Raw genomic sequence first — 72,089 nt, 5'->3', positions numbered from 1 at the left:
TTGTTTAACTTTTATTCATTTTGTTCAAATGAAGGATTTCGTAGACATTTATGAAGTACTATTTATTAAATTTTGTACAAATAATTTTTTCAATGCATAATATTTTTGTACAGATTGTTATAACATTGTAGCTGTGTAATTAAATACTTCCAAAAAAAACCCCACGTTGTTATTAAGTATGTGAATAGAAAAGTTTATAACAAAATAACAACAGTAAAACAATCAGAACAAAATAAGGAAACAAATAACCAAAACAAAAAAAGGGAAAAAAATATAATCACCATATCTGTGAACCATTTTACTTGATTTTTGAACAAGTTAAACATCATTGTCAGGTGGTGTTGGAGGTGGAGGGAAATGCTGATGGTATAGCTGAGTGACTCGATAGTCAATCTAATCAATGCGGTTCCTTGTTAGTTCAGCACGTCTCTCTAAGTCTACACGAAACTCACCAAATTGATGAATTAGTGAGTTATGAGCGGTGGCTATTTCATCGAACCAAGTACCCAATGTATTGAACTGATTAGTCATTTGTTATTCTCATTGTAGGCGCTGATTGTACCGTTCTTGTTCCAAGGCTAAATAATCAGTCCAGTACTGAGGTTGTTCATGTGGTGGCATGGCATTGTCATTGGGTTCTTCCTCATCAGGTATTGGTTCATTTTCAAGATTAATAGAGCCCATCAAGGTGTCAGCACCACCAGCTCGGGTCAGTGTATGCTCAAAAATTGGTGAAGTGATTCTGATCCATCCTTCACCTTCAAGGTTCACATCATGGGCTTTGAAAGTTATGGTTAACAAAGCTCCAAAATGTAGTGACCGGCCACTCAAAGTTTCAAATTTTGCAATCATCATTTCTTTTAGTAATATAAAGAATAAATCTAATTTTTGTCCAATTTCAAAACAATATAACAAGTAAACTTGAAAACATGAAACACGATTATAATGTCCTTTTTTAGGACTGACATTTTCAACTATCCATCGATGGAGAATATGAAGGTGAGGTTTTAAATGGCTGACTTCTAAATTAGTGTCGCTAAATCGGTTATCACAAATTGTGGTATAAATCTGACTGACATCATCAACAATTTTTTCTAAGGCAGACTCATTTTGAAAATAACATTGTACATCTCCTGTTTCGACTCCAATAATTTGTGCAAAACGACGGAGAGAGAGTGTGATTGTTTTCCCCTTAACATAAGAGGTAAGACTGAACGGTTCATTTTGTTGGTCACCCAGTGTCAAGTGAACATAAAATAATCGTAGAAGACGGGGATATATCTTATTTGGTAAATTATTTAATGGTAACCTTCCCATTGTATCTAATTTGCCAAGTAAGAGTGAATCATATTGAGAAGGTAGTTTTACGTTTCTCCCCGTAACAATTAGTCGAGTAATGAAATGTTCATAGGCTTGTTCATGATTATATGTTGCAAAATCATTACTTGGATAGCCATCATGTTGTTGTTGTGGTGGTGGTACAGGGTTTGAGGATTCACCAAGTTCGGGCCTGGTTCGCTTTGTTCTTGGCATGATTGTTCTTGGCATGATGACTGCAAAAGTGAAAGAAAATTGTATATTAAAACATATGAGAGGTAAGAAAAATGTATGAAAAATATATCAACCATTAGTACATTTTTGTGCATACAAACTTATTTTTATGTAAAAAATAAATATAAAAAAATTTGGTGACAAAATTTAATTAGGCAGATACCATAGAAACATATTTTTATACAAAAAAAAAATCATAGGGAATGACATTTCTCATTTATATTGGGTTTGTTTCATATAGTTTATTATAACTTAGAAACTGATAATCAGAAAAGTAAATGATAGCGTGACAAAATTAGAACAGAAATCAGAAAATATAACAAATGAAAATGGAACAGATATGAAACAAAGCCAACAGATACGGAGGTGGAATGGTGACTGGGCCGGGATGACCAGCCGGTAGACCACCGGGATGACCGACCGGTTGTCCTCCTCTTCCCCTCCTTCTGAAGCTAATATGAAGAGGAACTGGCATCAAAACTAACCTGTAAATTATGGAAGTAGAGAAGGAGGACCTAATGAGATGGTGGATATGTGCTATTTCTCTAATTTTTGTTCTCTGATGTAACTGGAGAAGGTGTTTCTGAGATGGTGAAGTTGGTGTGGTAAACGGAATGAGATTTAGATTTAATAGAAAGGGTGAGGTTCAAAAGGTTCATGTTGTATTTTTTTTTATTTACTTTTTATTTGTTAAATATTATTTGTTTTTAATATTATTATTTTTTTAATGATATCCATGTACTGAGTACACAGCTGCATCCTCTCCTTTTTATTTACCTCAGTGTTGAACACACAGCTATGAAACAATAGGGGGTAGGTAGTAAGTAAGTGAAATTACTATCTTACCCTTTATATTTTGTTCTATGTAACCAGTCTCCATTTAAGGGAAGAGGGGCATAATAGTCATTTCGTATGCCAATCCCCACAATTATATGAGCTCAACGGGTACAATAATGCATTGCATTTCTGTTATCACATCTGGACGAAATTCATAACATGTAATAAATGGAAAAAAAAATTGATAATGTTTTTGTAAGATTTACGTTATGATTTGTATTTTAAAATATTAAACTTAGTGTATTTATTCCTTCTTTCTTAATATGTATTTTCAAAAGTTGTTGACTTTAACAAAATGTTAGAAATAAATTAAAAACATATTTTACAAATGAATTGATAGAAAAATTAATTGGCAGAAAATAATTGACATAGGTTTATTTTAAAATGAAAAAATTATTTCGAAAAAACAATTATTCAAAAAAATTACAAAAAAAAAATTTAATTGACAAAAAAAATCAATTTTTAATTTCAGTATTTTAAAAATAGTTTGGTTATTATTGTTGATAAAAAATATGGATATCGATATATGAGTTGTGTGTTTGATGATAAATTATTGGTTTAATTAAGTTTTGAAAACTATTTTCAAAACACATCACCAAACAAATTTTCACCTTTCACATGTCACATCAAACTTTCAAAACTTAATTCAAAATACATTTTCAAAACACAATTCAACACTCTATTTAAAAACCATAACCAAACAAATTTTTCACACTCAAATCATAATTCTACAACCCATAAACTCAAAATACAACTCATACTCTCAAATCACATTTACAAAACACAACCAAACGCAGGCTAAAATAGCCTACTAAAATAGCAACTTCCCAAACACCCATATTATGTATTGATTTTTTTTTTTTTTTTTTGACCTTTTCACTTGTACAAAATATCAAATTGAATTGTCTCTAAAATATTGGCCGTATTTAGCAAGCATAAAATCTGAGTATCTAACATAAGACTTCTTTTAAGGATTTGGAGTTCTCTCCTAGTCTCTTTGCCCCTGTTTCTATATTGCCAAATGTTGGTTTGGTGGTTCATTTGTGTATTATATATTATGTGGTAAATAATTGTTATGTGATCGATCTCATTTACTGTTTTATTGAGTATTCATTTTGCGTATTTTTATCACTAGGAGAATGACTATCTTTTCTTTTTTATAAATTGCTTGGGATTGTGGATTTTCAAAAATTATTACTTTTTGCTCATATTGGAATTACGGATTACTTGTATGTTTCGGTAACATGATGTTTTACTTGGTGCTCTTTTGATTTAGGTAAACATGAAGAAGCCATGGAAGGAAAGTTTTGATCTAAAATATGAGGAGAAGCAGAAGAAAGTAAATACCTTGGTCGGAGTAAATGATTTCAGGGAAGGAATTAGATGCAAGACAGTTACCTATCATAATAAATATGTCATTGTAAATTTTTTCGTACACTGGTTTCCTAAAAAATTATTTGGAGTTCCTTTTGTGATTATTGAAATGTCATGTTAATTACTCATTGAAATTTCACCTTTGAAAAATCTCAAAATCCCCAAGATATTGATTTATGATTATGTATCAGTTTTAACCAGTAAATAGAAATCCCAATCAAACAATCAAAGATAAATCAACACAACCATTTAACATGGAAAAATCACAATTAGAGCACCTCCAATTATGATTAAAAAAAAAAACACGGGCAAAAGCCACGAAACAATCCACTAAAAAGACAAAAAAGAATTACACAAGTGTACTCTCAAATATCTAGCGAATCTACTCCCAAATTGAACCAACCCCAATGTGCCTCTTCTACCACCGTCTTCACCTCGAAATTATCTTACCCAACGTTGAATCCATGACAATGAACCACTCAAGAATCCACCAAAGTTTCAGGCCCAAATTCGCCAGAATCAATCGAAGAACAACTCTCTCCTTTTGAGTAAAACAAAATAAGCAAACCCTTTTGTTAGGTCCCTTTGTTGTCAAATCCTCGTACAACTTTGTTTTGATAAAGTTGTAATTTTTCCTAGTTTTTTGTCTTTCCCGCTCGAGCGGAACCATTGGCACTTGAGCGTACTATGGGATGTCTCAGTAGTTTGTCAGGTTTGTAAAAATACTAAGATGTGTGATTTCACGCTCGAGCGTATGTTCTAGCGCTCGAGCAGAAACTTGGTTTGTCACACGCATATTTTACTAAAACCGCTCGAGCGGGCTTTCATGCGCTCGAGCGTAGATCGCGAACTCTGTTTTCCTATTTATATCTGTTTAGGTTGATTTTAGATTTACTTCTCCTAGATCTTGTGTAAAAGAGTCTTAGGGTTTTGGTTTGAGGTTTTCTTCTGAAAGTCTTGTGAGTTTTCCTTGATGTTTTGAGAGAGTTCTCCACTCATGATCTAAGTTACATACATCAAGGAGTTTGTTACTTTAAATTCAAGAGAGTTCTCTTCGGTGGATTCCGAAGATTCAAACATAGAGTCTCAAAGGAGTTTGATTCTGTACGTAGTCGTTTATTCGATAAACGAAGTTGTGAATTCAACTTCAGATCAATCAGTCCCGAGACGAAGGCGCGGTGAAAGAGTTACAGAAGGTTTGAAGGCAAATTGACTGAGTTGGGTAATTTGTATGTTATATTTGTAATCTTTCTTTCTTCAGTAGTGGATTGATTAGTGGCGTTTCGCCCGTGATTTTTTATTACAATTGAAGGTTCTTCAATTTTGGTTTTTCTACGTAAAAATCGTTTGTGTTGATTTATTATTTATTTCGAAAACAACAATCTAACTCACTTTTGTAAGTGCTTGATGATTTAGACTGTGTTATGGATAATTGGGAATTGGAAATCACGAATCACTTTAGGATTTTCAATTAGTATCAGAGCGGGTTACTCTTTGTCTTTTTCAAAACTATAGGAGTGTGATTTTGTGTGACTAGTATTATGGATTCTATTCGTGAAGGTAACTCGACTCATAGACCTCCTTTACTGGATGGTACAAACTATTCTTATTGGAAAGCTCGTATGAGAGCGTTTTTAAAATCCATCGATGAGAAAGTTTGGCACTGCGTGATCTGTGGGTGGAGTGAACCTATTGTCACCATAGATGGTATTGATATTCCTAAACCCCTTGATAAATGGCACACAACTGATTACCAAAACTCGAGTTGGAACAGTAAGGCTCTCAATTCCCTCTTTTGCTCCGTCACACCTGAAGAGTTTCGTCGTATCTGTACGTGTGAGGTAGCAAAAGAGGCCTGGGACATTCTTGAAACAATTCAGGAAGGTACTACTTCTGTCAAAAGGTCAAAACTTTAACGTCTCACCTCCGCCTTTGAAACCCTTTTTATGCACGATGATGAGACGTTTGATGATTTCTATGCAAAACTTAGTGATATCGTAAATTCCTGTTTCATACTCGGTGAAAAAATCCCAGAAGCTAAAGTTGTTGAAAAAATTTTGAGGTCTTTACCCGAGAGCCATTGAGGAGGCTTAGAATGTTTATACCCTCACGCTTGATCAATTGGTTGGAAATTTGCAGACTTATGAAGCCCACCAGATTTCAAAGAAAGAACAAAAAGATAGTGTGGCTTTCACTAGTACTCATGAGACTGCAAAAACTCCGGAGACTGAATTTGATTTAGAGTCTGAGATGACGGCTATGTTTACTAAACAATTTTAAAAAAATTTGAAGAAAAAGAAGCCTAATTTCAGAGACCCTATTTCAAAAGACGAGTAATGAAAAACCCAAAACTTTTCCACCAAAACCTGCTCCAAAAACTGATAAAAAGATTGTAAAGGGACAAGGGGTCAAGTGCTATGAATGTCAAGGGTTTGGTCATATTGCCCTTGAATGCCCTTCGAAAAAGAATCGAAAGAAAGTCTACACTGTGACTTGGGATGATGAAAGCGGGTTAGAACAAGAACCCGAAGAACCTGAATCCGGTGAAGACGGAGATAGTACTTTCATGGCTTTTTGGTCCACTTTCACTCAACCTCTTCCAAAGCCAGCGGAATTAGCTCGTAGTTAGAACTTGCATCATGCTCCTACCTTTGATGGGCATAACTACCTGTATTGGAAGATCAGAATGAGGGCTTTTCTGAGAACTTTTGACGCAGAAAGCTGGCAAGCCATTGAAGAAGATACCGAAAGTCCTAATAATCCGAGCAATCAGAGAGCCTTGATGACTATTCGTGGAGCAATTTCATATGAAGAACAGCAACGAGTCGCTCACTGCACGAAGGCTAAAGATGCATGGGAAATTCTGAGCCAATTTCATGAAAGAGGAGATTTACCTTCACCACCATCCAGCAACTTTCTTGCCTTAGTTGCTAGATTGGATGAGGTCAAGGAGAATGAAGAGCAAAAAGAGGATGATGAAACATCGGAAGACAATGAGGAGATTAATGGTGAAGAATTACAACAAGCTTACGAAAAGCTTTACGAGGAATCTCTGAATTTGTCCAAAATCAATGACAAATTCTCTCTCAAGCTCAAAGCATGTGAAAGTGAGAATGTCAAGCTCAAAGGAGAACTTGTAACAGCAAAGCAGAATGTCATCAAGATCTCAAGTGACAGGCAAGACCTATGTGGAAAACTCCTATCCTGTGAAACTGAAAGGAATGAACTTCTGAAAGTGTATTCCACATATGAAGAGAAGCTTGAAAGCCTCGAGATGTCACAAGCTACATTGGAGGAGATAGTCTGTCAGAAAGATGAAGAACTCCGTATTGCTAGAGCCACAATTTTCATGTGGAACAAAGGTTCCAAATCTCTAGAAGACATCCTCGGGTCTCAACAGATGGGTTGTGACAAAAGTGGGCTAGGCTATGGTGCAACAGCTCACAAGGGACAGGCCTCTACTTCATATGACCTGAAGACTCAAGCAAAGGGAAAGTTGAAGGTAGACCAGGGTGATCCCTCTCTTCATCTACCTAAAGTTGGTAAGATTAACAAAAGGGAGGTAAAACCTGTTTTTATTTGTCATCACTGTGGTAGGTATGGCTACATTCGTCCTTATTGCTTTGAACTGTTTGGTAAGGTGTCTCAAAAGGGTAGAAATTTAAATACTTTTTGGGTTAGAAGACAACCTTACATGTCTAGGCAGAACACCAAGATTCATAAGGGTGTTCACAATGCCAAGACATTCACCAAGACCAAAAAGATTTGGGTAAGAAAGGATGATTTGACTTGTTTAGTTGTTCACACTGCTCTAAAAGCACGTGACTCACACATGTGGTATCTTGATAGTGGGTGCTCTCGTCATATGTCCGGTAACAAATCCTACTTCACCTCCCTTGAAAAATATGAAGGAGCAATTGTTACCTTTGGAGGTGGCGACACTTCTAGAGTTATTGGTAAGGGCTCTATAAGTGCTACTGGTCTTCCCAAGCTTAAAAATGCCTTATTTGTTGATGGTCTTAAAGAAAATATTTTGAGTATTAGTCAAATGTGTGATTCCCATCATGAAGTATTGTTTTCAAAAAATAAATGTGAAATTTTGGATAAAAAGGGAAATACTGTCTTGCATGGGGTTCGCACATCTGATGACTGCTATGGGATTGTTACTACTAATGATCTCACTTGTCACTCTGCCATCATAAGTAACATTGATTTATGGCATCAAAGATTAGGTCATATGAATTTCAAAGACCTAACTAAGATAGCCAACAAAGAGCTTGTGAGAGGAGTACCTAAGCTGGGTAAGAATCTGAACCATGTGTGTGGACCATGTCAACTTGGAAAGCAGACTCGTGCCTCTCATAAAAAGGTGAATAGCTTTGCAACCAAACGTCCTCTTGAATTAGTTCACATGGATTTAATGGGTCCTACTCGCACTAAAAGCATTGGAGGTAAAAGATATATTTTTTTAACTGTTGATGATTTTACTCGATTTTCGTGGGTAAATTTCTTGAGAAAAAATCTGATACGTTTGATGCTTTCCAGGCCTTAGTCCTTAAAATCCAAAATGAACAGGGTATTTCCATTAGGCGTATCATAAGAATCCGAACTAATCATGGTCGTGAATTTGAAAATAGTTCGTTTTCGGATTTTTGTGATATGCATGGAATTAAGAATGAATTTTCTGTACCTATTACTCCACAACAAAATGGAGTGGTTGAGAGGAAGAACAGAGTTGTTCAAGAAATGGCTAGGGTCATGCTCCTTAGTAAGAAACTTCCTCCAAAGTTTTGAGCTGAAGCCCCAAATACTGCTGTTTATGTTATAAATCGCATGTATTTAAGGTCTGACACTTTACAAACTCCATATGAATTGTGGAAGAGTTTGAAACCTAATGTAAAATACTTCAAAACTTTTGGGAGTAAGTGTTACATCTTCAAAGATAGAGAGCCTTTGGACAAATTTGACTCCCGTAGTGATAAAGGTATTTTTCTAAGGTATTCAACCACCAGTAAGGCTTTTCGAGTTTATAATCTGCGAACTTCTTCTTTAATGGAATCAATCAATGTGGTTATAGATGACACAGGTTCACCTACTCCAGCAACAAATGAGGATGACAATGGTGAGTCTCCAATCTTGGATACTGAACCACAGAGTCAAAGTGATGCTGAGATCCAAGCACAAGAAGTTGAGACAGCACCATCCTCACAGGTAAGTCAAAATCCAAAGAGTGCACAAAGAGACATCACTCCTGATGCTACTGTCACCGCAAGTCCTAAGTTCAAACCATCAGCAAAAGTGAAACTAAATCATCCATCTCAACAGGTGATTGATAGTGTATCGGATCGAATGAAAACCCGAAGATAGATTCGGGATGAGGTAACACATATGTGCTATGTTTCATTAATTGAACCTAAGAACTTTAAAGAGGCCTTGCTAGATGATAGTTGGGTTAATGCTATGCATGAAGAATTAGGTCAATTTGAACGTAACAAAGTTTGGACTCTAGTTCCCAGACCTAGAGACATGAATGTGATAGGTACCAAGTGGATCTTTAAAAATAAATCTGATGACAATGGTACTGTGGTTAGGAATAAAGCTAGGTTGGTTGCTCAAGGCTACACACAAGTAGAGGGTGTTGACTATGATGAGACGTTTGCCCCAGTTGCATGTCTCGAATCTATTCGTATTTTACTTGGTGTTGCATGTTTTCTTGGTTTCAAATTGTTTCAAATGGATGTAAAAAGTGCCTTTCTGAATGGGTACTTGAAAGAAGAGGCATATGTTGAGCAACCAAAAGGGTTTGAGGACCCTAAATGTCCAAATCATGTCTACAAGTTAAACAAGGCTTTGTATGGGTTGAAACAAGCTCATCGGGCTTGGTATGATAGACTTACTACCTTTCTTCTTGATAATGATTTCCAAAGGGGTAGTGCGGATAAGACCTTATTTGTAAAACATACTAAGTCTCATATTCTTGTTGCTTAGATTTATGTTGATGATATTGTGTTTGGATCCACTACTGATCATCTTGTGAAATATTTTTCGGATTGCATGACACATGAGTTTGAGATGAGCATGATGGGAGAGTGGTCTTATTTTTTGGGCCTTCAAATTAAACAGTCTCCTTCAGGTATGTTTGTTTCTCAGTCTAAGTATGCCAAAAATCTAGTGCCAAAGTTTGGTCTTGAGTCTACCAAACATGCTCGTACTCCTATGAGCACCAGTCTTCACCTCTCTAAAGACTCCTCCAAAATTGATGTAGATCCTACCCTTTATAGGAGTATGATAGGGAGTCTTCTTTACCTCACAGCCAGTCGTCCTGATATTGCATTCAGTGTAGGTGTCTGTGCCCGTTACCAAGCCAGTCCTAAAGAGTCTCATCTTCTTGCGGTCAAACGCATCATCAAATATGTTAATGAGATATTGGGGTATGGGATTTGGTTTTCTACTGATACTACAGCTGAAATTACTGGTTTTTCTAATGTCGACTGGGCAAGGTGTGCTGATGATAGGAAAAGTACATCCGGGGGGTGTTTTTACCTTGGGAATAATTTAGTTTCCTGGCATAGTAAAAAGCAAAATGCCATCTCCCTTTCAACTGCTGAGGCTGAGTACATTGCTGCAGGGAGTTGTTGTGCACAAATGTTGTGGATGAAGTAAATGCTTCATGACTATGGGATAAAACAGAACACTCTCACTCTTTTCTGTGACAACACAAGTGTCATAAACATTTCAAAAAATCCTATTCAACACTCTCGCGCCAAACATATTGACATCCGTCATCATTTTATTCGAGAGTTAGTGGAAGAAAGCCTTGTTGCTTTGGAACATGTACCTACTGAGCATCAAAAAGCTGATATTTTTACAAAACCCCTTGATCTTCTTCGATTTAGAAAGACCTTGGGTGTAGTGCTCAGAAACTAGGTTGTTTCCTTCTTCTTTTTTTTTTTGTGAGTGTGAGTGGTTGGCTTACTGTACTTGGATGTGATAATCCCATTGTCATTGAGTCCTGATATCTTTGCATCAAAAATTTATATGAATACTGCTCATGTTGCTTACAAGATCTCATTCTTCTTTGTTCATAGCTCATTCTGAATGCCCATACTCATTTACTTCATGATCTCATTCTGTACACATCCTTGAGATAAACTGTTGCAGGGGTTTCTGCACAAGTGATCAAAGTTCTCTATGGACCACTAATAGTGTTTCTTGTACTTTTTCAGAGGAATTGACCTATACTAGTATATCATGGGTGATGTTGAGTCTCTTAACCATCTACCATTTTTTTTTCACTTCCATGGTTTCTCCCTCAGTTCATTGAAATCCGGGCATTAGAAAAAGGCTACCTCAGAGGCACCAACCAAGCCATCCTTTTTGATTTCATTCTTCACTGGTTTGGTCTCCATACTTTTGAGCGTGCATGCCACTAGTGAGTGCCCACAAGAAAGAAAAGTTCAAAAAATAAAAAAAAAAACAAAAATCATTGATTGAGGGGGAGCCTCCTCTTTTACTCAATAAATACCCCGTGATTCCTAGTGGTTTGACTTTTCTCTGTGATGGTCAATTACTCTTGTCGGAGGTCCAGCCATCTGATCACTACGAGGATTAACTCTAGCTTTGTTGCTCTCAAGGATTGCACACACACATTTTATTTGTGAACTCTCATGTGTGTTTTTGAGTTATGCATTCTTATGTTGCTTATGGCTTTGATTAATTTCTATCTGTTTTGTTCATGACCTGGTGCTTCAAATTGTTTTTATAGATTTTTAGGACTCATGACTGATAGATTCTTTTATCCTAGTGGTATAGTTGTTCACTTGGACTCCCTACTTGTTACAGGTCATCCTAGTTGTTTTTTGTTTTTTGTTTTTTTTTTAAAAAAAAGGGTCCCCGCTCGAGCGGAATGTTTCACGCTTGAGCGTGTTTTTAGCCTTGCAGCATTTTTGTCCTTGTTTTACAGTTCTGTGAGGGGTGTTTTTGCGCTCGAGCGTACTTATTCGCGCTTGAGCGGGTATCTACTTGCCTTGTCTCACGCTCGAGCGTTAATACTTACGCTCGAGCGAACTTATTTTGTATAAAACTCCCTCCCTCGACTCTTCAGGTCATTTTTTCCCCCTCTTTTTGTCTCTCCTCTCTAGGGTTTGGATTGTGCCATTGTTGGGCTCGTTTGTGCTTTCCTCCTTCCTCTTTCATTGTCGATTCACCATTGGTAAGCATTTCCCTCTTCTTCTCTCTGTTTTTTTGCTGTAATTTCGACTTTTGTGGGGGTTAGGCATCGTTGTTTTTCTTTATTTTGTGTTTAGTTTTTTTGTCTCCCTTGCCTCACACACTATCACTGAGTTTTGGTTTCTATTTAATGGTGGATTTCATGTGTTTTGTGTAGTTTGTTGTGTCACTAGACCTAGGGTTTCTCATTGATAATATTCATGGTGGTCTCATGTCATTCATGTCTTTGATGTTTTTTTTTTTTTTTGTTCTGTATTACAAGGTTTTGGATCCTCATTTAGAGCTTTATTTTCTTCATAATGTCATCATTCTTATGCTTTGAGATTGTCTTTGAGATTATGCCTTGAAATCTGTCATCCATATTATGCCTTGTGTTTGTGAGATAGTTTTCTAACTAAGTTACTCATATTTTGATTTGTTTTTTGGGGATTGTTCTGTCTTTGGGGTTGTTCTGTTTTGGATTTTAGTTGTGTCTTGGTGTCATCATGCCTGCTCCTAAGAGACGAAAGTCTACAATGTCGCGTCCTCTTTTTAATTCTGATAGGTTTCAATCTGCAAAACAAGCCAAATTATTTCATAAGTCCTTTGCGGCTCGGACTGTTCACCTCGAACATAATGTCCAGCCCAATACTTTCGAGTCGATTCCCATTCATCCCTTGTTTGACCCCTTAGGTGGAGACTTGGTTTTGTCTTTCTCTGGTCGTCAAAATCGTGACTGGGTTCGAGAATTTTTCTGCAATATTGAGAATATCAGTGACATTGATCATTCCTTCACCACTTGGGTTAGGTCTAGATCCATCTCTGTCACTCCTGATCTTATTCGAGGGCTTCTTAAGATTGATAGAGTTTTTCCTGAACACTATCCTTTCCCGGTTCGTCCTACTTGTGACTTTAATAATGTGGCTGAAGTTTTGTGTGGTGCTCCACAGACTTGGCTTAAGGGCTCTTTGATTAAACAGTTTGAACTCCTTCCCGAGTTTAGACTGCTTAATCTCATTGTCTATGCTAACATTATTGTGACCACACACTCTTCCGAAATCAATCAAGATCAGGGGTTTGTTTTTTTTTTGTCTTGCTCGTCATATGTCCATTGATCTTGCCACCATCATTATTCGCAAGATGATAGGTGTCTTTGGGAACAAACAGTTAGGTCTCCCTTATCGATGTATGATCAACCGTCTCTTGTCCCAACTTGAGCTTCCAGTTTTCAAGGATGATGAGTTTTCCTTTCCCTCTAGACCATTCACTAAAAAGACTGTTTCCTAAAGTCGTGCACACGTCAAGGGGGAGTCTTCTAGGGCTGGTACTTCTGTAGGTACAGCTGCTAGACTTGCTGAGGAAGCGGAGTTTGATGCAGCCGCAGCTGGTAGTGAGGAGGATGTTGTTCCACCCCGGGCTTTTCATGACCAGCTTCAGTATTTTGAGGAGGCTATGACACAGAGGTTGGACTTTCTGGATGCTCGCTTTGATGCGTTTGATGGCCGCCTTGGGCAATTGAAGCAGTCCGCCATCCAGACTACTACTCAACTGGCACACATTATTTCCTTACTTCAGATTCAATAGCCTCAACCTCCACCTGATGCATGATCTCCTTGGTTGTTTCCTTGTCTCCCGGCCAAAAAATGGGAGAACATTTTGGACATTTTGGTGGTGGATATATTTGGTGGTACATTTTTGGGATACTTTGGATACATGATACATTGTTTTGATTACTTCTGGCTCTCTTTGATGTACATTGCTGCATGTTGGATATATGTTGGATTCTTTGCTTTTTGATATTTGATGATGGATACTATGTCTTGTTATGGTGCATTTATTTTGGATATTATTTTGGACATTTTGGATATAGTATAGTGGTTCTCATTATGTATATATTTTGATATCTTCTTATGAAGTTCCACAGTTTTTGTTTTTCTGGTATGTTGCTTGTTGTCTCACAGGTGGATGTTTGGTGGTTTATTCGAATGGCAGCATTTTTGTTGATTGGTTTGTTTACTTATTTTCTAGATTGTCCAAGTGTCTAGTGCGTGTGTTTAGGGAAAATTGTTTAGAAAAGTTTTGTCCGGGAATTGACAAAGGGGGAGATTGTTAGGTCCCTTTGTTGTCAAATCCTCGTACAAACTTTGTTTTGATAAAGTTGTAATTTTTCCTAATTTTTTGTCTTTCCCGCTCGAGCAGAACCATTGGCGCTCGAGCATACTATGGGATGTCTCAGTAGTTTGTCAGGTCTGTAAAAATACTGAGATGTGTGATTTCGCGCTCGAGCGTATGTTCTAGCGCTCGAGCGGAAACTTGGTTTGTCACGCGCGTATTTTACTGAAACCGCTCGAGCGGGCTTTCATGCGCTCGAGCGTAGATCGCGAACTCTGTTTTCCTATTTATATCTGTTTAGGTTGATTTTAGATTTACTTCTCCTAGATCTTGTGTAAAAGAGTCTTAGGGTTTTGGTTTAAGGTTTTCTTTTGAAAGTCTTGCGAGTTTTCCTTGATGTTTTGAGAGAGTTCTCCACTCATGATCTAAGTTACATACATCAAGGAGTTTGTTACTTTAAATTCAAGAGAGTTCTCTTCGGTGGATTCCGAAAATTCAAACATGGAGTCTCAAAGGAGTTTGATTCTGTACATAGTCGTTTTCCGTCAACAAATAGTGACGAAATGAAGATTAGTTTTAAGCGATAACGAAGTGGCAATACATGGAAAATAAAAAAGAAAGCTAAGATAGTGAATTGGGACAGAATATGCCACGCCAATAAGAATTTATCGACATTGTTTTAGAAAATTTGTGAAAGTTAAGTTATATATTTTTTTTTCTTTATTGATTTCACTAATTTAATAGCTGATTGGTCATTTTAATTTAGCAAACTACCAATATTATTTTTTAAAAACAGAACCCAGTATTTATTTTATTTATTTATTTATTTATTTTGAGGGGGGCTAAAATACTGAATAACAAGCTGTACTAAAATCTAAAGTTTGATATAACCATTCTGGATCATCCATTGAAGACTCCAATGGTTGTTGACATTCTTGAGAGTCCAATAAGCCCAGCCGAAGGTGGCCCGCCCATACACTTGCAATTAGGCCTCAGCAAACTTTTGGTAATCCTCTTTTGTGGCCCCACTCACCTGCCATTCCGCAACCCATTCCCCTGCAAATTCAATTTCAAACAAAAGGTTCAATCATTTTCTAGTAAATGAAAAGAGCAAACAAGTTCTATTTACATAAACTGGTACCATTTACCAAAATTTTTACAGTTTAATTTTAGTAAAGGTGAACATAAAACATATTCGGTACATATGTTTTAAAACTTTTTTTTAAAACAAGTAAAGGGGGTGGGTCAAAATGATTGACTATGGTCAGAAATGGTGGTTAAAGGTGATTGTCAATTACTGGAAGTGCATCCTTCGAAGGGTGTTCCTATCCGTTGGAGGGTGTTGGTGATGGCTATGAATGGTTGCCGACAATTGGATATGGTAACCAACCGCCAAAGGTGGTAACTGACAACCAAAGTGACAGGAGGTGGTTACTAGATAGTTGTTGAAGGAGGTCACTGACGATGGTGGCAAGAGATAGGCGTGGGAGTGGCCAAATGTGGTGGTCGGTGGTGGCGAGCAATGCATGGTAGCTAGAAGGGATGGCAGAAAGAGGACGTAATGGGAGTGGCCAAATGTGGTGGTTGGTGGTAGTGATGAGCAATGCTTGATAGCTAGAAGCGATGGGAGAATGAGGACCTAATGGAAGTGGCCAAATGTTTGGTGGTGGTGCTGCGCGATACCTAGTAGCTAAAAGGCATGGGAGAAGGACGTAATGAAAGTTATTTTATTTTATTTTGTAAAATAAATGAAATAAACTTTTTTACAATTAGAAGAGTACAATAAAGAATTTATAAAATGTTTATAAGTTTTTGAAAATGAAAATAGACATTAAACAAGTTTTTGTTTATAATTTATAATTTTTTTATAAATATAAAAAAATATAAAAAAAACCTATAAACATAAAGCATTATCAAACACGCTAGCAAATTTTTTTTTAAAAAAATTGCATTAGAGCTGCATGCGTTTGATTGCCAAACATAATAACTAAAATGATACAAAAGAACATTTGGAACATTACCAACAAAAGTGAGAGGCCCATTTGATGTAGTAACCAGATTCAAATCAGCTGTTCGGTTGGTGTTGATGAAGTTTATGTTTTGTTGGACAGTCATGTCGTTAAAAACATCAGAGAAGAGGTTGTAGTAATGAACATCAATCACCGTACTCTCTAAACCACTAGCAAGAGGAAAAACTTCTTTAGGATCAGCTTGTCCTAACCGGTTTGACATAACCACATAAGCTGTTTTGGAGTGCTTTCGAACAGTTTCATAACCAGCTTTATAGTAGTTGATTATGCTATCTAGTGATGCTCCAGGTGCTAAAGGCTCATTGATCAGCTCAACAGCATAAAGGCTTGGATTGTTAGCAAACCTATAAAATCATGTAACAATTAAAAAATAATAATTTGTATGAATTTCATTGAAGTTGATTTAACAATTATTTGCATTAGTTTCAGTCAACTTAATTTTATTAAAAGAGATATTAGTAGATTTTGGAATATGTTGTTCGGCTTGTGCGGCCCATCACGAATCTCATCGCGATAATTCAAAATTCATTTTTTGTTGGAATAATCTTCTGTGTAAATAAAATAAATTGAAACAAAGTCAAACAAATAAATAAATAACGTACCGAATTTATTTATCTAACCGAATTAAAAATTAAAGACTAAGTCGAGTGTGTGACACTTTGTCCTTAAGACAGATTCGCCCCACTACGGTGCTTACGATTGAGTGACGTCTATCTCCCAGGATACAATGATCTTCACAAACTTGTAGTAGCACTCCACACAAATTTGTACGGCAAACTAGAACCTTGTGTTCTTATACTCTCTTTATTTTATCTCTAAAACTAATATGAAGAAATAATGCAAATAGGAAAATCCTGATAGCAAGAGAAAGGATTTGCAGACTGATTTTCGGATTCTAAAGACTGCTGGAACATGGCTGTATTTACAGGTAACATATCTGACCCGAATAGGTACTAATTTGAAGTGAACGGATGGGATTTTGAATTGAACAGGTGCTGTCTTTAATTCAAACAGATATGCTGCCAGGTTTTGAATCTGTTCGGAAATAACAGATCTGTAGCTACTGGGCAGTTAAAATCGAACCTGTTGGGCAGTTTTTTAGTTTGAATCTGAGACGAATTTCGAATAAAAGGAGTCTTAAATGTTGGACAAAAATTGGAATTCAAATTTGAATTAAATTCCCGCAATATTATTTTGAAAAAATTCAAATGAATTTTGTCCAAAAAATTAATACAAGAACCAACCCGACCCACAATCCACACCCACGCCCGGCCGGACGGCGACAGCGGCGTGCGCGCGCATGTGTGGTGGTTCGGGCTAAGGTTCACTTTGTCCATAACTCCCCCTTTCTACAAACTTATGGTGCCCCCTGGGGCCCAACCCAAGTGTTGTAAGCTAGAGCTTATAAACTCAACAAAACTCTCTCAAAGTTTCAATGTGGGACAACCCTTTCCAAAGAACCCCACATTTACTTCCTTAAATTTCCTATTCCACTAACCCGAAAACGACGTCATGTTTCCATTCACTGATAAATGGTTTTGACGAACCGTCTTCACCGTGTGACTTGTTACACGGCAAGGAACACTTCACCTCTTCGGACCCGCCCCAAAAAGACGTTCGGGGCCCACTCAATTTTGGGCTCAAAGTCGGCCCAAAATAAGCCTAATAAACCAAATTTTCCAACAATCCCCCACATGAATGGAACTTGACGGAGAGAAAATACAACAACATGATCTAAATACAGAGAGTACAGAAATTGAAAATATTCTGCGAAAGATAGGTAGCTTTTAGCTTTGAATCTTCCCTTGTAAGACACTATCGGATTTACTAGCTAACCAGTGAACATGATGTCTTGAACTGTTCAGCCGTTTGTGTAAACCAAGACAATAGAACTCACACAGTATATCCCCAGACACAGTTTAGTTCTCATTATTGTGTTCATTTTGGCCCTGAATAACCTGGTCTTTCATGAGTGCTCTAGAGAATTGTAGCCCTTCACAAATCTTATAGAACCGGCCCAGTTCACACTCACATAGGTGATTCTTATGAAGAGTATCCTGCCATACTCCACTAGGTTTACCTAGATATAAGAATCATTAAAAGTATTACTTAACCTAAACCTCTGCAGACATCACTATTTCATCATAGAAATGGGTAGGACTTGGACTCTCCAGTGATCCTTCTGAGTCAATCACAACTTGGTTGTCCCTTTGAACCTAGATCTTGGGATCTCCAGTTAACTAGGTTGGGTTGCCGTTGTGGTAACTCTTATTTAATAGGCTTTAGTCTCATTCCCCTCGATAAATTCTCAACTAACTCTCTTGCTAACCCTTTGGTTAGTGGATCCGCTATGTTGTCTTTAGACTTCACATATTCAATGGAAATAATTCCATTAGAGAGTAGTTGTCTTATGGTATTATGTCGACGACGAATGTGTCTAAACTTCCCGTTATACATATGACTCTGTGCTCTAACTATTGCTGATTGACTATCGCAATGTATGCATATAGCAGGCATCAGTTTTGGCCATATTAGAATATCTTTAAGGAAGTGGCGAAGCCATTCTGCCTCTTCCCCTGCTTTGTCTAAAGTTATGAATTCTGATTCTGAAGACCTAGCAATACAAGTCTGTTTGGAAGATTTCCAAGATACTGCCGCCCCACCCAGAATAAAGACATACCCATTGGTGGACTTTGAGTCTTTAGTATCCGATATCCAGTTTGCATCACAGTAACCTTCAAATACTGCTGGATATCTAGTATAATTCAGCCCAATGTTACGACTAAATCGGAGATATCTTAGAACCCTTATAATTACTTTCCAGTGTTCTACTCTCGGGTTACTCGTATATCTACTTAATTTGCTTACTACATAAGCTATATATGGGCGAGTGCAGTTCATCAAGTACATTAAGCTTCCAATAATTTGGGCATACTCTAATTGAGAAATACTTTCCTATACATTCTTAGATAGAAACAAATTAACATCTACAAATGTTCTAGCAAGATGATCATCATCTTTGCTGAATTTGTCAAGTATTTTCTCAATGCAATGAGATTGTGACAAAACATATCCTTCTGATGTTTTGGTAATTTTCATACCAAGAATTACATCAGCAATGCCCATGTCCTTCATGTCAAAATGTTTATTCAATATTTTCTTAGTAGTTTTAATCATATTATTATTACTACCTATGATGAGCATATCATCTACATAAAGACATACAATGACATAACCTTTATCTGTGTTTTTAATATAAACACATTTGTCACACTCATTAATTTTAAATCCATTTGACATCATTGCCTTGTCAAATTTCTCATGCCATTGCTTTGGCGCTTGTTTTAAACCATATAATGATTTAACCAATTTACACACTTTCTTTTCTTTTCCTAGAACAGAAAACCCTTCTGGTTGTTCTATGTAAATTCTTACTCTAACTCACCATTTAAGAAAGCGGTTTTTACATCCATTTGATAAATTTCTAAATTGTATAAAGATGCAATAGCAATTAGCATTCTAATGGATGTTATTCTAGTAACCGGTGAGTACGTGTCAAAGTAATCAAGACCTTCTTTTTGTCTAAAACCTTTGACCACAAGTCTTGCCTTGTATTTGTTAATTGATCCATCCGCTTTCATTTTTCTTTTGAAAATCCACTTGTACCCAAGAGGTTTACAACCTAGTGGCAAATCAACCAATTCCCAAGTGTGATTTTGCAAGATGGATTCAACTTCACTATTGACAGCTTCTTTCCGTATAGGAGCTTCAGGACTGGACATAGCCTCTTTAAAAGTTAAAGGTTCATTTTCTAACAAATATGTTAGAAAATCTGGACCAAAAGATTTTGAGGTTCTAGCACGTTTACTACGCCTAAGTTCCTCTTCTTCATTTTGATCTAGCTTTTGATCATGTTTTTGATCATTACTAGTAATAGCATCAAAAGATCTTTTATTATTACTAGTCTCTTGTCCAATCTTATTCGGAAACACATGTTCAAAGAAAGATGCATTCCGAGACTCAATAATAGTATTTACATGCATTTCGGTATGTTCTGATTTATAAATCAAAAACTGATATGCACTACTATTCTTAGCATAACCAATGAAAATGCAATCAATGGTTTTAGGACCTATCTTAATCTTTTTAGGACTAGGAATAGCCACTTTAGCCAAACACCCCCACACTTTTAAGTATTTGTAGGATGGTACTCTTCCATGCCACAATTCATAAGGTGTTTGATTCACTTTCTTTCGGGGTACTTTATTAAGTATATAATTTGCAGAAAGTATTGCTTCCCCCTACAAGTTCTGAGGTAATCCAGAACTGATTAACATGGCATTCATCATTTTTTTTTAAGGTTCTATTTTTCCTTTCAGCAATTCTATTTTGCTGAGGTAAGAAGCGATGGTTTGATGAATTATTCCATGTTGTTTACTAAATTCACCAAAAGGTGATTCATATTCACTACCTCTATCACTTCTAAGTTTCTTGATTTTCTTACCAAGTTGATTTTCAATTTCATTCTTATATTGAATGAAAGTTTCCAAAGCTTTATCCTTAGTTCGAATTAAATAAACATAACTATATCTAGTATAGTCATCTATAAAAGTGATAAAATATTTTTTCCCATCTCTTATTTGAATTGACTTAAAATCACAAATGTCACTATGAATTAATTCAAGTGGTTCCGAACTTCTTTCAATTGAATGAAAAGAAGTTTTGAATAATTTTGCCTCAACATAAATTTCACATTTATGATTTGTATCAATGTCAAATTTAGGTAAGCATTCCATATTAATTAATCTACGCAAAGATCCATAATTAACATGTCCTAGTCTACCATGTCATAAATTTAAAGACTCAAGCAAGTAAGAAGAAGACGTATTATTATTAATAACTGAGGGTACAACGGTCATTACATTTAACTTGAAAAGGCCATCAAACATGCAATATTTTCCTACATACATCCCATTCTTAGTAAGTACAAATTTATCACTCTCAAATACTAGCCTAAACCCATTCTTACTCAACAGAGATCCGAAAACAAGATTCTTGCGAATGTCTGGTACATGCAGCACATTGTTGAGAGTGAGTTCCTTTCCAGATGTCATCTTGAGAACAATCTTCCCTTGTCCTTCAACTTTGGAAGTTGAGGAGTTGCCCATAAAAAGTTGTTCACCATTGTCCACTGTGGAATAAGATGTAAACATCTTTTTGTCGGCACAGATATGGCGAGTAGCATCAGTGTCCACCCACCATTCTTTAGGATTTCCGACAAGATTTGCCTGGGAAACAACTGCAGAAAGATTGATATCATCTACACCATTGGAAATATTGTCCACTTCAATCATGTGGGCTTGAGCAGGCTTTTTACTTGTTCTTCTTTTGTTTTTGTCTTTGCTACGGCAATCTCTGGCCCGATGTCCCGCTTTGTCACAGATGTAACATTTGCCATTAAACTTGTACTTTTTATTTTCCCCCTCTTTAGAGCCTTGTGATGAACTTTCTCCAGAAGACTTTCGTTTCTTGGGTTTTGAAACATGTTCCGCCACATTAGCCTTAAACTCCATAGGATGCTTACCAGCCCACTTTTCAGAATTCCGGTTGTCCTCCTCAATCCTCAAATGCACAATTAATTCTTCCATAGAAATTTCTTTGCGATTGTGTTTGAGGTAGTTCTTGAATTCCTTCCAACCTTGTGGTAATTTTTCAATTAAGGCTGTAACTTGGAAGGATTCACTGAGAGACATGCCTTCTGCGTGAATGTCATATAGAATGAGTTGGAAATCTTGAACTTGGCTGATCACAATTTTTGAATCAACCATTACAAAATCTAGGAATCTACCAACCCCAAATTTCTTTGAGCCGGCATCTTCCATTTTGTATTTTTTTCTTCAAAGACTCCCAAAGTTCCTTTGCTGTCTTGATAGGACTGTAGACGTTGTATAATGTGTTGTCAAGTCCGTTCAAGATGTAATTCCGACAAAGGAAATCGGCATGTTTTCGGACATCAATCGCAACAACCATTTGCCGGTCGGTTTCATCCTCTTTCAAAATAGGAACATCCTCACGAAGGAAACGAGCCAGGTTCAAAGTTGTAAGATAGAACAACATTTTCTGTTGCTATCTTTTAAAGTCAATTCCTAAGAACTTCTCTGGCTTTTCACCATGATTTATCGGTACTGTCACAACAGGAGAAGGGGTTGGCATCATTGCAGCCACCACAGTAGTAGTTGTTTGAGCATTTGTTTCAGTAGCCATTGATTCTAATTTATAAAACAAAATTATAATTAGAATGTATACTACACAGAAAATTAATCCAAATTCATAGAATTAAATTCTATAAATATAAAAAAACAAGAATGTAACTTTTTTTTTTCCAATTAATTTGGAAATAAAATAAAATTTTATTTAACCAAATTAATTCCACACAAAAAATTAAATTTTTGTTTCACTTCAATAATTAAAAACTTAAGTTATTTTTAATTAAAGAACACTAAGAAAATAATTTCTAAAACCAAAATTAATTTCTGACAAAATTCCACAAATATATATTCTGAATTGTTAATGACACCAGTATATTACTACTAGTTGTCAAAGAAAATAGACAGTATATTACTACTATCTGTCAAATAGCATTTGTTTTTCCAACCAGAATATTAAATTGTAAATTCACAAAAAATAATTTTCTTAAAAGAAGAAAGAGAAAGGGAAACAAACGAAAAATTCTGTAAATAGAATAATTCGAATATGTCTTAAGATTGTTAGAACAATCTGCTGTGTAAATAAAATAAATTGAAACAAAGTCAAACAAATAAATAAATAACGTACCGAATTTATTTATCTAACCGAATTAAAAATTAAAGACCAAGTCGAGTGTGTGACACTCTGTCCTTAAGACAGATTCGCCCCGCTACGGTGCTTACGGTTGAGTAGCGTCTATCTCCCGAGATACAATGATCTTCACAAACTTGTAGTAGCATTCCACACAAATTTGTACGGCGAACTAGAACCTTGTGTTCTTATACTCTCTTTATTTTATCTCTAAAACTAATATGAAGAAATAATGCAAATAGGAAAATCCTGACAGCAAGAGAAAGGATTGCAGACTGATTTTCGGATTCTATAGACTGCTAGAACATGGCTGTATTTATAGGCAAAATATTTGACCCGAATAGGTACTAATTTGAAGTGAACAGGTGGGATTTTGAATTGAATAGGTGCTGTCTTTAATTCAAACAGATATGTTGCCAGGTTTTGAATCTGTTCGGAAATAACAGATCTGTAACTGCTGGGCAGTTAAAACCGAACCTGTTGGGCAGTTTTTCAGTTTGAATCTGAGATGAATTTCGGACAGAAGGAGTCTTAAATGTTGGACAAAAATTGGAATTCAAATTTGAATTAAATTCCTGCAATATTATTTTGAAAAAATTCAAATGAATTTTGTCCAAAAAAATTAATACAAGAACCGACCCGACCCACAACCCACACCCGCGCCCGGCCGGACGGCGACGGCGGCACGCACGTGTATGTGTGGTGGTTTGGGCTAAGGTTCACTTTGTCCATAACCCCCCCTTCTACAAACTTGTGGTGCCCCTTAGGGCCCAACCCAAGTGTTGTAGGCTAGAGCTTATAAACTTAACAAAACTCTCTCAAAGTTTCAATGTGGGACAACCGTTTCCAAAGAACCCCACATTTACTTCCTTAAATTTCCTATTCCACGAACCCGAAAACAACGTCATGTTCCCATTCACTCATAAATGGTTTTGACAAACCGTCTTCACCGTGTGACTTGCCACACGGCAAGGAACACTTCACCTCTTCGGACCCGTCCCAAAAGACGTTCGGGGCCCACTCAATTTTAGGCTCAAAGTCGGCCCAAAATAAGCTTAATAAACCAAAATTTTCAACATTTTTAAAACACAACATGTAGACCATTGACAAAAAGAATTAAGTTAATCCGACAACTATAACCACATTATTTTATGACATATACAAGTAAAAAAATGGATAAATTATTGATAAATTCCATTTAGAAGTGTTTTAACCCAAGAAGTTCATGAATGAATTTTTTAACCCATTTAGTCCCATGTATGTAAAGTTTTATTCCACAAAGTCCTTTTTCTTGATTTACACTATTTTCTTGGACACTTATGCCCTTATATTTAATTTTGATACCCTTATAAATATTTTTTGAACGGTTAGCAATTTTATGATGTGAACATTCATATTTTAAAATTCACATTGGCAGGAATGTAAAATTGGCTCGTGGGCGGCCCGAAACCCACTCGCGAGCCGGGGCGAGCCCTGTCCATTGACAATGTGAATATTCACATTAACATGTTAACATTCCCATTAATAGGAGGGTAAAATTGGCCCGCGTCCCTTGGCGGTGCGAAACTCGCCCGCGGCCGATGGACGGCCCGGGGCGGGCCCGGTCCGGCCCGTTGACAATGTGAATATTAACATTGACATGTTAACATCCACATTGATAAGAGTATAAAATTGACCCGCAGCCCATGGCTGGCCAAAAGCCCGCCCGCCGCCTGGGGCGAGCCCGGCCCAACCCGTTGACAATGTAAATATTCACATTGCCATGTTAACGTTCACATTGATAGGAGTGTAAAATTAGCCCGCGCCTCGTGACTGCCCAAAACCCGCCGACGGCTTGGCCTGTTGATAATGTGAATATTCACATTGACATGTTAGTATTCATATTGACATGTTAACATTCACATTGATAAGAGTATCAAATTGGCCAGCTACCTAGGGCGGGCCTGACCCGGCCCGTTAACAATGTGAATATTCACATTGACATGTTAACATTCACATTGATAGGAGTATAAAATTGGCCAACGGCCCAGGGCGGGCCCGACCCAGCCCGTTGACAATGTGAATATTCACATTGATACGTTAACATTCACATTGATAAGAGTATAAAATTGGCCAGCGGCCTAGGGCGGGCCCGACCCGGCCCGTTGATAATGTGAATATTCACATTGACATGTTAACATTCACATTGATAGGAGTGTAAAATTAGTCCACGCCTCGTGGCTGCCCGAAACCCGCCCACGGCCCATGAACGGCCCGGGGCGGGCCCGGCCTGTTGACAATGTGAATATTCACATTGACATGTTAACATTCACATTGATAAAAGTATAAAATTGGCCCGCGACCCATAGGCGGCCAAAAGCCCGCCCGCCGCCCGAGGCGGGCCCAGTCCGGCCCGTTGACAATGTGAATATTCACATTGACATATTAACATTCACATTGATAGGAGTGTAAAATTAACCCGCGCCTCGTGGCTGCTCGAAGCCCGCCCACGGCCCATGGCGCGGCCTGAGGCCGGCCTGACCCAGCCTGTTGACAATGCGAATATTCACATTGACATGTTAACATTCACATTGATAAGAGTATAAAATTGGCCAGCAGCCCAGGGCGCGCCCGACCCGGCCCGTTGACAATGTAAATATTCACATTGATATGTTAACATTTACATTAATAAGAGTGTAAAATTGGCCCGCAGCCCCTGGGTGGCCCAAAGCCCGACCACAGCCCGAGACGGGCTTGGCCGACCCATGACAATGTGAATATTCACATTGACATGTTAACATTAACATTGATAGGATTGTAAAATTTGCCCACTGCCCGAAGCTTGCCTGCAGCCCGAGATAGGCCCGGCCCGGCCCGTTGACAATGTGAATATTCACATTGACATGTTAAAATGCACATTAATAGGGATGTAGAATTGGCCCGCGGCCCGTGGTCTGCCCGAAGCCCGCCTACGGCCCGGGGCAGGCACATTTCGGTCCGGACCCGAGCATGTCCGAGAGCCTAGGTTAGAGCCTAGGTCATCACTTTACAGCCCAGCCCGGCCCGGCCCATCGGCCTGCTTAAGGCCCATTGAAGGCTCAGTCCAAGGCCCAGCCCGTCCGAGGCGCAATGTATTTTTTTATGAAAAATAATAAAATTTTGGTAGAAAAAATTAAAAAGAATTAAAAAAAAATGGCCAGGCCCACCCAAGCCCGACCTAAGCTCGAGGCTAGGCCCAGGCCCATCGGCCTGTCCAAAGCCCGAATACCCTTGTACCAGGGCTAAGGCCTGGGCCTAATTTTTTTGGCCCGTGGGCCGGCCCGACCCGGGCCGGCCTGGGAAGGCTCATTTGGGCCCAAGCTCGAGCCTAGTCTGAGACCCTAGGCTAGGGCCTGGGCCATCACTTTGAAGCCCGGCCCTGCCCATCGGCCCGGTTAAGGCCCATTCAAGGCTCGATCTGAGGCCCGGCCCGCGCCAAGGCCTAGTGTCTTTTTTTATGAAAAATAATAAAATTTTGGTAGAAAAAATTAAAAAAAATGGCCAGGCCCACCCGAGGCCGCCCACGGGCCGTGGACGGGTTTCGGGCAGCCACGAAGCACGGGTTAATTTTATACTCCTATCAATATGAATGTCAACATGTCAATATGAATATTCATATTGTCAACGGACCAGGCCGGGCTGAGCCCGCCCTGGGCCGCTAACCAATTTTATACTCTTATCAATGTGTATGTTAACATGTTAATGTGAATATTAACATTGTCAACAGGTCGGGCCGGGCCTGCCCCGGGCCATCCACCGGCCGTGGGCGGGTTTCGGGCAGCCACGAGGCGTGGGCTAATTTTACACTCCTATCAATGTGAATGTTAACATGTCAATGTGAATATTCACGTTGTCAACGGGCCAGGCCGGACCGGCCCTGCCCCGGGCTGTGGGCGGGCTTTTGGTTGCCCATGGGCCGCGAACCAATTTTATACTCTAATCAATGTAAATGTTAATATGTCAATGTGAATATTCACATTGTCAACGGGCCGGACCGGGCCAGCCTCGGACGGCCCATGGGCTGCGGGCAGGTTTCACGCCGCCAAGGGACACGAGCTAATTTTACACTCCTATTAATGTGAATGTTAACATGTCAATGTGAATATTCACATTGTCAATAGGTCAGGCCCGCACCGACCCGACTCTAATTTTTCGGGCACCCACGAGGGTCGACATGGGCCAGGCCCCTACACATTGACGATATGAACATTCACATTGACGGTGTGAACATTCACATTAGGAGTATTTTGGTAATTATATCACCCATAGGACTTATTGAAACATAAGAAAATAATGTGAACTAAATGGAATATAAGTAGATGAAAAGCGTATTTTGGTCTTATTATCTCAAATAGGACCTAATGGAATAGTCAAAAAGAATATCGATTAGATGGAATAAAACTTTTAGAAAGTGAATTTATCAAAAAAGTTTCCTAAAAAAATATATAACAGATATTATTTGAAAATTAGATCATTTATTTTTGAGAGGTAATTTATTTATTTATTTTATATATGAATAATTTATATATTGTGATCTAAATGAAAAATTCTAATTATCAAAATGAGACATGTGATAAATTTCACGAGACCAAACAACATGGTCTAAGTCCATGGTGGACGGAAGAGAATCTGATTCTTATATCAAAAATATAAGTAGATTGTATTTTTTTTAAATTTCAAGGAGGTGAGTTTTGCCCCTTTTTCCTTTTCTTGTGTGTGCGCACGTGTGCGTAAGTTTAATTGTTAGAGCATCTCTAATCATTGCTATGCATCATCTGATATTAGAATTTGACACAATGAACATTAAATGTACACATGTATATATATTACATTCTAATACCGTGTTAAATTAGACTTTTTTTTAAGAGTTAATTAAATAGTTTACCCATTAAAAATAAGTTTACAAAAAAATTAATTTATTTGACATATTTTTAAAATTATTATTATTATTCAAAATCTTTTTTAGAATGGCTAAAGTGTCTTTTTAGGTAACAAATAGGTTTGTCAAACAAGTGAAGGTTTTTTCTAACAAAATAATTTTTTTAAACCAATAATTTTGTTTTTAAAGGAAACCTTATTTAACCATGGACATCTTAAAATTTATTTTGTTGTCTCAAAAAAATACCATGTCATGTATTTTTTTTATATAAATAGAAATTGCATTTTTTAACTTATAGTTTATCTCAAATTTTAATATGATATTTATTCCAATTTAAACAATGTAAACCCTAAACTTTTATACATGTACTCCTCATGTGAGTGTGTTGGCTTTTTGGCTTTTTGGCTTTTTTGGCTATTTTAGCCTGAGCTTAAAAGTTTGGTTTGGGAAGGGTTTTTTGGCTTTTTGACTTTTTTGAGTTTTTTTGTGAGAGAAGAATGTAATGATTATGGGTTGGATGTGATGTTTTGTTTGTAATGGCTAAAATAGCCTATTTTGTTTTTTGTGGCTAAAATAGTCAAAAAAGCCTACAAACCCACTTGCCAAACACAGGCTGACTGTGTTGAAAATAATTTATTTTAATGTCTAATTTGAATGGAATGACTAAATTGATAATGAAATTTGAAATTTAGTGTTAATATTGTTTAAATTGAAATAATGAAAAATAAAATGAAATTTGAGTCAATCTAAATTCAATAAACTTAATAAACTAATAAAATAAAAATACCAACCACTATATTATAGGCATTTTTTTTTCAAAAAATACTAACTATCAAATTTTATTTAATTTAAAGTTTGAATTAAACTAATAAATTGAAGTTTTTAAATATTAATTATTGGATTACAAAATTTTTAATTAAGATTTTAATTTAAAAAGGTTGCGAATACATATGATTAAGTACACATGATCTTATCATATGGTCGAAATTGAATCGTGCTAAAACATGTGATTGTATGTTTGTACCTGACAGTTAAGAAGTCTATAACGTTAACTGTTTGTTGTATATTTTGGTCAGATAATCCCCATTCTTGAAATCCATCTTTGGAAGAACTATGCTCAAAACCATTTTGAGAACCTGGTGCAGCATGTAGGTCAATGATAACCTTAATGTCATATTTTCTACAAGCAAAATAACACCAAGTTATTAAACATATTTATGTTTATTTTTTGTGAAAACAGAAAAAATAGCATGTTCAACACAAACATGTCTTCAAAAACTTGTATTGAAAAAAAGTGAGGAGGTAGGCAGCAACCAGAGGTGAATTTCGATGGGAGGTGATTACTAATAGCCAGAGGTGAGTCGTGGCCTAAGAAGGCTGGGGGAACGAGAAATGAATGAAAATTTGTTTTCAAAATAATTTTTTTTTAACCAAAAATGAATTTGTCAATTGAATTAAGATTTTTTTTTAATAAAATAAATTTTTTAGAGTCAATAAATTGACTTTTAAGCCACAATCATTTGGGAATAGACTATTTTTTTAATAACTTTTTTAGTTTTTATGAAAAGATGTATAAAAAATAGAGAGATTAATATGACAACAAATATTGACTTTTTGACTTTATAGCTAAAATATTTAGTCTCCAAACGTGTTGTTTGAGTTTAGTGAGGAATGCAAGTATTTGAGTGAAAAATCTATCTGAACTATGAATCTAAACATTTTAGGTTTGATTCTTTTTAGTATTATGTTTGAATTTAATAATTTTCATTACACATTTAGTCTTATTGATACACATAATTTATCAATAACTATGTGTAGCCAGGATTTACTTTGCAGAAATTGTCTAATGCAGTCCCATTTTCAGGAGGTTCGTCACTAAAAAAATAAAAATAAAAGAAAAAAAGTGCATACCTAGACCATAGGAAGGCATTGTCCAAGGCTTGCCAGGATCCCCCAACATAAGGGTGTGGAGGTTTTGAATCACTGGCAATCCACCACCCTACTGGAATTCTCACTGCATTTATTCCATTCTCTGATATGAACTTGAAGTCTTCTTCGACTATGAATGTGCTCCAATGCTCCTGAAATCCATACAATTTAATCCATCAATTTTCTATTCATATAAAATATAAATTTTGAATTCGTTCACACTACAACAAAAAGCACAAATAGCGACTAAAAAAAAATTTACGTCGCTGAAAGTAGCACTTTCGGCAACTAAAATGGAATTAGTAGCCAAAAGTGAAGACTTTTGGCTACTAAAACAGTTTAGAAGCCAAATGTATAGTTATTGGTGACTAAAAATCAGTTTAGTCGCCGATTATATGGGTTTTAGCGACTAAAAAAAATTTAGTAGCCAAAAGTATAGGTTTTGGCGACTAAAAATTAGTTTGGTCGCGGATTGTACATGTTTTACCGACCAAAAAAAATTTCGTAGCCAAAAGTGAAACTTTTTGGCTACTAAAAAATATTTAGTAGCTAAAAGTCAACAATTGGCGACTAATATTCAGTTTAGTCGCCCAAAGTGGAGGGTTTTGGCGACTGAAATTCAGTTTAGTCTCTAAAAGTGGAGGTTTTAGGCGGGAATTAATTCTTTTATACAGATTAGTTCCAAAAATAATTATGGCTTCTTTGGCTGTGATTTGATTTCTTCTTTTTTGTTTTTTTTGTATTTTTCAAAACAAAATAATGAAAAGTTTAAAGGAAAAAAAAAAAAAAAAAAACCAATCATTTTCACTTAGTGAGAAAGAAATTTTTTGACTTTTCCTAAAAGTTGAGCTGTTTATGAAAATGAAAAAGAAAAAGAAAAACTTTTGTGTTTTTGGAAAATGAAAAATGAAAAAACAACCCAACACTCTTAATTTAAATAATAAACACTTGTCAATTGCATTTTAATCCTCATTCACAGCTCATGATATTCAATGTTAATTCTATTTTAATATAGACATGGTTTGAATTCTCTCTATTTCTTGCAAGAAACAGAGATATCATCTCAGAGGATGCGATAACAATACATTATCAAAAGGGAAAAGATAAGGATCATGAAAATTTATTCTAAGTGTAATCCAAGAGTCACAAAGCTTTCATGATTATTTTCATGAAAAGTTTTTCATGATACCTAGCATTGTTGTTATCAAAATCCTACTTTAACTGTGGATAAATTGCCATGCCATTATGAGTTTTAGCCCTTGTTTGGGAAATTGTAGCTTGTGGGGCTTTTTGGTTATTTTACCAAAAAAAAAAAAATTTTAGTCCAATAAGACAAAACATCACATCTAACTCATAATCATTACAGTTTTTCTCTCACAAAAGTAAAAAAAAAAATCAAAAAGTTCATCCCAAATAAGACTTTTTGGCTCCAGACTAAAATAGCTAAAAAATCAAAAAGCCAACCCACTTCCCAAATAAATGTAAAGAATAATTACGATTACTGTACAGTCCTTAGTCATGAAATTAAAATCTCTCAACTACATGAACCTGTGATATTCTTCAATCAAATTCAATCAATTAGTGAAAAATGAATAACTTGTAACTCGCTAGAGCATCTTACCCTCATAACTTGCGGTGCCTTGAGTGGACCGTAGCCATTCGTTACTTGAAACTCGCCTTGCAATCTCCCGCTTATTGTCATGATAAAAATAGATGGATCGCTATCTCCCCAACCACCATCTCCCTTTGAATCAGCTGTCACAAGTTCCTTTGTTTTCACCTACAAATTCATAATATGAGAGAGTTTATATTTTGCATTTTTAATGCTCATACATTGCATTAATATATTTTAAAAAAATATATTTAAAATAGTGTTCAGAATTTGAAAATATAAAAGATTCATTTGGATCTAACAGAGTTAGTCAAAACTATTATGCTTCATTAGTAGATAAAAGATTCAAATTTACTACAGGTAAAACTCCTCTTTCTCATATTACAGCCTTAACAGTTCGTTTGTATTGGGTGATATTGGAAAAAAAGAAAACTAAAATCCATATCTCTTTATTTTTAGGGCAAATTACATATACACCCCTCGAGGTTTGGCTAAATTACAAATACCCCCCTGAGGTTTGAGAAATTACGAATTCCCCCCTGAATGCTATATTTGCATAAGAAATTAGGGGGTAATTTGTTATGAAATATAAACCTCAGGGGGTAAATTGTTATGAAAATACAAACCTCAGGGGGCGGGATGTAATTTCCGAAACCTCAGGGGGGTATCTGTAATTTAACCAAACCTCGAGGGGTGTATATGTAATTTGCCCTTATTTTTATCAGTTGTTTATTTTTATAACTGTGTTTTTAAGTCAGTTTGCGTACACTTCAACTAAATTGAATTACTAGAAATGAAATAAATGAAGTGAAATGGGAAAAAAAAATGGAGAGAAACTCAATTATTTTATAACCTTCATTTTGAATCTCTCTAAAAGTGGAGATGTTGGGAGAAGAAGAAGAAGAAGAAGAAGAAAAAAAAAAAAAAAAACCTAGTCACTACTTTTTTTATATTACCATAAATGTCCCTTTAGATATCAAAGAAATATAAAAAATAAAAAACTAACACCTATAAAAATAAAAAGTTGTTTTGGTAATATAATATTAAATAGTTTCTTTCTCTTCTTTTTTATTTTTATTTTTGTATGTAATTTAAACAAACAAAATAAGAGAAATAATTATATTATCTTTTCTTATTATCTTTTCTCTCCTATTAATAGTAAGAAAAATAATAATTTTTTCTCTTATTTTCTTTTTTTCTTCTAACTTATGCAATCACCTATTGAGCCGGTTCAGTTTGACGAACTAGTTAGAGTGTCTAATTAGGCGTCGTTTGGGATGCTACATTTTTAGTCAATTAGTCAAAAAGTTAAATTAGCTAATTAGCCAATTAGTCATACCAAAAAGTCAACAATTACAGCTTCTCTCTACTTTTTGCACAGCTTTTCGTAATTAGTCAAAAAGTTATCCCAAACATACAAGTTTTTTTTACCTACCTTTTTAGCCAATTAGTCAAAAAGTTACTAAATTAGCCTGTTCCCAAACGAGGCCTTAGTGTCACACATGTCTGTTGCCTGTTATGTAAGATAGTTGTGTGATACACTCTCTACGTTGTACTTTCCGACAAATGTGAAATACACTCTAATAAGAATGTCAATCTTTGTCTCTTAATCATACCATTCGTAAAATTTTAAAAAATCAATCTGGATTTTTTTAAATAATTTTTCATAGAGTAATTTTATAATACTTTTTTGAATGGTTGGGATTTAATTCTATAAAAGTTAAGGGTATAATAGTACTATTGAGAGTACAATAGTATTGATAATCACTTAAAAAGAATCTCAACCATACAAAAAATACTCAAAGATTGATTTAGGAAAAATCACTCTATAAGATATGGACTAAAAAATTTACTTAATCATTTAGTCAAAGTACTACATAGACAATGCTAATAATTATTCAAGAATGACACTGATGTGTTTTATGATTCATTTTGTGCTACGTAGATAATGTTATAATATGATAATATGAAACTATTTAATAATTATTGGTGGGGAGACACCCCCAACCACTAGGTGGTGGCCATGTGCGATGTGTATCGGCCATGCTACAGACCCCCAGTGGGTGATCTCCACTGACAATCCCCAGTGACGTGTCGCATTGGGGTTGATCGAAAATTCAAAAAAAAAAAAAAAAAAAAAAAACAATTTTTTTTGCCCAATAGGAGCCGACCCCAGCACCCCAGCTGGGGGTCTGAGTCATTTTTCCGATGTGTATAGCTATGTGACCATCAAAATTAAAATTTTGTTTGGAAATAGATTATTTTTTTTAAAAAAAAATTAATTTTTTACAAAAAGATGTACAAAAAAATAAAAAATGTGATATAATAACTTATAATGACGTTTTAACTTTTTATTTAAAATGTATAATTGATAAATAAAACCTTAAAAAAAACGAAAATCAAATAACAGAAGGGATCAAAGTGCCATTTAACGGCACGCAACTACTAAAAATTCTCTAATCCGTCTTATGATTTTTGTCTCCCAAGACAACATAAACATCAATTCCCTCTACAACTAATAATGATAGAAAGTTTTAATTTTAAAATTCTAAAAAGAGCTTTATGATGTGATAAGATTAAAAAATAAAAATAAAAACATTAACACATGTGTCACATCACATCACATTATACGGATTCCACCTCTCACCACATCATTAGAATTTTTTTTTTAGCCTTCGTTTGGAAAGTGGATTGATTATTTGGCTTTTTGACTTTTTTGACTATTTTAACTTGGACTAAAAAGCTTGGTTGGGGAAGGACTTTTTGACTTTTTTGACTTTTTTTGTGAGAAAAGAGTGTAATGATTATGGGTTGGATGTGATGTTTTGTTTATTGTGGCTAAAATAGTCTATTTTATCTTTTGTAACTATTTTAACCCCAACCTTCCTTGCCAAACAGACCCTTATAAATTCCAAAATTAGAGATCTCTTTCTTTACCTCGTTAAATATGAATGGCATGCCTAAAAGAAGACAAATATTAATCTTTGAAAACAACGACATGAACAACAGCAAAAAAACAAAAACAAAAAACAAAGAGGGGAATTAACCTGTAAGAAGAACCCATTGGGTGCCTTGATTCGAATGCGGCTCAAGTCATCAAAATTTCTAACAATCTGAAACGTTTCTAATGACGTGTTCGCGATGGCAACCACATCAATCCCATTTCGAGTTGCGTAATTTAGTCCCATAAACTGTTTGTTGAACACTCTAAACTGAAAGGTCATTTCATTGATCCTCCACAACTTCACAAAATAAAAACAAATAAACAAAGTTGTTTTTGATGATCAGAGACTCGTATAATAAAAAAATTAACTCTAATTGATTTTTTACTTTGAATGTTTCCCAGCCTGAAGCAGAGGTCCGGTTTGCACCTATGATTGTTCCTCCACCCTGTTCGGCGAAAAGGAATTTTCCCACTGTTACTGATTTGAATTGCAGCCCAGTTCCATCCTAGTGAAATTTCAGAGTCAGTTTCAAAAGTTGAGAAAAATGAATCATAACACATCAATAACAATGTATGAGAGGGTTCAAGAACGTCATTGGAAAATTCAAAGATTTTTGAAGATCCTTGCAGAAAAATTTGAATTCTCTAAAGATGATGAAAGGCTTAGATTCTTCAATAGTCTCAACTTAAGAACACAAGAGTAAAGGAATGATGGAGATAAGAGATTAGATGAAGAAAAAGGCAAAATAGTTAGAGAGAGAATAATGGCAAGGCTCTCCTATGGATCTCTCACTTTCACTCTCAATGTTGATAATGGAGAAAGGAAATTAGTTCTTTCCCAAGAGTTTTTTCTCTCCAAAATCCATCCCTTATAAAGCTATGAGTGGGTGCTATTTATAAACACCTCATGATGTAGGATGGAGCCCATGTGCAAGGCACATAAGGAATATTCTCTCTAACTACCTTGTCCAAGGAAGTGACCTCTCCGAGGATGAGGAAAACCCCGAAGAGGAGGAAAACCCCGAAGAGGAGATCAACCTCTCGACGAACCCTTCTTCTTAATCACACCTAACCAATGATCCCCAATCATCCCAAAGAGCCGAGGTAGTCCTAGAGGACCCCCCCTGCCATTAAATATTGCCGAGTCTTCTGGACCCCCTCGGGGTCGTGCCACCTCTACCCGGGTATAAGCTAGTTTAACCGAAGAGTGAATTTATCTCCACTCATCGTCCTCGGGATCGGGTTTTTTGTTCGAACTCCATTACGTCCATGGTTCTAGTGCGTAGATCCCAGAAAGCTCCGAGCCCGCAAGTGTTTTGAGACTCATTAATGGAGCGGCTTCTAGACTGCGTCTGAATCCGTTCGAAGCCAAGTGCTTCGGATCTCTAGGTTCGTGGATCCAAACCCTTTCAAGTCCGAGCCCGAGTAAGTCTCTAAGTTCGTGGATCTGAAACCTTTCAAGGCTCAGAGCGATTCGGCCTGTTTGATGATGATTAATTCTGGCCCACCAATCTTGGCCTATTGGGCCTAATTAATTTAGCTGACTCAAATTAGCTCCTCTTACATTTGCCCCTTGCGTGTATGAGAAATTTTAAATTTCTCAGACACGCATATTGTCATTTCTTCGGCCTGTTTCGCATCCGTCCCAAAAAAATATGTTGCCTTGACAAAGCCTATGGATAAAGTTAATGACACACAGAACACAAGAGGCTTAGAAGATGATAAGAGGCTTAGATTCTTCAATAGTCTCAACTAAGAACACAAGAGCAAAGAGATGATGGAGATAAAAGATTGGATAAAGAAAAAGGCAAAGTAATTAAAGAGAGAATAATGGCAAGGCTCTCTCATGAATCTCCTACTTTCACTCTCAAGGTTGATAATGGAGAAGGGAAATTAATTCTTTTCCAATAGTTATCTCTCAAAAATCAATCCCTTATAAAGCTATGGGTGGGTGCTATTTATAGGCACCTCATAATGTATGATAGAGCCTATGTGCAAAGCACATGGGGAATATTCTCTCTAACCACCTTGTTTGAGAAGGTGACCTCTCCGAGGATGAGAAAAAGCCGGAAGAGGAGATCAACCTCTCGGCGAACCCTTCTTCTTAGCCACACCTAAACAATGATCCCCAATCATCCCAAAGGGTCAGGGTAGTCCCGAAGGATGCCCTGCCGCATAAGGGTTTGAGGTAGTTCAAGAAAATGCCCTGCCGCAAATATTGCCGAGTCTCATGGACCCCCCGGGGTCATGCCACATCGACCTGAGTATAGGCCAGTTTAACCAAAGAGTTAATTTATCTCCACTCACCGTCTTCGGGATTGAGTCTTTTGTTCGAACTTCATTACGCCTATGATTCTGGTGCATAGATCCCGGAAAGCTCCGAGTCCGTAAATGTTCTGGGACTCATTAACGAAGTGACTTCTAGATTGCGTTTGAATCCATTTGAAGCCAAGTGCTTCGAATCTCTAGATTCGTGGATCCGAATCCTTTCGAGTCCGAGTGCCTCGGATCTCTAGGCTTGCTCAATACCCTTTCGAGTCCGGGCTCAATAGTTCAAGGTTGGTGGGCCCGAATTTATCGCAAGTTCAAGATTGATGGTCCCAGATTTATCGCCATTAATGGGCTGAATCGCTCTAAGTCTCGAAAGGATTCGGATCCACGAACATAGAGACTTACTTGGCCCCGGACTCGAAAAGGTATTAAGCAAGCCTAAAGATCCGAGGCACTCGGACTCGAAAGGATTCAGATCCACGAACTTAGAGATTCGAAGCACTTGGCTTTGAACGGGTTCAGACGCAATCTAGAAGTCGCTCCGTTAATGAGTCCCAGAACACTTGAGGACTCGGAGCTTTCTAAGATCTACACACCAGAACCATGGACGTAATGGAGTTCGAACAAAGGACCCGATCCCAAGGACGGTGAGTGGAGATAAATTCACTCTTCGGATAAACTAGCCTACACCCGGGTCGAGGTGGCACGACCCGGGGGGGTCCCTGAGACTCGGCAATATTTGCAGCAGGGCATTCTCTTGAACTACCCCTGACCCTTATGCGGCAGGACGTCCTCTAGGACTACCCCTGACCCTTTGGGATGATTGGGGATCATTGGTTAGGTGTGGCTAAGAAGAAGGGTTCGCCGAAAGGTTGATCTCCTCTTCGGAGTTTTCCTCATCCTCAGAGAGGTCACATTCTCAGACAAAGAGGTTAGAGAGAATATTTCCCATGTGCCTTGCACATGGGCTCCATCCTATATCATGAGGTGTCTATAAATCGCACATATCCATAGCTTTACAAGGGATGGATTTTGGAGAGACAACTCTTGGGAAAGAACTAATTTCCCTTCTCCATTATTAACCTTGACAATAAAAGTGGGAGATCCATGGGAGAGCCTTGCCATTATTCTCTCTCTAGCTACTTTGCCTTCTTCTTCACCTAATCTCTTATCTCCATCATCTCTTTGCTTTTGTATTCTTAGTTAAGACTATTGAAGAATCTAAGCCCCTCATTATCTTCTAGAGAATTCGAATTTTTCTTCAAGGATCTTCGAAGATCTTCGAATTTTCCAACGACGTTCTTGAACCCTCTCATACATTTGGCGACTCTGCTGGGGAGGCGGATTGGTTAATGGTCTCCACAAGATCCGGAATCTACACAACTCTGGTGAAGATAGCGGGAGAAGAAGAAGTTCATCAACAAGGCTCTTCCAATGGGAGTAATGAAAGGACTCAAGTTCAAGACCCACCTCTCCTCCTTGAAGCTATTCAAGGACTTCAACACACTCAACAAGAGATTCTCATGACCCTTCAAAATCTCACCCACACCATGTTGGTGATGGGTTCGCATTTCGCACCACCGGCAACAAATGGAGGTCAAATCAGCGCCGACAAGCATCAACAACTTCATGGTAATGTTGGGAATGGTTAAAACCATCAAGATCCACTCCAAATTCTCCCTGAAAGTGTACAAAATGGTGTTCAAAATCAAGTGCTAGGAGGAACAAGTCATGGCCAACCTATGGCCTATGGAGTGTAAAATCACGCACCTGGAAGATCGAGCCATGGTCCAGTAGTGGTTTGAGGAGTTTTCAGCATGATGAATGGTGTTCCAGCGGCTGTGGAAGTTCAAGGAAGGCCTACAGAAATTCCTCTACAAAATGGTGCTCCATCCATGCCTAATTTTGTTCCACCAATTGTAAATTCTACTCATGTACCGAGTGGGTCTACTTTGGCTCCGACGCCAAGTTTGCAAGTCCAACCTAGTATAGCCGCAGCATGCAATGAACTTTATGGGACCTAATGCAACGTCCCATCACCAAATGGCATGTCCATAGGTGTCGATGGCCAATATCGTCATATGTCTTCACTGATGATGAATTCTCAACAGCAGAGTGGCCAAATTGCTCCTAGTTTGGTCTTTAGGTCCATAAGCCAAGCTTCGGGAATGCCACCATCAAACTTTCTCCCTCAACAGTTTCTCACTCTCGCCGATGTGCATGCCATGTTCGATCTCGAACGGGACAAGAGGACTTTACCCTATTCGCCTGATCCGGATGTCAAGCCGTCTTACCTTATTAAGATGTTGAGTAATCCATACCCGAAAGGGTACATGGTGCTGAAGTTCATCAAATTTGATGGCAAACAAGGAAATACTCGAGAACATGTTGTGTGGTTCATCGAGACTTTGGGGATTGATGGTTCAAATCATGTCCTCCGACTAAGAGAATTCTCCAAGTCCCTCACCGACCAAGCATATAGTTGGTACGTTAACTTCATCCCAAACTCTATTTGAAGTTGGGAGGAGATGGTCAACAAATTCCACGCCAAATTATTTCAAGCAACTGAGAAGATAACCACACTTACCCTATGTAAGGAAAAGCAGCAGGAAGGTGAAGACATTCTCAAATATGTGAAGAGGTTCCAAGACAAAGCCATAGACTGTCATGAGACTGTGGAGGAAAGCTACTTGGTCCAAATCTGTGTTAAATGGGCATTGAACGGATACAAGATGCTTTTTGTTAATCACAAGCTACCCACCTTCTCGGCACTAATTGAAGCATCTCGGAACATCAACATACCTCAATCTTAGGAGATCGAGTTCGAGACTAGTTATAAAACTAGCTTCAAGTCATCCTAAGGACCTTCTGTCACTACGGCTTTCACGTCTTCTACCCGAAAATCGCAGGGGGAGGAATTCAGAGGTCAGAAGAGGAAATACTGCGAACATGACACTCATTTTCCGTGTAGTGTTGAGGAAGTGAAGACCTTAGTTAAAGAATGGGCAGCAGACGAGGAAATAAAGTTGCCTCATATCGAAGAGCTTTTGCCAAAGAGAGATCGTGAGGGTCCTAGTTATTGTGTTTTTCACCAATCACTAGAACATCCTACAGAAAAGTGGCACTTAAGAAAATCTTTAGAAAGAAAGTCGAAGCAAATGAGCTAGAGTTCAAAGAACAGGGGTCCCAAGATATCTTAGAAGACGTGGCTATGATGGTATATGACGGCCATAGCCCGAGTAGCTGGTGAAAGTTTTCCAAATGACCTTGCAACTCTAAGGGGCAAATGTCAACATTCCGTAGAAAAAGTTTATCTATGACATTTACAATTTATATTTACTGCATTATCCAAGAAGTTCTATCTTTCTTATGTTATAAAGAAATTTATTTTCTCCATATTGTGTATCTCCATTAGAAGTTATTTTCTCTACATTATATATCTTCATTGTGTTATGTTGCTTGAAACAGTTTTCAATTTGTGTTGCCCTTCAAAGATGAAAGAGGAATAGTAAACTCGGTTACCAACCTAAAAGGACCTTTCTTGACGTAGTAGAAGTGTACTCTCACTCAGACCTCTGAAGAGCAGTCATTGCTTCCATCAATACAAGCTTCGAGGGTCTTTCTTGTTGAAGCAGAGTGTGTGTTCCCATTCGAACTTTCGAAGAATAGCCCTTACTTCCATCAGTACAAGGTTCGAGGGATCTTTTTTGCCAAAGAAAAGAATATGCTTCCACCCGGACTTCCGAGGGACAGCCCTTGCTTCCATTTGGCCTTCCAAGGAACAGACATCGCTTCCATCAGTACGAGCTTCGAGGATTTCTCTTGTTGAAGCAGAGTGTGTGCTCCCACTCAGACTTTCGAAGAGCAAATCTCGTTTCCATCAGTTCGAGCTTTGGGGATCTCTCTTGTTGAAATAGAGTGTGTGTTCTCACTCAGACTTTCGAAGAGCAAATCTCGTTTCCATCAGTGCGAGCTTCGAGGATCTTTCTTGTTGAAGTAGAGTATGTGCTCCCACTCAGACTTTTGAAGCATAGACCTCGCTTCCATCAGTGCTAGCCTCAAGGATCTTTCTTGCTGATGTAGAGTGTGTTCTTCCACTTAGACTTTCAAAGAGTGTCAAGGATCTTTCTTGCTGAAGTAGAGTGTGTTTTCCCAGTCAAACTTTTAAAGAACGGCCCTCGAGACGCGGTGGCCTATTAGAAGGGATCTTCTTGCCAAAGTAGGGTGTGTGCTACTATTCAAACTCCTGAGAGACAACCTTGCTTCCGTTTGGACTTCCGAGGGACAACTCTTACTCTCATTAGCCCTCGAGACTCAGTGGCCTATTAGAAGGGATCTTTTTGCCAAAGTAGGTTGTGTGCTACTATTCAAACTCCTAAGGGACAGCTTTGCTTCCGTTTGGACTTCCGAGGGACAACTCTTGCTCTCATTAGTACGGGTCCGAAGAACAGCCATTGCTTTCATCAATACGAGCTCCGAGGATCTTTTATTTTCAAAGTAGAGTGAACTCCTACTTGAACTCCCGAGGGATAGCCTTTGCTTCCATTAGCTACCGAAATAGAAGTGCGCATCCACTTAGACTTTCGAGGGAGAGCCTTGTTTCCGCTCGGACTTCTGAGAGAGAGCCTTGTTTCCACTCGAACTTTTGAGAGACAGCCTTGCTTCTGCTCGGACTTCTGAGAGACAATCTTTACTTCTGTTGGTGTAAGCTTGGTAGACTCAGTTGCCTTCCAGATGGAGCTTTCTTGCTAAAGTAGGGTGTATGCTACTTTCGGACTCCTGAGGGACAGTTTTGCTCTCGTTCAAACTTCCGAATGATAGCCCTTGCTCTCATTAGTACGGGTTCTGAGGGCCCCGGGGTCGTGGAGTTCGCACAAAAGTTTATTTGCCTGAAACAGTAAAGCCGACAAATTAGACAAACAATATCGAGTTCAGATTATGATTCAAACATTACCGAAATAGAGGCGACATCAATTATTTATTTCCCAAGCATCCACAAGATCAACAAGACAATAATTAATTATTCAACAACAAGATTTATATACAATATGAGGGGCTCATTTCCTCGGGTTTCACTTGCAACAACATTTATTGTATTTTGCTCTACAAATCTCAAGACGAGCAAGTCTAACAAAATTTTCAATGGCAACACCAATACTTCATTTTCAACATCAGAACTTTATGTAGGTCAAGATTATCGACACAGGTTCAAGATTCAACAAGGAGCACTATCTATTTCAAGACAAAAAAATCACAGGATTCAAGATCCAAATAAAATTTCCACTGAAGTTCAAAAATTCAGAGTTCATCAGAGTGTAAGGTTCATCAGAATTACAGATCCTCAAAGCATTAGACAAAATGTGACAGTGTGATTATGAGCTCTACAACATCAATATTGCTCTCCCTCTTAGCAAGAGGGTTTCAAATTTTGATCTCACAAACATTGGATTTTATACAAATTAAGCATTCCAGTTCCAGCTCCAAAGTCACAAATGTCAAGATCAACAAATCAAAAGCTCAAAGCATAAAGAAAGATAAAATAATACAAGAAAAGAAAAGAGGGTTTTAAGCATTTACCCACAGACTTACATAAGCAAAAGAAAAATATATGAAGCTAGCTTGGGGAGGGGTTGAACCTGCACAAACAGAAATCGGCAAGCTAAGGCCGATCCCGACCAAGAAAGATAGGAGGGGGCAGCGTCGGAATGAACTAAGGCTAAGAATGGCACTCATAGAAGCAACGTGATTGAAGCCGAAGATGGGCCGACGGGCTGAGAGATGGTGTCCCTAGGCCGAAACGCTAAAGGAGATTAGGCCGGTGCTGATGTCGAAAGTCACCAAGTGTCAGAAGCGAAGCACACAAGACGCGTGAGTTGATTGGTCGCGCTCACATGACAGATCCCGGAGTTGCAGCAGCGGGCAGTGAGCAAACAGACAAAGCTCTGGTTTATTTGAAGTTCTAAAAAGTCGCGTTGCTAGGCCGAAATGAAGCACCGACGATGACGTAGAGCTGGTGTCGGTGTGAGCTAACAGCAACTCGGGTCACAGCGTTTGCAGTAGTCGAGGCTACAACGACGGGACGACGGATCGACGGTGACACGAGCGGCGCTGGAGGGCAGAGACGCAGCAGTTACGACGACATCGAGTGATGACAGGGCCAGGGCTGATGTGCGAACAAGGCACACGTGAGCCGACATCACTCAGTTGACTAGATCAGCGGCGCAAGACGCGAGCAGCATGCATAGGGCCAGCACAGGCAAGGCCGCGACGGAGAGGGTTGCGTTGCTACGTCCCTAGGCTGTGGTTGGCGGTAGCAGGCGGTGTGCAAGCGGCAGAGTAGCTGGGCAGACTGACGCCGCGTTGAAAAGGCGGGCGTGGTCGGCGTTGGCCAGATCACGGCTGAAGACGATGGTGAAGTTATAGGTGGAGAACGTGAAGCACTGAAATGAGGTGGAGCTGGTGTAAGCGTGAACCAGTGGCCGAGATGCGATGTTAATGATATCCGAAGCTGTGGCAACAGACGGCGTACATAGTGGTGTGGGCCTTCGACGATGATGACGGCGCCCGGAGTTGTACCAACGAGCAGTGGGCAAGCGAAATGGCCCTGTGGTATTACAGATATAGAGCTTCTTCAAAGAAGATGAAGCTTGGGTTGGTCTTAGTGAGAGAGTGTGTGCGCTGTGAGATTTCAAGAAAAAAAAAAAGTATTGATTAGGTCTTTGTCCTTTTTCTTTAAGAGAAATGTTAGAGATCATGAAAATTTTGTCATACCTTTAGATTATCTTGATTAGTGTGTGGTGTTTTATTGTAAGTATAATCCAAAGGTCACAAATTTTTCATGACCATTTTCATGAAAGACTTTTCATGATACCTAGCATTGCTGTTTCTTTAAATAGAAAAAAAAAAAAAAGGGGGAGGTGTGATGCTGGAATATTCCCTCAGATATACTATTTATGCATATATCCATATAGATGGATCTGCTGTATGCGAGCGGATCCTCTAGAGTAACCCTCTAGAGTGATCTCCTAAAGTGGATGATCGGATGGCTCAGAATACTCCTCACCAAAACAACGTCGTTTTGGTGAGGAATTTCAACAAAAAAAAAAAAAAAAAAAAAAGATTTAGGGATTTCAAAACATGGAAATGCAGATCTGAAATTAGAGAGAGAGAGAGAGAGAGAAAGGCTCACCTTCCAAACTTGATGATTCCACTAACATCATGAAGGATTGATAATGGTTTCTTCCTACTTGGAACCACATGGAGGTAGTTCAAGAACCCCTTTTAAAACAGAGAGAAACAGAGAGAGAAAATAGGCTTAGTTCAATTTACAAATTACAACACAGATATGAACATGTTTATGTGATCTAATTGAGAAAATTCACCTCAAAAAGATTAATGGAAAAGTTGAGAATTGTTGAAAATGCTCTACCACCAACATAAGCTTCTGCATCGACATTCAAATGCTCGAACCGGACTTCAATGGTGGGAAGATCAATCCCAACTCTGTAAAAATCAGAAAAACAGAGACACAAAAAAATAAATGTGTTTCAAACACGATTACATCAACAACCCAGATCAATTTACAATCATAAAATCCCAAAAAAAAGAAGAAAAAATTGAGATTACCTGTCAATGCGTTTCTTGAGCTTCAACAAGAACTTCTCATTGTCATCCTCTGCGATTTTCACGAGCCTCGGTGGTGAGTCGGAAACTCTCAGCCTCTCTCTCTCTCTCTCTCTCTCTCTCTAATTTCAGATCTGCATTTCCATGTTTTGAAATCCCTAAATCTGGTTTTTTTTTTTTTTTTTTTTTTTGAAATTCCTCACCAAAACGACGTCGTTTTGGTGAGGAGTATTCTGAACCGTCCGATCATCCACTTTAGGAGATCACTCTAGAGGGTTACTCTAGAGGATCCGCTCGCCTACTGTATTGCCAAACAAGAAAGGAAAAAAGTTTGGTTTGTGTGGCCTTTTAAATTATTCTACTCTCTCTCTCTCTCGGGCCTAAGTTATTTTAAGATTTGGTTGGCGGCCAGAAAGTGGATTTTGAATAAAGAATTTTGGTGGTGGTCTTCAAAAAATTACGTAAACAAAGTCAAGTTTGACTCTAAAAATAAATTAGCGGATCCTCGGATGTTCATGAAGGATCAAAATCTGGAGTTGAAGAATTCAAGTTGACTTTCAAAAAAACAAATCAGTGGTCAAAAAAAAAAATAGTAGTTATTTATTTATTTAATTTTACTTGCCGATTTTATCCGTAAATTGCGGTGAGTCCTTAGCTTTATTCATAGATTCTATCAAAACTAAATATTTCCGAAAACATAATGCGAAGCATGGCTGACAAGGTGAAACTATGCATATCCGAGAAAACTCACTGCTGGAAATTAGGCTTTTAGCGGCGTTTAAAAAACGCCGCTATAAGTACCAAAAACGTCGCTAATTCTTTTTGTGACGTTTAGTACCAAACGTCGACGACGCGGCCGTCGCTATAACTTTATGGCGTTTGGAAAACGTCGCTGTATTAGTATAGGCGGCGTTTTTAAAAACGCCGCCAAATGTCTGCCCTAACAAAACTGTGACGTCACTATGATTTTAGCGACGTTTTTAAAACGCCTTCATAGGTTTTTTTAATTTTAAAAATTCCAACCTTTATAGTGACATTTTAAAAACGCCATCTTATCTTTCTTTTTTTTTTTGGTTTTGAAATTGTGCTAATTTTATGTGATTAAACTAAAAGAACACCAATAATAAAACTAAATAACACTAATATGAAATAATAACTCCCATTCAAATAACAAATATAGCATTAATTCACTTTCCCATTCAATTTAATATAACATTAATTTTCCCACAAAATAACAAATATAGCATTAATTTTCCCACAAAATAACATATTAAAAAATTGAATTCACAATTCTCAATCAAAAAATTACTACCTTATATACAAAGCCACAAAATAACATTACCCTCCTCTCTCTCTCACCACTCCCCCATTTAATACAAAAAATAAGAAATGAACCAAAACACCCACTGTCAGATCCGAGGAAAAAAAGAAAAAATAAGATAAATAAAAAACCGAAGGATTTTAACACAAAAAATCCTGAAAAAATTGCTGGCCCTTTGGCAACTAATTCAGAAGTTGTGGTTGGATCCGATGACAATTTGGTAAACCACTTCTTCACTTGCTCAACAAGGTCCTCATGCTTCACAGCTACAGAAGCAACAATTACCTAGAATAGTATCTCCAGGTAGAACACCCAATGTTCAGGACTTCAAGAAAGTAAATTGACGGCATTGAATAATTGATAGATGAATGAAGGTGAAGCCAACATGTTAACAACTAAATAGAACTAGCAATAAATTATGAACAGACAAGATGCTCATAACTTTATGACACCACCTACCATTCTGGATGTGTGTGTCGATATATACTTTTGAAGATGATCTTTGGTGATTGTCCTGACATTTAAAGTCAGTCATGTCAAGGTGCTATAAACTGTACCAAGTGAACTCACTATTATCTATTAAATTAACATCATCTCTGGAATACTGTTTTTTTTTCCTTCAAAACAAGAGATTGGTGATCTGGAGGCTGGAACCTCTGATCTTCTGAAGATTCATATGAAATCATTAATCAAGGAAAATAAGAAGCTTAATTCGCCTTGTGAGCTCCACAATCATGTCATACATATTTGAATGAAAGCAGTGTAAACACGTGTAGGGAAGAGAAGTACCCAGCCAACAATGTTGAAGCCCTTCTCAATAAATGCTGCATCAGTGGTCGCTTTCCACTCACTACTTCAAGAACCAGAACCTCAAAACTATAAACATCAGTCTTTTCTGTTGCTCTACCGCTTTGCATTTATTCTGCTAGTGAAGTAATACACTCAATTCAGAATAGACTACTTTGAATGCTTATACCAAAATCACAGTAGCTATACTACAGCGTTACAAAATAGAAAAAACTTGGGCCAGTGCTCCACATGCCTGCTGCTTCTCAAGTTCAATTGAAAGTCAAAAACTGAAACAACAGATTTTATCATACGGGGTAACATTGTTCAATATCTTAAACCCAGAAGGCACCCACATTATTCTTTTCTTTCTCAAAATCGTAACTAATGCATCTTCATGACAATTTTGATGCAGACCATTAAAAAGAAAAAGTGAATTTAAAGAAGCAGCAAAATTTGAAAATTTATTGATATCAAGTCAGGATATCCAGTTAGGACCTCGTAACATAATACCTTCCATCAATTTGCAGGACCCGTTGGAGGCATTCAAGAGCCTTCTCTGAATTTGCCAAATCTTGGTAGAACTACCAAAAATCAAACATTTAACACAACGATAATTGTCAAGTTACTTCACAGATCAAAGTAAATGTGTTAACTTAATGTGCCTGTTTCTCATGAAACCAAATACAGCACAGCATGTTCCAAAAGTTCAAGGGCACATTCTGCATAATTAGAAAAACCTACTATCGAATTATTCAACATCAAATTTATAGTTGTTGATAATAAAATGACTATAAATCCAATGATGGGAGCCTATTGAACCCATAATAGAAATGCCCACCACTATCAACATCACCCACACTAAAATACATGACACAGCCCATTACATTATTGATGCTGATTAATTACAAAGGCTGTTTGATGCTATGTTAACTAGAACGTGGATCGTTCTGGTACATGGAACGAGAACGGGAACGTGGTACGCTACATGCTTTAAAATGACGTGGCACAAAAGAAAACATGGCAGTACTATATATCAAAAAATAACTGAATTCATAGGGCTACTGGAGGAGACAATGTTTTGTAATATCCAGGGGGTTTGTCCAATTTAAAATTCAAACTAGGGATCGAGTGACCATTAATTCCATACTTCCTAACTTTCCCCATACTAATGCTATTACTTTATCAAATGTGACTAGTCAAACAAATGGTTTCTTCATATATCTAGGTTTATAATATGTGACTTATGTAATGACTAAGGAAATGAACACTTTTTAGCATGGCAACAACATTTACATTTTAGTTGAGTGTTCCACACCTGTACTGTCCACCCACAGAGATGTTGAAATCTATCTGCAGTGGCCAGTGCTTCCAAGAAAGCACCTATCAAAACCCCATTAGGCTAAGAAATCTTTTCAGAAAATATGGATAACATATTGTATATACAGGTTTGCTCATTATCCCTTATCTGTAACAGCAAAGCTCTTAAACATGAGCTGATCAGCCTATGTCAAGCAAATATTCGAACATCAATAAGCATTCCCCATCCATCAATCCAATTGCACCAGTAGATACTATTGTTAAAGCACTGATGAGGATCATATAGACGAGGTTATGGTTGACTGTGAAAATTCTATTTCTCAAAACATATTTGTTCATTTGAAATTTGCTCCAAGAAGATTCAAAGATGGCACCAATTAAACAAAATAGTGGACTCCTAGATTTTGAAATTGTGTCCATCATATGAAACACTGAAACAATTAGGTCACATTCAATGTCTCAATGGAAATTGATTCACTCAATTCCATTTAACCAAAAATTTAATAGTATATCTAAATCTGTCAAACTCCCACACCTTGATCAACACAAATCAGCAACCATCATCAAAATTCAAGGCAAAGTGACCCCAATTAACAATGATCACCTCTGTGGTCGCAGAGAACCCTGAAAGGAAAAAGAAATTGAATGCTAAATCTTATGTTTGTGTTCGGTTTGGCCTCTAAAACTTTAAAAAAAAACCACCTGCTGTCTTTTTCAGTTTTGTCAAGTCTAAAGTAACGAAAAAGTTCAGTTGCCAACACCTCATTTTCTTTGCTATTATTAAATTTTCTGAGCTACCAAACAGGGACCAAGAGACGCAACAAAGTCAGAAAGTGATACCTGGAACAAACCTTGGTCTCTGCAGTGATGCCCCATAGATTGAAGGATTAAATTTGAAGCATTGTAGTAATAATTAACAATCAAACCCCTTAAAAATTTGCAATATAGAGGAGAAAGCTCCAAATCATCTTCCACAACAAAGGCTAAGTGAATTTAAAATACTTCTACAGCAATTTGCTTCAAAAGGTGGAACCCCATAAAGGAACTCATAGAAGAGGACACCAAGGCTCCATATGTCTACACTTGCATCATGCTCAACACTCTCCACTAAAAAAAAAAAAAAAAAAAAAAAAAAAAAAAAAAAAAAAAAAAAAATTGAAAAAAAAAAAATGCATAACAGTCAATGCACCAAAAAAAAATAAAAATGACAAGTTTTCTATAGATAGAATGAAAAATGGCAACAATGTTGTCCGTGGCATCGAAGTGTATCCCTTAAATTCATGATGCAAGTTGTGGAAAAAATTATAAATTTACTCACAGTTGGAAGGTTCCGAAACATAATATGTAATAAGAATGACAAGCCAAATGGAAGATAAACAAACAAAGAAAACCATAGTGTCGAAACTCACAGTTGCAGAGCGTCTTTCACTAAAGTATTTACACTTCTGTAGCTCCTTGTACAGCTCACCCTTGGCGGCATATTCCAATATCAAATAAACTCGTTTCTGCAACAATTGTGTTGAAAAAAAGGGTAATTAGTCAGTTGGCTACAAAAGTTAACAGATTAACAACATGGAAAAGCTGTGAAATTTGATAATCTAGATGAACTATACCTGATCATAGAAGTATCCATAAAGGCGTAAAATATTAGGGTGTCTGAGATGACTTTGGATTTCAACTTCACGACGAAGCTGATATTCAACCTGAGACTGTTTCAACTGGCTCTTGAAAAGCACCTTTAGTGCCACGATATGATTGCTCTGTTCCAAAATAATACAGATTCAATTGCCAATAAGATGAAAATTTTGGAATAATACTTTACAATCATTATTTCCATTCCACCCAAAAATACCAATAAAATCCACAAAATTTTCATTTGTTTCCTTCTGTTTTGTCGATAAGCTAAGAAACAAATTCTTGGTGGCCACTGGCCATATATAAAATCTACGTAAAACAGAACCCAAATTATTTTAAACTTATGCTTGAACCTATTCTGCATCTAGATGTATTTCGCTACATGAAGAAACCGAAGATTTCACAAACTTCGAAAATAAGAAAAGTTCCATTTCAACATTTCCCACATCATCATCTAGCTTTGAGTCAATCAAAAGAACAAAACTAGAGTAATGCACACCAGGTATATTACAAGTAAAATGTATTCTATAAGCTTGAAAAACAGTGCCATCGGGTTTTAATCCCCATGTTCCAGAGAGTGCATGGACACAGGTTGTCCCATGTAATTCCTTCCTTTTTGTTGTTCCTAAAGACAACACAAAGAAACACAAAATAGCTTTAACACACAAGATGATAAACATATTAGCAAAGATAGATAAGTAAAAGCTCAACAGCCCAGCCTAAGCGTACATATGGGCTATCATCCAAGGTGCAATTTTTTTAAAAACCAGTAAACACCCTGCAAACAGCATTGAAATTGAGAAGAAAACCAAAACAAACTGAATGGTGTAACAACTTGCAAAGGCATCAACCATAACTAATGCTATCTACTCTAGGGTATGGAGGATGTAGCATCAACACTTTATCATGTCTGTACATATACTAGCAAGTACAAGCAGATGGAGGTGTAGTTGAACTTTATTGTTTTGAATTGAAATGCTAGCTAACAGTTTGCTAACCAGCGCTAACATCTCACTAGACTTTTTCTATTACTGCTCAACTATCTACTAGAGTCAGATTTTGACATACTAGTGCATGTCAGTGCTCGATTTTACAAGCCATGTCATTAGTGGTGGATATGCAAAATGAAGTGATATGTGATGCACATTTAGTAATTACTATGATGCAGAAAGAACGACATCAAGCTTGAATTCTAGAAAAGAATTCAGTTGTACTTTCGTGTATCATCTATAATCCCTAGGGTTCTTCAGTTGCAAAAAAAATGTCAAATTTATTCTATTTAGGCTTAAATTATGACTCCTAAGCAAATGAAAATGAGATTTTCAAAGAAGGCCCAAGTTTCTAAAGTTATGAAGCACCTAGAATATATCATTTTTGTCAAAATGTAAATTTAAATATAAAGATACCTGCACTTGAAGTTGATCCTTTGCTCTTTAAAGTGGAATCATTTACTGAAGGCTCTTCATTAAAAGGAGAGCACCCATCTGATGTAATTTCTTACACGCATCAAAGCAAACAAGCTGCTTTGATAAATGAGAATTCCTGCTCATAATCGGTGCATCCTGCTAGAGTGAATCAAGTCAGAGAACCTGTTGCCTTTGAAAATAAAGCACTATGGTAGTTGATCATCATTTAATAAAAGCATGTATTTTCGAATGAAAATCTCATATCTACAAGGATATTGTTTCGAATGAATTTTTTTAATGAGGAAAGACTATATACTTTCGAATGAGAAATTTCAAATCTCAAACAAATATTTTTGAATGAGAAATTTCAAATCATAAAAATATTTATTGAATGAGAAATCTTTAGATCTGAAACATATGTTTTTGAATAAGAAATTTCAAACCTCAAACATATTTTTGAATGAGAAATCTCAGATCTCAAACATATATTTTTGAATGAGAAAACTCAGATCTGAAATCTTAAACATATGTAAACCCTAGGAGAAGAATCGATCGAACGAAGAGCTTGAGAGAGAGAGAGAGAGAAAGAGAGAGAGAATGCGAAACTGAGATTGTAGACGGTGTGCTCACCTTAGTCAACGATGCAGATGGTGGTGGCGGTGGAGCTTCGAAATCGAGAGAGAGAGAGAACTTCGAAGTCGAAATCACTCTGAGACTGGATCTGAGATGAAACCGAACTGAAGAAGGTTGAATCATAATCTCTGAGACTGAAGGGTTTAGAGAGAGAGCGAGAAGGGTTCTGAATCGTAATCTCTAAGACTCTGAATGTTTCCCAGATTCAAAATGAGGGCGCAGAGAGAAAGAGAAGGGTTTTGATTCTCACAGAGCTAAAGAGAGGGGGGAGGAATACTATTGTAACACGTGAAGGCGTTTAAAAAACGACTTCTATTCCTTAAACAGTACCGTTTTAATCAAAATAAAATGTGACGTTTATAAAACGTCATTAAAGGTTAGAAACAGTGGTGTTTAAAAAAACGTCGCTAAATAAACGCCGCTAAATTCTATATTTCCTGTAGTGACTACAATTTCTCATACACGCAAGGGGCAAATGTAAGAGGAGCTAATTTGAGCCTACTACAATTAATTAGGCCCAATAGTCCAAAGTTGGTGGGCCCGAATTTATCACAAGTTCAAGATTGGTGGGCTCGGATTTATTGCCATCAAACGGGCTGAATCGCTCTAACCCTTGAAAGGGTTCAGATCCACGAACTTAGAGACTTACTCGGCCCCGGACTCGAAAAGGTATTAAGCAAGCCTAAAGATCCGAGGCACTCGGACTCGAAAGGGTTCAGATCCACGAACCTAGAGATCCGAAGCACTTGGCTTCGAACGAATTCAAACGCAATCTAGAAGTCGCTTCGTTAATGAGTCTTAGAACACTTGCGGGCTCAGAGCTTTCCAGAATCTACACACCAAAACCATGGACGTAATGGAGTCTAAACAAAAGATCCGATCCTGAGGACGGTGAGTGGAGATAAATTCACTCTTCGGTTAAACTAGCCTATACCCGGGTCGAGGTAGCACGATCTAGGGGATCCTTGAGACTCGACAATATTTACGGTAGGGCATTCTCTTAAACTACCCCTGACCCTTATGCGGCAGGACGTCCTCTGGGACTACCCCTGACCCTTTGGGATGATTTGGGATCATTGGTTAGGTGTGGCTAAGAAAAAAGGTTCGCCGAGAGGTTAATCTCCTCTTCGGGGTTTTCCTTATCCTCAGAGAGGTCACCTCCTCGGACAAGGTGGTTAAAAAGAATATTCTCCATGTGCCTTGCACATGGGCTCTATCCTACATCATGAGGTGCCTATAAATAGCACCCACCCATAGCTTTACAAGGAATGGATTTTGGAAAGACAACTCTTGCGAAAGAACTAATTTCCTTTCTCCATTATCAACCTTGAGAGTAAAAGTGGGAGATCCATGGAAGTGCCTTACCATTATTCTCTCTCTAGCTACTTTGTCTTCTTCTTCACCCAATCTCGTATCTCCATCATCTCTTTGCTTTTGTGTTCTTAGTTGAGACTATTGAAGAATCTAAGCCTCTCATTATCTTTTAGAGAATTCAAATTTTTCTTCAAGAATCTTCGAAGATCTTCAAATTTTCCAATGAAGTTCTTGAACCCTCTCATACAAAACTATGGTAGTGTTTAATTTACAACAAACAAAAGAAAAATGGAATGGAATAGTGGATAAAAATAAAAACTAATTTTTTGTCTCTTTTTCATACTCAAATTCAAGATCGAAACACAGCATAGGTTCAAGATTAGTGAATATGTAATAAGGATATGTTTACAAACCAAGAAATCTTTGTTGGGGATGCCATCAAAGAGAGATGGTTTGATCCATCCCTCTGTAGCTAGCCAACCTCCCAGATTCACTGCTCTGATTTTGAAGTTGGGAGTGACTCTCCCATCTGAAATAGAGAGCATATAACAAAGAAAGAAACAAATGCTAAGGGTGTGTTTGGTAACGTTTACGTTTTCAGTTTATATTTACAAAAATTTTATAAACTGATTTTTGTTTATTTTTTGTTTATTTTTAGAAAAACATAAACTACAAACGTGTTTGGTAATTGACAAAATGTTTAAAAAAATTAAAAATAAAAATAAAAAAGTAAGAAATGGCAAGTGGTGGCAAGTGACGGCGGAAGATGGTGGTGGAAAGTGGTGACGGTGGGTGGTGGGTAACTGGTGGTGGTGGGTGGGTGGGTGACGATGGCGGCTAGTGGGTGGTAGCAAGTGGGTGGTAGCAAGTGGGTGGTGGTGGTGGTGGTAACGGGTGGTGGGTGGTGGTGGTAGGTGGGTGGCGGATGGTGGATGGCTGGTGGCGGGTGGTGGTGGAAGGTAGGTGGCGGGTGGTGGTGGTGGTGGTGGTGGTGGTGGTGGTGGTGGGTGGGTGGGTGGGTGGGTGACGGTGGCGAGTGGATGGTGGTGGTGGTGGCGGGTGGCGGTGGCAGGTGGGTGGTGGTAGGTGATAGTGGGTGATGGCAAATGGGTGGTGGGTGGGTGACGGTGGCGGATGGTGAGTGGTAGCAAGTGGTGGGTGGTGGTGGCAGGTGGGTAGTGGATGGCGAGTGGTGGTGGTGGTGGGTGGGTGGATGGGTGACGATGGCAGGTAGGTGGCGGGTGGCGGTGGTGACGGGTGGGTGGGTGGGTGACGGTGGCGAGTGGTAGGTGGTAGCGAGTGGGTGGCGGTGGTGAGTGGCAAGTGGTGGTGGCAGGTGGGTGGTGGGTGGTGGGTGGTAGTAGTGGTGGTGGGTGGTGGTAGCGGGTGGGTGGCTGGTGGCTAGTGGTGGATGGTGGTGGCAGGTGGGTGGTGAGTGGTGGTGGCAAGTAGGTAGCGGGTGGTGGTGGTGGGCGGTAGATGGTAGTGGCGGGTGACGGGTGGATGGCAGGTGGGTGGTGAGTAGTGGTGGTGGCAAGGGGTAGGTAGTGGTGGCAAGTGGGTGGTGGCAGGTGGGTGGTGAGTGGTGGTGGCAGGTGGTGGTGGCGAGTGGGGGTGGGTGGTGGTGGCGGAAGACGGTGGTAGAAAATGGTTGCAGGTGGTGGCTAGTGTTGGGTGGTAAAAAAAAAAATTGAAAACTCAAAACGGAAACACGTTTTTTTGTGTTTTTATTTTTTGGCCAAATTTATAAACTGAGACCACTGATTTATAAATCAAAAATTTTACCAAATAAGTTTTTATTTATATTTTAGAATGTGTATTATATGTTCTAATTATGATATTTATAATATTTGTTTATCTTTTATTGTGATATTAATTATGACTTAGTTATGACTTATTATATATTAGCTATCACCTATTGTAATTATTATTTTAATTATAATAAAAAAGATATTTGATTATGAAAATTGCTTTGGAGCTTTAATTTTTGAGTTCTAAAGTCAGTTCTAATGAGTTTAATTTTTTTATTTTTTTCTTCTTCTTACCATGTCATTAGTGTTCTATAGAAATATCAAAATTAATGCTCTACATCATTATTGTTTAATTATATCTTATATAATATTTAATTATTTTTAAATTTATGCTATATGGTGATACTCGTTTTTGTTTGGAATAAAAGATCATAAAAAATCGTATTATTATGCGTGAGAATTAGCATCTGGGTTTTTACTGTGAGAAGAGGTTGGTCCTACTTACGTACAAATGATTTGAACCATTTATTTTTATAACTGAATAAATTATTTTTATAAAAAAATTATGTTAATCGGACATCGATAATTATATGATTGGATCATATTTATCATTTTTAATTTTTGTAAGACAAATATGATTCAATTATATGGTTACCAATATCCGATCAATTTTAATTTTTACATAAAAATCTTACTTAAAAAACCTTACGAATTAAATAGTTCAGATCATCTTAATGGCCTAGAAGTGTCCCGTACCTTTGCTCAATGGGGTTGATATGTCATGGGTACAGTAGGCACTTGTAAAAATTTGTTCGTATAGTATTTGTCATATTTTTATATTAAAAGTCATTTTAATAGACTATTTATTTTTTAAAAAATAGGTCTTAATTTCAATCACATTATAAATTTTATATGTATTTTTAAGAGCAGGAGGAGGAAAAAAAAAAAAAAAAAAAAAGCATTTTTGAAAGTCAATCTCTAGAAACATTGACCAATTCGGAGTAGAAAGTTCTTCGTTGATCAGTTGACATAACATTATTCAACTCTTGAGCTTGCGGATAATGTCTTTGCCTAGGTTCAAAAATGGACTTCTACCTAACCAATTATTGGGTCAACTTTAGTGGAATTTTTTTTTCACCTCAAATAAATATTATATATAATAGAAATATTAATATTCCTCGTTAATGAAAAATATTGCAATGAAGATTAGATGATTGAAAAGTTGCAGACAAAGGTTTTCACCAAATTCATCTGGGTTTTTAATTGATTCGTAACGTCATTACATTCTTAAACTCCATATGAATATATTTTTATAAGGAAAATCTAATTTCAGTATTCGATTCAACGTTAGAAAATTTGTTAAATTAACAAATTTTAAAAATATGGTATTGTTTAATTTGTTTATACTTTTGAATTGATCACAAAAAAAATTTAATTGAACATATTACAAATTGAGTTCGAGTGACTCAAAAAAGAGATAAAGTTTGAAATGCATTGAAAACTCAAATAATTTTAATAGTTTATCATCTATAATTAAAGAATCTCAGACCAGCACACCAGTCCTATAAGAAGATTGTGTTATATTTTTTAAAGGAGATCGATTTTGGACCATATGCTTTGCAGATCTCAACATCATCATTAATAATAATAATTAAAAAATAAAATAAAAAATAAAAAAGAGGTTATAAATAGAACCCAAATTCGATTTGTGTACTTTGATAGTGGAAAAAACCCAGCAGACCCACACTTACATTTACCAAATAAGCGCCACTCAAAAAATAAATAAATAAATCAAATCAAATTTTATTTGTTGTTGTTGGCGCATGAGCTTCATTGTGATATGAGCACTGACTTTATTGACTTCAAAGAGGCAGTAAGGTTTGGCAATTTAATATTTTAGTTCACAAATTAAAAAAATTAAAAAGTTAATAGTATTTATTAAAAAATTTAAAATTTTATTTTTTAAAACTTTTTACGCATCTTTTTTTTAAAAATTAAAAAATTATTTCAAATATACTAATTTTTTTTTATTTCATATTTTAGCTAAAGAACAAAAAAATTTCTAAAATATCTTATTCCCAAATGAGGCCAAAACTATAATCCTATAAACTCAAAAATAAAATAAAATAAAATATTACTTTGAAAAACACATTTATAAATCACGATTATTTAATGAATAGGTGAATAAATTATATTTTATTTTAAGAAATAGACAGTTCAAGTTTTATTTTATAATTCTCATCCATTTAAAAATAATAAGAATAAAATATAATTTGTCTATGTGTCTAGTGATATTTACGTAAAGGAAAAATATTTGTGGACACTGGACATCATATGCAACCCTACATAAAATTACATAAATTTTTACGAATTTACATAAATAATCTCATTAAAATATAAGTTCAACACATTCATGCAATCACATAAGTTTTCATAAGCTTACGTAAATTTGTGTTCAACTTATGTATTTTTATGTAATTATTTATGTAAATTTGTAAAAATTTACGTAATTTTGTGTGAGATTACATACAGTATAACTTGCACACCGAAACATTGTTCTTTAATAAAACTGATTTTTTACATAATTTATTTTTATTGCTAAGCTTACAAAGTCAACCATCCATATCATTATCGTAGACCCCAAATAAAACGTACAAATAAAGGCTTATTTTGGAAAGATGACTTTTAGTCACTTTTTTTGATTTGTAGCAAAAGTTAAAACTTAGCTTTTTTAATTTTTTTTTCATTTGGAAAGTTGGTTTTTAGCTAATAGTGAAATTACAATTTTATCCCTCATAGGTTAAAATGTGTTACATGAGTGAAGTTGTAAATATTTTAAATTAAATAGGGATAGTTTGATCATTTTATTATGATTTGACATCATAAATAAATATTAATCAAAAAAGTCAAAAGTCACTTTTTATCAACTTCACAAATTATTTGTCAAAAAAAACCAAAAATTTGATTAAAAGTCAAAAAATTACTTATTACCACCTTTTCAAAATAGGCAAAGTATGAAGAAAAGTCCTTCTCAATTTGGGTGTATCATTTGATGGTCCATAGTACTTCTGTAAATAAAAATCACTCAGTTCCAACGTTTAACATGTCTCCCTCGTAACTTTTTTAATTTTTATTTTTTTTTTAAATATTGTTGAGTTTCATTATTATTATTATTATTATTAATTAATTAATTAAATAGACAAATGGTCCAAGCTAAGACTTTTTGATCACCGACATTGAATTGTTATACGCTCCTCCTTCCTTCCATACATGTCAAGTCAACTACGGTGAAAGTGGAGAATAGTGGGAAGAAAGAGGGATTCAAAAGATTTGAATTGGTATTTATCGGATGATCAGTTGGATACTTACGTCGATGATTGGATGAAATACTTGTCTATTGTGATTATCACTTTGTTAATCACGATTGTTAGCTTTTTCACCGGATAATCAACAAGATAAATTTCAAACCATTCAACCAAACTTAAATTCAAATTACACAATAGTATTGGTGAGAGCTGTGAATTCAATTTTATGATGCAGTCCTTTACCTTTATTTTAATGTAATTGTTTTATATATTCTAAAAAAAAAAAAAAAAAAAAACTTTTATGGTGTAGAATTTGATATTGTCGTTATTTTTGTTCGATATTTTGTGTATGGTTTATTTTTTATCATTATGAAAATTGTATGTAATTTGAATTATGAATGCAACTTAGGCGGGCTCAACCTGAGTAACTCAAACCCAACTAGAATGTTTTTAAAGTTTGGACAAGATATTTTTAAATTCGGTACAGGCTTAGACAAAAATTCAGAAGTCCGAATTAAATTTGAGCGGGTTTAGACAAAGACGTCAAACAACCCGAGTAACCCGAAACCCGAATTATACATATATAGATATATAAAAATATTAAATATATGTAATTTAGATTATTAAATCATACTGAATATATATTATATATATAAATAACATAAAATCTTACTTTTTTATTTTCACTCATAAATTGTAAAAACTGCTATAGCGGCATCTCTTTTACATTATATAAATTATTTGTTTTGATCGCATTAATGATTTTCTATATAAAAAAAATGTAAATAGAGTCAAATTTTAATAATTTAATAATGTAGTTTTAAAAATAAAAATAAAAAATAAAAAAACTGAAATCCATTTGTAATTCGGGTAACTCAGACAATTCAGGTTTAACTCGGGTCAGACTTGGATAGGCAACTTCAGGTTACAATTCAGGCTTAAGCGGGCCTTAGTACAATTTGAGTTAAGCTTGGACAACCTCTTAACCCAACCAAACCGCTCAAGTTACACCTTTAATTTGAACTTTTTTTTTTTTTTGCTTGTTGAGGTTAGTGATAGTTGATTTTCTAATTATTATTGGAATTTAATCGTGGAGATTGCATATTTTGAACTATTTATGATGGTGATTTATTGAATTGAGTGACTATTCACTTTTTAATTATTATTGAACTTTAATTGTTTAATGTAATGTTCTCATACCTAAGGTCAAGTTTGGCATGATTGAAAAAATACAAAAAGTTAAAAAGTCACTATCCTATATAAGTTACATCATCTTATTTAAGTCACATCACCTCTCTAACACATCACTTTAAACCCAACCCAAACCCAACTCATATTTCATAAAAAAATCAAAAAATACACTTATTTAGTCTTTCCAAACTAGGCCTAAATCTAAAGTCTTAACACAGCCTAACTTTGTCCACAAATAGTCGTTTACCCGATTGAGAGACGCCATGATTTGATGTCTTAAGTTTACAGAAAGTAACCTATTTGTTTATTGGATCAATCTAAAAAGGAAAACATACATCTTTAAAAGTGTGCAGTAATTACAATTTATGATATTTGTAGTTTTTTTTGTCAATTAATAAAAAAAAAATTATTGATGAACATACATATAGATATGACAAATACAATTCATCAATAAGCGAAAGGCTAATGACGTCATACTAAAATGTAGTGTTAATTACTACAAATATTATAATTAAATCATAATAAATTATAAATAATATCACAATATGTCATAACTAAAATGTGTATCATAGAATTTCCCTTATTTGTGATGCTGCAATTTCAACAATGAATTGATGAACTTTATCAAAATTAATTTGTCTGATATGTTCATTGTAAATGGTAAAATTCTGATTGTTTTTTTTTTATAAAAAAATAAAATAAAATCATTATGAAAAATAAAAACCCATTACAGTATTTCTTTTATTTTTGCAACGGCAAAAGTTGTTTGAAATTGGAGATTATAATACACTTAAAAAAGTTTATCCTTTAAGATTTTCTCACATAAATAGTTTAGTATATATATTTAAAATGACACAAATACATCAAATAAATTATGGGAGAATTATGAAATAAGTATAACACAATGTGTCACTTATTAATGATGCGCTTCATATTTAGACATGTGCACATGTGACACATGATCAAGATGTGGAATAATTTATTTTCAAATGTTAAAGTAAGATATATTGGATCATAACACGGGATGATAACTATTTTTGGTACAAGTAATAATGTAAAATCATAACATGAGATGATAATTATTTTTGGTACAAGTAATAATGTAAATGTAATGATTTTTTATTAACACTTATTTTTATAGAATTTTAAGTACTTATCATTTATTTTGCATTCCATTCATTCAAATAACAATTTAAAGCAATTATATCAATACACATTCATTCAAATAAAAACAAAATATAAACCAAAATGCACATCCATCCATGGTCCATTGATTCACATTCAAAAATATTATTACTTGTATCAATGTTGCAAATATTATGTACAAAATGTTGGATTTATTTTCTAGTGTGGCCCAATAGCGTACATATTTTTACATGTTTTATTTTATTTGGACTCCACAATTAGATAAAGCCAATATTATATATAAAGTTCAGTAATTAGAATTTTAATATAATCACTCTTCTAAGATAAGAAGGAAACCTTGATGGATTAGGAATTCTTCTGATAGAGTTTATCTAGCCCTCTTCTCTCCTCTATATAAGGATGGGTGACTCCCCTTTCATATCATGAGTATTATTCCATCACTTTAAGTTTTATAGTCATCCTAATTGAGAGAGACAGAGAGAAGAAGGTGAGCCAAAATTAAAGGTTCAACTCTAAGGGATATTTTCTCAACTTCTCTAATTCAATGGCTGACAAAGGTATATTCGTTTTATTCTTGAGTTGTATTGAATTCAAGATCCTGTAAAGTTTAATTCCGCATTATTATTATTATGGTTACATGTATTATTAAATCTTACACAAAATTATCTAAAACTTCAATTCAGATGACAACCTGAAATGTAAACATGTTCGACAAAATTCATTTGACTCCATGCCACCATTTGTCCCAAGTAACAGCCATTAATTTCTGTTATCACCTACTATTTTTCTTTTTTCTTTTTTTTGCAAAACCTGAAAACAAACAAAGAAGAATAATTTAAGAATGAATAGCAATTTCAACAAGCACAAATCAAATGAATACCATCCCAAATTTTTAGTAGCAAGCTACCTTCGAAAACCACAAATCACTAGTGTTAAGTTTTTGTTATTGGCAATCATGTTTGACAAAATTCCTTTCAGTTGTAATTTTATTCTATCTTTTATTTCAGTGAGGCTATGAGTATTTAAATGCGAATCTAACCCGAATTGTGCCTTGTAGAGGAGTTTATGATCTTAATCCTTTAATGTTTGTCACTTCGCTAACTATGTACAGAAATCAAGTTGTCCGGTTAGCTTGTGGGGGTCCAGGGGGCCGTGCCCCATGGCAGGTTCGGGGCAACGCCACGGCGGGGTCGAAAGGCAACGCTTCCGAAGCAAAAAAGCAAAAATGCAATCGAAGTCATTTGTGCACTCGAGCGAAGAAAAAAATCATCAAGTACTTTTGCAGAGTGTCTGAACTTCTGAGAAGTAAATTTTACTGCTCGAGTGGTCAGCCTATTTGTTTTGCACCGCCTTTAGTCACACCGCTCGAGCGGTGAAATGTGTGCTCGAGTGGTCTGCGCGATCTTACTTTCTATAAAGTGTGTTGTTCGCTTTTTCTAGGTTTTGGGCGATCCAGATTTTTAGAGAGGAACAAGATACAAAGTTTTTTATATTAGAAGGTGCTTTATGAGTGTTTCCTTAATGATTTAAGAGTGATTAATGGATCTGTGAACTTCATATCAACATCATGAAGGGTTTGTTTGTTTTCTTTTATTCACAAAAGAGAGAGTTGTTCTTTGGTAGATTCCGGGAAACTTGAGCCTAAATCTTTGGTGAATTCCGGAATGGTTCATCGTCATGGATTTGACATTCGCGTTGTAGATTCAATGTTGAACAAGACAATTCCAAGGTGAAAACGGTGATGGAAGAGACACATAGGGGTCGGTTCAATTCGGGCGTGGATTCCCTAAGTAATTGATGGTTCACTTGTGTAATTTCTTTTTTTGTCTTCTTAGTGGATTGTTTTGTGACTTTTGCCTATGAATTTTTTATCACAATTGGAGGTGCTCCGATTATGATTTTTTCACATTAAATCGTTGTGTTGATTTGTCTTTGATTGTTTGATTGGGATTGTTATTTATTATTTAAAATTGATACATAATTACAAATCAATATCTTGGGAATTTTAAGATTTTTCAACTACCAATCTAAACCACAAACTATCAAGAAAAACCATAGTTTTGTTTGAATGGGGCTTTGCTGGAATTGCTCTTACTAGCCAACACTAACCTCATTTTTTCAAACATAATTTATTCTTTGCTTGAATATTCATTTGAAGTGTTCTCTTTGCCACTTCTTCTTCTTACTTTTTTTTTAATTTTTTTATGAAAATAAGAAAGATACAAAGAAAGTAGAATAATTTGGGGTAAGGATTCATCAAAATAGCAAACAATTGCAAGTCCCAACACTAGGAACAAACAAACAAAAAAAAAAAAAACTAATACATGCTGACAAGAGATCAACACAGAGTATATTAAAAGTCAAAAACCCTATTGCAGCCCAATGCTAACAACTCAAAAATATAACTCCCTCAATATTGTAAAGGAAGTCCTTAACAGAAACTCCAAGATTAGAAACCTTTGCTTTAATCTAAGTGCTTGTAAGTTCAAAAACCCCCTTCCAGTCAAAATCAACATTATTGAAAGTGGCACTCTTCCTGGCAAGCCAAAGAGGCCAAACAACAGCAAAGAAAACCACTTTCCAAATCATTTTGTTGAGATTCTTAAGCCTAAAGTTGGACCACCAAGAGAAAAGCCCATGAATTGAGCCTTTACACAACCAAGAAACCCCCCCACCATTTGAGAATGGATGTCCAAAATTCCCAAAACTCATCAAACCGAACTGAGCAAAACTGTAAACAATTTGCTTCGTGTTCAGAATCGAACTAAACAAAACTGTAAACAATTTTTATTCAATTTATTATTTTAAGAGAAACATTAATTAATAAAATAATCTCTCATATTAAAATTGGAACATAAAGCATAATAAGTAAAAGTAAAATATTGTAATGAGAAGGCTAAGTCTATGATAAGTATGACAAAACTAGAATTTGGGATTTTATAACAGGATTTTTGCTATGTATCTAGAATATCCGTGAAAGATAAAATAGATCTAAAAGGTTGGTTGACAACAACATAATTGCCCAAAATGCAAGGGTTAGGCCAATCAACCCAATGTATATTGCAAGTGAGATCGAGAAAGAGGGAGATGAGCATTTACCGTGGCAACAACAGTCTCGTGGCTAGCTGTAGTTACATGGAATTGCAAACAGAGTGAGAAAATGGAGATTGTAAAAGCAAGAGAGAGAGAGGGCCTATTGTCATTATGGTGGCGGTGGTGGTTGTGCCAACAAGGAATGTCGACGGCAGTGGCAACACCAAGTGTAGACGCCAAAAACATATCAAAATAGGCGGGAGGAAGAGGCGCCATGGAAATTTTAGGGTAAAAAAAATTGGATAAAAATTTAAATTTTTGGGATTTTGATACACTTTTGCAGTGGTAAGACCTTTGCTAACGTAATTATTTTTTTTTTCGATGGTGTGCTCTGTCGACTCAAACAATAACACCCAAAAGTATTTGTTGCAACAGTCTCATATTACCAACGCTAATAGCACATTTTTGTGACGGCAAACACTATTCTCATAAATAAGTCGACTCAAATGGGTCTTTTTCTTGTAGTGACAATACAAAACCTTAAAAAAGCCATTTAAATTCATTATAGATTAGGTATCAACATTTTAGTTATCCACAACATCATCTACTTTTTATGTTGTATGTAGATGGTTACATTAAACTCAAGTTGTGCTTACTATATATGTGTGTGGATTTTAAGACAGTAGACAGGCACAAAGCACCATAATTGAATACATGGTTGGGTTAGATGATGCAGACTAATCTAACTAATAAAATCTCTTAATAACAATCACACTAGATCTAATGATTAAAACCCAACTTCATTCAATTCGAGAAAGTATTTTATGTAATGATATGCTAAGTTAAAGTGACATACTTTTTCGTATGATAAGCATAATTTGATAAATCACTTGTGTTTTATTCAAAGAATTGAGTGTTTACTTTGTGTTCTAGTTTTTGAAGTGATTTAACAAATAATGAGTTGAAATGATACATAAAATACTTTATTCACCAATAGGGAATCATAGTTAAATTAGACTACCTTTCTATTTTAGCACATCACTAATGATCCAAAAAAATAAAAATTAAAAAATAGGGATTGTTAAAATGAACCCCTCTAGTCTTTAGTTTATCATATACACTTCAATATCTTTTGGCTTTATTTTTACGAAATCAATATAATATTATGATGGCTAAATAGTCTTATCTTATTTTGTATACTTGACTTCAGGGGTGTAATTTTGGCTCTGCCCGGTCCGGTCTCAAGCCTCGTGGGTTCCCACTAAAATTCGAGTCGAGTCGGACCAATCCACGTGAGGAAAATTTCGACATAGGCCCAAACCCAAGCCCACTCAAATCAGGGCCTCGGGCTGGGCCTTAGGTCTAGGCTCGGGTTAGGCCCTGCCTTTTTTTTCTCTCTATAAAATACGATGAACATCTCGGGAAAAAAAATTATAAGATTTAAAAAGTAATTTTCATTTCAAAATAAAATAAAATAGGGCATTCGGTCCATAAATCCAAATTTAAATTTTCTTTATTCAAAGATCCACACTCTAAAATATTTTATCCGTAAGGACAAACTCTAATAAAATGACCAAACTATCCACTATATATATGTGTTATAGGGTGAAAATCAAAATCAAACCCACTAAATCTCTCGCTCTCTGTCTCTCCCTCTCCTCTCCGACACCACCACCACCGTCCTTCACCCTACCACCACTGTCTCTCATATCCGCCGTCGTTGCCATCGCCATCGTTATCCTCCACTCTGCCCCCCTCTCCCTACCTTTTCTCTCAAGCTCGTTGTACTAGAGCTCCATTGCACTAGAGTTCTGCTCGCTCGTCACCGATCGGGACGTATCTCTCTCTCTCTCTCTCTCTCTCTCTCTCTCTCTAATTGTGTGATGATGCTAATGACTCAAATCTGCAAATCTAAGTTTCTTCGCCTCAAACACCCACCGTCATTGCACACTGAGCCAGATTTGGTATAAGTAACAAAGCCAAATTTGGATATGTTGAAGTCTAGATCTGCTTTCAGAATCACCTAATCTTCCAATTGAAGCTCCACCACCGCTGCCGCAGTTTACGTAGGGTTAGGGTTTCGCCGTACCTTTCCCTTCAATTTTTCTCTCTACATCTAAGCAAACATTCTCAATCTCTTTTCTATCTCTCTGTCTATACATACATATTCACATGTGTATATATGCGTACAAATCAATTTTCTTTCATTCTGCTCAATCCGCAACTGTTGTCGACAACATTAGTCTGATTTTGACATAAATCTTAGCTCTAGGGTTGCTCACTACCACAGTCATGATGTCCTTCATAGCTAAAAATTATAAAATAGTTTGCATAGATAAAGATCCCATTATACGTGTTCTATGATTTGATTTGGAGTTTGACAAATAGACTGTTTTGAATTGTCTTATTTATGCTATAATAATTTTGAGATTTGTTTTTGCAAATTTGTGTTGTGGTTTTGGAAGATTTTAATTAATTTCTTAATTTTGTTATGAATTGTGTACAGATGCAAATCTTCGTTAATTTTTGGATTTCATCAAATATGGAGCTGAGAGAGAGAGGGGGGGAAAAAATAGGTTTCTGAAATCAACAAATATAGAGAGAAAGAGATGAGAAGTGAGAGAGATAGAAACAGACAAATTCAATTTTTTAAACAGATAACAGTAGGCAGATTCAATTTTTTTAAACAAATAGATTCAATTTTTTATCTATTCAACAAATATGTTCAACAGATAAGAAAAAATAAGTTTAAGAAATTCAACAAATAAAAAAATAATTTGGACAGATAGAGAAAAAATTTGAATAGATAGAAAAAAAAGAGGGTAAGTTACACTGATCTCCCCTGAGGTTTCTGACAAATACAGGGACCTCCCCTATGGTTTCAATAATTACAATAACCTCTCTTACTTTACTTGACATTCTCCAGGTTTTCCCATTCTGTCAAATTGGAACAAATGATATTACTTTCCTATAGTAAATGACCTTATTGCCCTTTTTTTAAAAATATTAAAAAATGTTTTTGGATTGGAGGATGGGTTTGGAAGAAAATGACCTTACTATAGGAAGGAACAGTGTTTGGAACAAACAGTATTTTTGGATTTATTTTTTATTTTAAATATATAATTTTTATATAAATATTTTATTTTATTTTGTAAATATTTTAATTTTAATATTTTAAACTTAAAAACAACTCCACACTTAAATCGTAACCAGACACATAACTTAAAACTCAATTCAAAAATTATTTCCAAACCTCATAATCAAACACATAACTCAAAACTCCATACTACTTTCAAAACTCTACACTCAAATCATAACAAAATACATAACAAAAAAATTAAAAAATTTTAAAAAAATATTTATAAAATAGAATTACATATTTAAAATAAAAAAGTATTTTTAAATTTTTTTTAATATTTAAAATATTTTAAAAAATACAACACATAAATGTATGAAATATAGAACACATTAAAATAAATAAATAAATATTTAAAATATTTTTTAAAAAATACCCTAAAAAAATAAATCCATTTTTTTTTAAATATAACTCAAAACTCTTTTCAAAACTTATAACCAAACAAAAATTTTCTTTTCAAAACTCGTAACTAAAAATACGATTCCACACTTAAATCTTGAATCTAAAAATAATTTTAAAAAATAAAATAAAAAATATTTTTTTTCAATTTTTCTTTTAAAATAGAGTCTTGGAAAAAAAATCTTTTAAAATAATTTCAAAAATTTTCAAAGCTCATAACCAAATATATAACTCAAAACTACTCAAAACTGAATTCAAAAATTATTTTTTCAAAACTCAAAACTAAACTTTTTTTCAAAACTCTATTTTAAAAGAAAAAAAAATTAAAAATATAATTTTTAATTTTATTTTTAAAATTATTTTTAGAATCATGATTTGAGTGCGAAGTCTTATTTTGACTTATGAGTTTTGATTTTTGAATTGGGTTTTGAAAAGAGAAAAATTGTTTGGCTATAAGTTTCGAAAAAGTTTTGAATTGTATTTTAAAATTCTTTAGATTTATTTTTTTAGGGTAAATATTTTACATTTTAAATATTTATTTATTTAATTTAATGTGTACTATATTTCATACATTTATGTGTTGTATTTTTAAAAAATTTTAAATATTAAAAAAATTAAAAAATATTATTATTATTTTTTAAATATATAGTTTTTATTTTAATAATTTTATTTTATTTTATTTTAAAAATATATTTTTAAAAATTAAATTTTTTTGTTATTTGTTTGGTTACAATTTCAGTGTAGAGTTTTGAAAGTAGTGTGGAGTTTCGAGTCATGTGTTTGGTTATGAGATTTGAAAATAATTTTTGAATAGAGTTTTGAGTGTGTGTTTGGTTACAACTTGAGTATGGAGTTGTGTTTTAAGTTTAAAATATTAAAATTAAAAAATCAAAATATTTACAAAATAAAATAAAATATTTAAATAAAAATTATATATCTAAAACAAAAAAATAAAATTTTCTTAAACATTTTTTAATATTTAAAAAAAATAAATTTAAAAAAGGTCATTTTGTGGGTCAATAGAGGAATAAGGTCAACAGAGTAATAAGGACAAAGGTAGTATTGTGTTTTTGTGGTCCAGCCCACGTGAGTAAACCACCCAATGATAGACAATCACTAACAACAATCATGCAGATGTATATAATATAAGCACACAATATATGTTATTCTAATTTTATACATTCTTAAATATAACATCTATATCAAATGGGTGCTTTGTAACAAAAACATACAAAAATGTTATAAATCAAATTAAGATGCCCAAAGGCTTACATCAAATACAAAAGTTGTAACCTTTACAAGAATACACGGCCAACAAATATATAAATGGCCCTTTGTCAACAAATAAAGGAACCACCCTACACAGTTCAAAACACAACTTCAACGTTTCAGTCCACGTCTGTATAAGCATACCTGAAAAATATTTTCAGCCACGTAGGGTAAGCATAAAGCCAGTAGGAAATATTTCAAAAACTAAGTATGTTCCACCAATGTAAATGATCATGAATGCAATACATACATATATAATATGCTCAATGCATTCTCAAATCCACTTGTTTTTTCAATAAAAATCCTTTCCTTCCAGTCTTTCAAACCTTTTGTTTATTCAAAACATTTTTCCGAATTCAATACATTAGTTTGATATAAAATCTATTTCCACAAGTCGATCTAGATATCTCAATACTAACTAGCAATTTTATTGCCAAATTCCAATACGAATATTGTTAGAACCTACAAAGGTGTATGTGTGTAAATTAAATGTATAAAATAAATAAACAATAAAATAAAATAATTCAGAAAATAATTATATAAATTATTTTCCGAATTAAATGCTTACAGAAAATAATATCGAGGCTTGTGCTGGACACAATCTTCTTAAAGTAGATTTCACCCTCGCTCCGGTGCTTCGAGTTTTACTAGCGTCTACTTTATTGGATGCAACGACTAATACTTAAATTTGCAGCACTACAAATTTAAGTCTGGTGAACCAAAACTCTGTTGTAACTCTCTCTTTTTCTTTCTATAAATAAATGCAGAAAAGATACAGAAAAATAATAGCAGGAGAAGGACGAAATTATGATGAAAAAATTGTGTGAAATGAATTGTTAGAAGCATGCTTTATATAGACAGAAAGGTAGTTGTTCTGAACAGGTATAGGTGCCTGGACAATTTTGAATTTGTTTGAACAGATTCGATTTTGAATTCAATAGATCTGAACCTGTGTTGAACCTTTTGAATTGTATAAATAAAGGGCTGGACAAGCCCAAGCCCAGCTTGGACGGACGGCGGCGGCGTGCGCGTGTGGTTTTAATTTTTGGTCCAATAGGTCTAACCCACTACACCCATAACCTCATCCTTCCACAAACTTGAGTATCCCTTGGGGCCCATCCCAAGTATCCAATGCTAAGGTTTATAAATCCAAACCATCCCTCAAGCCTTTACAATGTGGGACAAGCACATTTCACAAATGTGTAGGAAACCCACCAAAAAACTAGCTTCACGAACCCGAAAACACACGTTAAATTCTCTTTCATCCGAAAATAGTTTTGAGCAACCAAATATATGAATGTATTCATTACGCGACATTAAATATGAACCCAAGCAGAAACGTCAAAAATAATGCTTGGGTCCCACCTTAATTAATACTCAAAGTTAGCAAAAAATAAGGTAATATAAAAGCCATTTTCCAACAAATACATCGTTAACCAACAACAAATACATTGCTAAAGCCGTTTAAAAATCATTTCTTTCCAAAACCAAAATGATAATAAATAAAATACGTAAATCTCCAAAATCAATACAACCTTTCAAGGAAATTTTGTCTGTGCGAAACCATCAAACGGAACCTATGTAAACGTAGGCTATACAAGCACTACAATTGCCGTTTTACGAAAATTTTGTCCGCGGGATTGGCACCCATGTATACGCGCGATTTTTTGGACTTTCACCCTGGACACACAGGCCAACTTAATTCAATGGAGTCCATCACCTTTCTCTTTCCAACAATGGAGTACATCTCCTTTCTGCTCTCAAATATTATACATATACAATGTATTAAAACACACAGTCATGTTCAATAACAACCATTTCTCAAATTTACCATTTTATTTACTCTTTCCAAATAGCACAATACATGTGACCCAAAATATGATTTTCAAAATGAAACAAATGTTCTTAAACAGAACACAAGAATTTCCAAAATCTATTTCCAAAACATACAATTTAAATCCTCAAAATCCATTGCATGTTCCATGATATATGTGTGATTTATAAACAGTCTAGTTTGCCTAGTCAATATGCAATTTCTACAACAATCATAACTATCCTCCATCGATAGCCCAAAACAAATATATCTAAACAGATAAATAAATTCCATTAAAGATACACTCTTCCAAAATCTCAAATGGGAGTGATAATACATATCAAACTCCACCATCATCATTAATCATCATTTCAATTTCACATTTCCCAACATTTAATCCATTTCCTCTTTACAATCTCAACAATTACATTTTTAGGGCATAACTCAATTTCTCTTTGAAAATTCATTTTAATGCAAGAAATAGCCCATTTCAACATACATCAACTCCAATTTCATAATCACAACCTTTTTCAAGAAAACATTTAGAAACCCCTCTTTTACATTTTGATTTGATAATCCAACAATTTCTCAACAAGACCAACATTTTAAGGTTTCTTCAAATTAAGGCTTTTCACTTTTAAAAACTCATATACATTCTTTATAAGTGAAAAATAAACTTTTGTAGCTAAACCCTAGCTCAACAACCCATTTGGAACAAACCCTAACTTACAAACCAATCATCAAAAATCAATCCAAGAACAATGGGGTCTATGTATTTAAAATACACCACAAATACACTACCGAACTCATATTGAGTTTAAGAAATAGACCATACCTCTTGAAACAAGAAGGAAACAAGTCCGAAAAATCACCAGTGACGAAACAATGATCCATTAAGATTAAATGGAAGCCCTCATCGTGCTCTACGTTATGGTATATGAAACTAGGGATCAAAGATGTATAAAAATAGATGAAATCAAGCCTACAAAGCTTAAGAAGCCAAAAATGATAAAAGGAGAGAGAAAGATAAGTGAGAAATGAAGAGATTTGATCCAAAAAGTGGTTTTTAAATATCTGATTCTCTGTTGTACGCTCAAGCATTGAAAGTTGCGCTCGAGTGCACTATGCTGATAGCACATATTCGTAAAATTTCAAACACGTATATCTCTCTTGTTCGGACTCCGTTTAGGGCCGTTCTTGTGTCCAAATTGAGCCCCGGAAGTAAAATTTCTAATCGTTCTAGCCTCACATCAAGAATCAAAGTGTGAAAAGAGAAAATGATAAAAGAGTGAAGACTACTCAATAACAACTATTCAAATTTGGAGTTTTTGATTTAATCTCACCCAACCACTATGGTAACACCTCAACCAAGGCTCAAATATCAACTAAAAATGTCCAAAATTAAGATAATCAAATAGTCAAATATAATTCTATTATATTAGGAAGTATAGAGTGCTACACAAAAGAAAGGGTAATAAGGTTATTTATTCTATGCAAGTAATATCGTTTGTTCCAATTTGACAGAATTAGAGAATTTGGAGAATGTCAGGTAAAGTAGAGAAGATTACTGTAATTATTGAAACTATAGGGGAGGTCCCTCTATTTGTCGGGAACTGTAGGGGAGGTCAGTGTAATTTACTCCCCAAAAAATTGAACAGATAGACTAAAAATTTGGATAGATGGTCAAAAAATTTTGAACAAATAGAAAATAATTTGAATAAATATATATAAATTTGAATAGATAGTCAAACAATTAATAGATAAATTAAGGGGTAAAATTAAAAACAAAATGTCTTTCAAAATAAACAAAAGAACTTTTCACAAAATGTGGACTTCTCACTAATAAAAAATATCCACTGAACCTAATGTCTTATGTCTTCTTTAGGTTGGATTTTTTAACAATTTACTCAATAAAATATTACAAATTTATTTCATCAAATAATATAGATATAGATTATTGATGAAAGAGAAATTGTATCACAATAGGTTAAGTATAACCCAACTAGGTTATCACCTATTAGCTTACCAATCATTTGCATTATAATTCATCTCAATAATATAATAAAAACATTACGAAATGAAATATTGAAATATCAATTAAAAAATTAATATATATTAATTAACAATTAATGTAAAAAAATGAGTAGCTAATAAATATTAACTTAAACAATTAATGTTACTGAACGACGAATGCGATATAAAAATTAGTTTATTTTTGTGAAAGTTTGTTCTTGCACAATTATAATTGCCACTTAAAATTAGACTTTAAAGTTAACTAAAAGAGTTGAGAGTTGATAAATGATGAGAGTTTGTGAGAGAGATTTGTTTGTGAGAAAATAACATGGGGAGAGGGGTGTATTTAGAGTAATTTGGAAGGGGTTAGAAAAAGGATATGGATTCTCTCAG

At 35.7% G+C, this 72,089-nt stretch overlaps 1 long non-coding RNA gene and 1 pseudogene across 2 annotated transcripts; both read right to left on the bottom strand.

The window, feature by feature from the left end:
* Positions 1-14,956: 14,956 nt before the first annotated feature.
* LOC145792801 (putative glucan 1,3-beta-glucosidase A) lies at positions 14,957-53,206 on the bottom strand (annotated as a pseudogene). Its single transcript, XR_014332715.1, has 8 exons — positions 53,054-53,206; positions 34,718-34,837; positions 34,435-34,629; positions 31,397-31,555; positions 29,758-29,927; positions 28,871-29,026; positions 16,104-16,456; positions 14,957-15,138 (listed from the first exon to the last, which is right to left on the bottom strand). The product of XR_014332715.1 is annotated as a putative glucan 1,3-beta-glucosidase A (transcript).
* On the bottom strand, positions 48,188-49,404 carry LOC145792802 (uncharacterized). Its single transcript, XR_014332716.1, has 3 exons — positions 49,266-49,404; positions 49,062-49,157; positions 48,188-48,759 (listed from the first exon to the last, which is right to left on the bottom strand). It is a non-coding gene; the product is annotated as an uncharacterized LOC145792802 (long non-coding RNA).
* Positions 53,207-72,089: the final 18,883 nt, after the last annotated feature.

Source organism: Camellia sinensis, chromosome 6 (assembly GCF_055761805.1).
Source record: "Camellia sinensis isolate YWXY chromosome 6, ASM5576180v1, whole genome shotgun sequence".
In the NCBI taxonomy this organism is placed as follows: Eukaryota; Viridiplantae; Streptophyta; class Magnoliopsida; order Ericales; family Theaceae; genus Camellia; species Camellia sinensis.
Note: the sequence above shows the minus strand (reverse complement) of the source record. Positions and strands in the feature narration are given on the sequence as shown.